Raw genomic sequence first — 72089 nt, forward strand, 5'->3', positions numbered from 1 at the left:
ATGGTTTTCTTCTACAATCGATGCCCTAAAATAAAAACCTACACCCTTCATACCCACAAAAAACCAACAGAATATTGCATGCAGCTACAGGAACTATTTACCTAGGCTACAGTGAAAAGAAAATTTAAAACATGCACAGTCAGAGAACTTACGAAGGTTTTTGCTGTGGGGGAGATGAAGGGGTCGTCTGAGTTGGGGCCTCGCCGGAATGACTGGTTCCACGACCTCAAAGGAGTCCTTGCACCTGATCTTCTAGAGTGCTGGGAACGGTGACCAGGAGAAAAAGAGGGTTTTTTTAGGGTGAGAAGAGAGAAGAAGATGGGAAATTTAGAAAATTTTCAAATAAACGGGTGGCCCATGCGTAAGGTGGCCACCCCTTTTATATACGTGAAAGGCCACATGAGGTGGGCCGTTGGATTGCCCTGATGTGGGATCCGAGGCTCTACACTCAAAAGGTGAAACGACGGCTGAGTATAGGCTAGGCCATTTAATGCGGTTCTCGGAAGACGTACTGTCACCAACCACGATGTTCCACGTATTCAGCGCCTGCGTAAATGTGGAATATGGAGAGTCCATGGAGAAGCCTAAAAGCCCCTACTGTGGCCCTACACGATGTCGTGTACCACGAGCAAGGGCTTGGGGGGCAAATGTACGCCCTGATTTTCCAACGGGCTATTAGCGAGCTGAGATGTGGCCTAATTATATCAGCCACGTGTATACCCCATGACCGGAGCTGCTGTCGTCAGGTCCTACCTCTTTAGCTCGAGGTATCCAAAGGTTCGCCAAGATTACTCAAGGGCCGAGTCAGGACTATGAAGGCCACAGGTCGAGAAGGCATCCAGCTCGAGGTACGAGCTGGAGTTGGAAGCTATGACCTTTTATAAAGTCAGCCACGCAATGTAAACGTGGATATATCAGACATCACGTGTCTGATATATCCCTGAATTCTCAGACACGCAGCATGAACGTGCGTATTCAGGCACCCACGACTGGGTTGGGCCGTGCGGCCCATTATCCCCCTTACCTGTTGATTAGACCACACTTCATTTGTCAGGTTTTAGGAATTAATCATGAATGTCACAGAAGTGACATGATGGGTAAGAAGGTCACGGGATGACCCCCCTTACCAACTCCCAAGTGCCCTCTCCTATAAATATGGAGACCCTGGGAGTTGCAAGGGGTTGGATTCGATTGTGTAACGAAATATCCTGTAAAGAATACCAGAAATATAGCAATAATATTGGCTGGTGGAGTAGAAGGATTTTAACCTTTGAACCACCTAAAAACGTAATTGTGTCATCAGTCCATTTAAAGATCATTCATTTGTTTCGGTTCATTATTAAGCACTAATCTCTTCCTCTTATTTTCTTAATTACCTGTTGGCGAAGAACCGCGTCAACAATGTGTAATTTGAGGTTTAGTGGGAATTGGTGTCGAATGACCAAAACACCCTTGGGGGTTAGCTTTGAGGTTTGACTAAGGCAGGGGAAAAATGGTATTTTGCCATTAATATAGCTAAAGACTTAGTAAAGTCTGAATCTTTCCCTCACTCTTTTGTATACTCGCTCTCTCTCTCTCTCTCATTTTCTCTCTTTGGTATTTTGAGGAACTCTTTCTAGAACACCAAACTTAGAAGTCGTTCAAGTTGGGATTGAAGCTTGTTGTTGGGGATTGAGGCAGCCAATGACCTTATCAAGCTAAAGTATTCGATTTTCCAGAGGAATTTAAGTAATTCTGATTTTGGGAAGTTCTTGGGAAAAAAATGAGATTTTGATGAGTTTTGGGCATGAGACGTGTTTATTGTGGTGTTTGTGGGTTGTACTACTAAACTATTGTAGGGATTAGGCTTGAAACATGTTAGAACCCTATTTTGGGATAATTTGGTTCAATTTGCGATTTCTAAAATCACAATTTCTAGGTTTCTCACTGTGGCACGGTGCTTGGTAAGAGCGTCGCGACCCACTCAAAATGTCTTTGAGGGTGGGTTTCCCTCGGACTGCCATGGCACTGTGGCCTTTAGTAGGGAGTACAGCGGCTCAAAATGGGAAGAAATTTTGGGTCAAACTCTCAGCCAATGGGGATTTGTGGCCCTTACTGGTGGGCGTCGCATCTCAAAATGCTTATGATTTCTTGGAGGCTTCTCGATCTATTGTGGGGTTGTGGCGCTGCTAGGAGGCACTGAGGCGCTAAATGTGATTTTAGAATATCTTGAGTTTGGGTTTCGGGGAACCAAATCAGAGGGCTCGAGAACGATTCTTGTAACACCCTAATTTCTCATAAATTACTGAGAACACAGCGTTGGATCATAATCATAAATATTGTTCTTTTATTGAATAAAAACTTGAAAATAAATACATGGATCCATGGTGTTACAAAAAATAAAATAACTATCTTTATATAAAAATGAGCAACATTAAATAAAAATTTAAAATAAACATTCTTTAATAAAAATAGGCCCGCTTAATCTTCCTCGACTATATGGTCCCCACGAGTACATCACGAAGCTCCTAGGTCCAACTCGGCACCAACCTTTCTATCATCAATTTCCTGAAATAACAACATCATAAGGGGTGAGCTTCTAAGCCCAGTAAGGAAAATACAAACAAAAGTTAGTCATATAATCATATAATCAAACATATCATAAATTTCACAAAAGTCATACCAAAACTTATTAATACTAATCATACAACAATGAACCCTAGGTCATATCATAACCTAATTCATATCATAAATCATAATCTAAGTCATAGCCATAAATCATAAGTCGTAGATCATAAATCATAGGTCATAGGTCATAGGTCATAAATCATAATCATAACTATAGGTCATAATAACAAGTCAAGATATAATAAAAAGATATGTGTCTATACAGGGGTGGCAATTAAGCCCCGGACATAAGTTTGTCATACACCGGACATTAACTTAGGTCCGCATAAAGTTTTGGCAACCGAGCCTACCAGACATAAGTCCGTCATACATCATTGGACACCTTAGGTCCAAACACACCTACCCCTTTATTGTACCTGAAATGTTAGGTCATACAAACATAAACTATATCATAAACTACATAAACTAGGTCATAATACTAAATTACCTAATTTTCCTTACCAAAAACTGGAATATTGGAGACAAGAGCGGGATTGGAAACTCCTAAAACCAAACATAAGAAACCATAAGTCCTCTAGAGAAAAGAAGATGAATAGAAAATCTAAACCATCAAGATAGTAACTTACCGAAGATCTTAAGTTTCAAGAAACTCAAACACCTTAGTATCTTAGAGCTTCGATCTATACCTCAAACATCGAAATCACACAAAATCTTACTTCCCATGTGCTTATAAAAGCTTTAGATTTGAAAGATTTAACCCTAAAACCCTAGTGTTTCTCTCTAAAACAAACTTAGCAGCTTGGAGGCTCTGAACTGTGCTTGAATGGTGAATAAAATGGCTGATAGAAGGATCCTATTTATAGAGTTCAAGGAGTGAAACTAACTCCTTTTAAAATGAATAAATAAATGATTAAAAATTTAATAAATTTGAATTATCTACTCAACAGATGCCCAGAACTCGATCAAAGACATTCAGGAACGAGTCAAAGTTGTTGAGGGTTGTTTCTAGTTCAGAATTCTATGAAAATTCAAAAATGAGCTATGGAGCTGATATATTGCCTAGGGTAGGCAATATATCTCCCCTACCTATGCCCTGATGGTCTGTGGTTTTGTTCGTGCAAAGTCGACATGTTTTCCGTATCAATCATAGGCGACCTATCGGCCCCTATAACTGCGATATATCGACATACGCTGATATTTTAAACACGCTTTTGCACACTCTCAGCACACTTGAATTTGTTTAAACCTTTTTGACTAAGTAAAACGTGATCCTAATAGCTACTGGAAGGTTCTAGACGTTCTAGATCTATCCTTTATTAATTTATTCATCCAAAATGCTTAAATCCTTAATACTCATAAATATGACAAGAGTCACGTTCTTAACTATTCTATCTAAACCTTAGGTTATAATAAATAATATTTCTAGGACCAGCTATATTAATCAAACCATGTGTTAAAATTAATATTTCTAAAGTATAGGCATAACTTATAAAATCCAAAACTATCTCTATGAGTTTCTAACTAAATCGCGGCTTGAACCAATATCCACTAAAACTAAAATTCTACAACTACTACTACTACTACTATCTAGCTAAATAAAATTCTGAGACGCTACAATTCTCCCATACTTAAAAGAATTTTGTCCTCAAAATTTACTTACAAAATATCTCGGGATACCGATCCCTCATATATTCTTCCAATTCCCATGTGGGCTCTCTCTCTGTGTTATTGCTCCACAAGATTTAAACCATAGGGACACTTTTGGACCTTAACTCCTTAGTTCCCCGCTCTAGAACGCGTACTGGCCGTTGTACATAACTGAAATCTTGTTTTAACTCCAGAGCCTTGTAATTGAGCACATGAGATGATCTGATATGTATTTTCTCAACATTTACATGAAAAATGTTATGCATTTCAGCTAATGATGGCGGTGAAGCCAACCGATATGCTACATGCCCTACTTTTTCCAATATCTCAAAAGGACCTATAAACCTCGGGCTTAACTTTCCTTTCATTCCGAAACGCATAATCCCCTTCATCGGAGAAACTTTGCTAAAGACTTAATCGCCTACTGAAAAGTCAACAGTTCGCCTTTTAGCGTCGGCATGGCTCTTCTGACGACTTTGAGTAGCAATCATGTGTTGTCTTATCTTTTCTACTGCCTTAGTTGCTTCTCTTACAGCCCCAGGTCCTAAATATCGTCTTTCACCAATCTCATCCCAATGAAGTGCTGATCAACATTTCCGTCCATATAGCATCTCATAAGGTGCCATGCCTATCGTTGCCTGATAACTGTTGTTGTAAGAGAATTCTATCAATGGAAGATACTTGCTCCATGATCCTGAGAAGTCTAATGCACATGCCCTCATCATATCTTATAATATTTTTATGGTACGTTCTGACTGACCATCGGTTTGAGGGTGAAATGTCGTACTTAGTTTTAACTTAGTGCCCATTGCACGTTGTAGACCTTCCCAGAACTTTGATGTGAAAACCGATCCTCTATCAGAGACTATCGTCTTTGGAACTCCATATAGTCTCACTATCTCCGCCACGTAAAGCTATGCGTACTGCTCAACGTTATAAACTGTTCTTACTAGCAAGAAGTGAGCAGATTTTGTGAGTCTATCTACTATCACCCAAACAGAATTATGCTGCTTGGTGGTCCTTGGTAACCCCATCACGAAGTCCATAGCTATATCTTCCCATTTCCATTTGGGAATCTCCAATGGTTGCAAAGTTCCAGCGGGTGTCTGATGTTCAGCCTGAACTTGTTGACATGTAAGGCATTTTCCTACAAGTTCTGCTATATCTTTTTGTTGGGTTTTATGCCCTTATAAAACCATGTCGGACATGTAGCACAATTTCATATTATCAATAAAAGTAGTAGAAATCATTTAGTTTGACAACCGTGTTGCTTGCTTGTTTTATTACATGATCATTGAAATAATACAAACATTTATAGTGATAATACAAACATTGAAATAATCCCGAACATATGGATAGTTACAATTATAGTGACCAAGTCACAGTGGATTATAGTTGTAATTATATGTTGAAAAGAACGAGTCCTAAGATTAGATCAGTGCATTGGATTTTCACTGATTAGGTAATCTACGATATGATCTACTTACACATTCAGGGTGTGATGTCTTATCCAAGGCATCGACCAAGTAGATAAGATCGAATGTATGTAGTTACATCAGACTAGGACCACTATTGATTATTGATTGATAAATAAGTATCGTTGTTATCAAATCTAATCAATGTCACAACGTTGACCATATGTTAAGTCGATCTTAATTCTGAGTGATAATATTCTGCTAATTATATTATTTAAATCTTTTGACTTGTTCGTTACCAGCTTACCCTACGGTCTAGCCCATACTTACATCTTGGAGATTTAGTAGTGTAATTGAGTGGGAGTATTATTCATAGATATGAAATCTATAACTTCTGTATGAGAAGTGAAAAGATGATTTCCTTAATTGCTTTGTTCAAAAGGTTAAATGATTGAGATCTCATTTTTGTGATTAAGTTCACAGAAATATCATTTATAAGGAACTTAGTGGGAGTTAAGGATAAAATACTGATGAGGGATAAAATGGTAATTTGCACCTATCTCGTTAGTAAGTCATCAGTAGAGGATTGACTGACTGTAATGGTTAAAACAATGGATAACGTATTTATGGTTTTGAAAATACGCTCTATGAATTCAAGAGTTCAATTCCAAGTCTATAGTGAGGTCACGAGGAATTAATATGGTAGTGAAATTACTCGTAAATAAATTCACGGTAACTTGTTGGAGCTTGATTTCATGGATCCATGGTCCCCGCATCACCTTTGCGTAAATCATCTAGAATGTCTCAATTAATTGATTTAATTATCAATTAGGATTTTTAAAGTTGACTAGGTCAATTTTGAAAAATTTACAGAGATATGAGATTTAGAGAATAAAAGAGAATCTTTGGGTAAATTTATTAATATTGATAAATTTGTGTCAATATAAATAAATAATGTTAAATCAAGTTTCAAATTATAATTAGTTAATTTGAATAAGGATTTAATTAATTAAAAAATAAATAAATAAAAGGTTTTGAATTTAGGCCCAAATGGGATTTAAATTCAAAACAAAGAGATTGGGCCCAAGTCCATTTATGGTAGCCCAAGGCTTTTATTTTTGTTTATTATTTTTAATTAATTTAAATTTAAATAAAGCTCATTAAGTTGCCTATATAAGGAATATGATATCTAGGGTTTTCATAAGGAAGTAAGCTTCAGTTGATTGGTAAGTGAAAACCTAGACAGTCTCACATTTCTTGGCCACTCTCTCTCTTCTTCTCTTCAAGATCTCTATCTCATGTGTTGAGAACCAGCCCACTAGTTCTAGGTTGATCAAAGGCTTGGTGAGGAAGACTGTGTTGCTAATCTTATTCAATCTCTTGATAATACTCTGCTACTGAAAGGAATCAAGGGTTAGAGAGATTGAAGGATAGAGTTGTTCCAGTTCTGCTGCGTAATGTAAGTTTTTACTTATGCTTGTAGCACTGTTCTATTTCTCTCAAAGAGATTTCACGATATATTTTCTATTTCTGAAAAGTATCACTCTGAAAAACTGATCTCCTATATTTAAATATCCAATATATATTAAAATAAATAATATTAGTTATTTTAAACAATTTAAAAATAACTAATCAGTTATCAGATTTTTGTTTAAATAATAATATTTTAAGGGTTTATACCTTTTTGGACCCTGTGTTTTTTCTCATTACTTGTTTGGATCCTATGTTTTGACAAATTACTTTTTGGACCCTATGTTTTGTAAAATGGTTAAAATAGAACCCTAAACTCAATTTTGATGAAGAAAAATTGAATATAACAACACAGTTTTTAAGCAGAATGATTTTATTTTTGTTCTGAATTGTTAGTTTGATAAATTATTTGTGATTTTAGTTGAGAAAACATTGACCAAAATCGGGTTTAGGGTTCTATTTTAACCATTTTACAAAACATAGGGTCCAAAAAGTAATTTGTTAAAACACAGGGTCCAAATAGGTAATGAGAAAAAACACAGGGTCCAAAAAGGTATAAACCCATATTTTAATCATATTAAAATATCTCATTATTTATTTAATATTTAAATAACTAAAATTGTTGAACCAAGTTTCTGCTGGAATCTTCTTGTGCGTGTAGCACAGTGTCTGTGCACTATGCTACACGCCCAACCCATGCCAGGGATGGCATATGATTTTCCCAATTTTCATCATTAGTTAAATACCAAAAATCCCAAAAATAAATTAATTTAAAATTAATTATATATTTTTTAAATCAAATAATTAATTAATTACACATAATTATACAATAATTATGTTTAGTGCATAGAAAAATATTTTACTTATCAAATAAGTCATTTTGCCCATTTTTGTATTTATCTTTGTCAGTGTTTATTTCAGCCATTTCGGAGACCATGGACCTATAACATTAAGCTCCAAAAAATTAAAAATAAATAAATAAACTCTTTAATCATAATAGTTAATTTATTAATTCTAATATTTCTCCACTATAAATTCAGAATTTAACTATTTATGTTATAGATATACTTTTACAGAAATCTTATTTTAAGTTGTCCGTTGATATAACTATCTTACAATAGTTCAACCCTCCAATTAATTAGTTCATAAATTAGAATGGAAGAATTACCATTTTACCTTTCTAATTTACTTCTTATTCCTTAAGTACCATTAAGTCACTAGTGAATAATTAATCTATAATCTAATTATAGATTTGAGCTCAAAATCATTCAGTTCTAGAATTAACCCTTAAGGGAACCAATATACGATCTGTTAGGAAAGATTAGATTTCGTATTGTTAATACATGTTCCCAGCCATCCATGATATTAAATCTCCAAAACAAAATTCATTAGCCTCAATCTATGAAGTGACCTTAACGAATGAATCAAAAGATTTAATTACATAAACAGGAGTTCATGAACACTCAGGATTTATGTTAATCTATAAATGATCATCAGTTATGATATGAATTACGAATCTTTATTATTAAATGGTTTTTGGATAAATACTTTTACGCATATCGGTCCTTGTCATATATAATCATATTATATAAAGCACATTTACCAAGATGTCTTACCACATCAATAATCTGAATCTAGATTATTTGTATCAACATGATACTCAGTAAACCATACTTACAACCCTAATTAAAGAATTCCATAACTTCAATTTGTTGTTGACTATTTTTATTCATTCATGTGATCTTAATTCTCTCGTACTAATACAAGATCACATTCTCAATAATGAATATGGAATTTTTCTGATATTTACAAAAAAAAATTATTCAAACAATAATTTAATAATCTAACTATAACAATAATAGACCATCGTATTTATTTATTCATTGAAATAATAAATGTCTTTTACATGCTTTTAGGACATACTCCTAACAAATACCACTCAAGTCTGCCAATGGGACCAGAGGAGACTAGACTAGTGTGTGAGTTTCCGGATGTGTTTCTAAAAGATTTACCAAGGTTGCCACCACACAGAGAGGTTGAATTTGTGATTGAGTTGTCCCCAAGGATGGATCCAGTGTCTAGAGAACCTTACAGAATGGCCCCAGTTGAATTAAAAGAACTGAAGGTACAGCTACAGGCGCTGTTAGACTTAGGTTTTATCAGACCTAGTTTTTCACCGTGGGGTGCACCTGTTATGTTTGTGAAGAAGAAGAAAGATGGTTCTCTGAGGATGTGTATTGATTATAGGGAACTAAATAAGTTAGCAATCAAGAACAAGTATCCTCTACCAAGGATAGATGATTTTTTTGATCAGCTGCAAGGTAAAAGGGTATTCTCTAAGATAGACCTTCGATCTGGTTATCATCAGCTGAGGGTCAAGGAGGGAAATATACCGAAGATTGCCTTTCGCACTAGATATGGGCATTATGAGTTCTTAGTTATGTCCCAACTGTTTTTATGGATTTGATGAACAGAGTGTTCAAGGATTATTTGGACTAGTTTGTGATTGTCTTCATCGATGATATTCTGGTTTATTCTCGGTCAGAGTCAGAACATGAGCAGCATCTGAGGTTGGTTCTACATAGACTAAGGGAACATAGATTGTTTGCAAAATTCAAGAAGTGTGGATTCTTGTTATCTTAGGTAACATTCCTTGGGCACATTGTCAGTAAGGAGGGAATTAAGGTGAACCCAGCCAAGATTAAGGCGGTCAGGGATTGGCTAAGGCCAAAGAATGCTTTAGAAGTTAAAATTTGCCTTGGGTTGGCAGGTTATTACAGGAGTTTCGTGGAAAGATTCTCAAAGATTTTCACTTCATTGACTGAGCTGGCACGCAAGAATCAGAAGTTTGTGTGGTTAGACAAGTGTGAGAATAGCTTCCAGGAATTGAAGCAGAGGTTGATTACAGCTCCAGTTTTGAGTCTCCCAATAGATTAGGAGAAGTTTGTGATATACTGTGATGCCTCACATCAGGTTTGGGTTGTGTTCTTATGCAGTCAAGGAAGGTGATTGCTTATGCCTCACGTCAGTTGAAAGAATATGAACATAGGTACCCTACTCATGATTTAGAGTTGGCAGTAGTGGTCTTTGCGTAGTGGCTGGTCAGTCAAAACTACTATGGGGTGAGCTTGAAAGTAGGGCCGCAATTTTCTTGATGTCAGTATCAAGCAATAAGCCAATTTCTGTAACGACCCAAAATCGCTAATAAGGCTTAAGGGCCTTGATTAGTGTGCCTGGAGGGCATAATGGAATTTATGTGTGATTTTATGAGTTTAATGCATGGTTATGATTTAAAGCATGTTATATAACTAATTGAACATTGAGATGCATGACTACGTGGTTAGTATGCATGTTAGGTGAAATAATTATGCATGTGGACCCCGTTTGCATGATAGGGGTAAATTGGTAATTTTAGCCCGCTGAGGGCATATATGTGATAATTGTAATCCGTGATTTGTACCACGCGAGTGTGGTGTTATTGTTGTGATGCACGTGCCGAGACGGTCCTAGAGAGCAAATTAACTTAAGAGTCACAACGGGATTTCTATACCCGGCTCGGGAGGAGCCTAGGGGTACTTTGGGAATTTTATGGTTAAGATTGAGATTTAGCGGGTATGGTTATTGGTGATTGAGTAACCTGGGTAACCATTAGTTACTGCTGAGAGTAACAAGTTCTAGATAGAAAATGGTAGATATGAAATAGAAATGAAAGGACTTAAGTGCCCTTGAGGTTTAGGTAGGAAAGGTTAGGCAAGGAGGGGCAAAATGGTCATTTGGTTGGGAATTAGATAAATGGCAGCTGGGTTATATGGGGTACACGGTTTGGGGCTTAGTCATTTTGGTCTTGATAGAGTTTGAAGAGAAGAGAAAAGAGAGGTAAAAGCTAGGGCATGAAGAAGAAGAAGATGAGTGGAGGAGCTGAATTGGAGACCTAGGAGATGAAGGAAGCTTAGGGATGGATTCTCCATATGAGGTAAGGAATTTTGTACACATTTAAGGCTTGATTATGTTATGGGTTAAGAAATTTGAGCATGGTTTAAGTTTGAACTTTGAGTTTTTATTTTTCTGAAATTGAAATCAAGGATGTGGATTTTGGGGATTTGATTGTGTGTTTGGATGTCTTTGATGATGTTTATGGGTTGTTAGATGGTCTATTTGATGTTTGAAATTGATTTTGGGGTTTGGGTATTGGTTTGGTATGATTTGGGAAGGTTTTAGCTCGGAGAAAACGCAAGAGAAAACCCAGAATTCTGGGTCTGCGAAGGCGTGCCGCGACACAGGTTTTTCGTGCCGCGACGAGGGAGCCCCTGACTGATGGGTGCCGCGGCACAAGGCCAATTTCAGGTTGACATTTTTGGCAATTTTAGCCTTTGCTCCGGGGGTTCGGGGGATGTCTCCGGGGTGTTGTTTTAAGGTTTTAGAGGTCCCGAGAGTGCGGGATTGGTCCCGGGAAGTGGTTTTGGGTTGATTAGTATTGAGGGATGTTTCTTGTGTGTTGTGACTAGGTTGTTGGTGAGGCTCGTGCTAGAGGACCGTGCTCGCGGCTTTAGTGCATCAGGAGGCTCGGAATACAGGTAAGAAAACTATAACACCCGTAGGATAGGGCGTGGGCCCATAGTGTGATTGTCGGGCATGGCCCTATATTGCATTACATGTTAGGGTGCAGATTTAAATAAATTGGCATTTGTTTGAATGTTGCTTGATTTATGCTATATATGATTATAATGAAATGAACGGCAAGGGCCGAGTGCGGCGTAGGCCGGGTACGGCAGCGGAGCCGGAAGTAACACTAAGCACATGGGATGCTTATGGTCAGGGCAGGGCCCGGGACCCAGAGGATATGTGTGAGATCCTTGCGGTGAGGACCGAGACCCCAGGCTGCGGTAAGGGTTCTGGGGCGGCAGGGCCGTGTTTGCTTAGTCTAATGGTTGACTTGTTTATCTGTGGATTATCTGATATGATTAACTGTATATTTTGCATATGTTATGAAATGCTTGAGTTTTCTTGCTGGGCTTCGGCTCACGGGTGCTCCGTGTTGCAGGTAAGTGCAAAGGCTGAGTCAACCAACCATGAGTACGGAGAGCGTGAAGCGACGCGTACATGTTTGGCCTGCCCGACTGCTTTGGTTGGGGGTTTATTCGAAAATGGCTGTAATAATCTATGATTTTTATGATTAATCAACTGTAAACTTATTTCAATATGTAAATAGTTTTCAAACCTTATTTTGGGATCCCAAGTGTTTAATACTAGAAGCTTTTTAATGAAACGTCGCATTTTCAAATATTACAGCCCTAACTTTTAATTAGTCACACTTTTGTTTCAAAACCTCGGTTAGCGAGTTCATTGCACACTATTTTGTCTTAAAACTCACTTAGTAACGGCTCTAAGGAAGTAGGGCGTTACAATTTCTCTATAGCCGGATAATTTAATTCTGCTCCCACTAGCCTTTTACTTATATAGTACACTGCCTTTTGAATGTTGTCTTCTTTCCTGATCACAACAGCACTAGCAGCATACTCTGTTATTTCTAGGTAGATGTACAAATTTTCTCCTTCTACCGGCTTGGACAGAATGGGCAGTCGCGACATATGGTCCTTGAGTGCCTGAAAAGCTTGTTTGCACTGTTCTGTCCATTCGAACTTTTTGTTTCCTCTGAGTAGATTAAAAAACGAGACGTATTTATTCGTAGATTTAGAAATAAATCTACTCAGAGCCGTGATTATCCCTGTTAGGCTTTGTGTTGGGGTGTTATGCCCTAATTAAAACCTAATTTCTTTGTAATCTCATTTTATCATAAAAAAAAAAAAAAGAAGAGAAATCATTTTTGGCTTGGTCAATCACTTTGCTCACCTGTTTTATTTTCATGATTATTTGTTTAATATAAACTTCTATTAAATCCCACGCATATAGCTAATCCTATTTACAGTGATGTAATCATAGTGGAATATAAATATGATTATATTAAAAAATAAGTTAGTCCTAAGATTAGTCAGTGCACAGGATTTGCACTGACTTTCCAATCTATGATATGATCTACTTACACATTTTAGTGTTATTTTCTTTCCAGAACATTAGCAAAGTAGATAAGATCGAATGTATTTGTTACATCGGACTGGACTGATGTTGACAGTAGATAAGATAAGAAGACATACTGTTATTATCTATTCTAGTCATATCATATAGTTGACCATAGGTTAATTCAATCGCAATTTTGAGTGGTTAATATTCTAATTGATTGTATTATTTGAGTTCTTTAACTTGTTCATTACCATCTTACCCTACCGACTAGCCCATACTTACATCTTGGGAACTCGATAGTATAATTGAGTGGGAGTATTAATCATATATATGAACATCTATAGCTTCTGATGAAGAAGTAAAATGATGGTTTCCTTTTAGTTTGGTTTGAGATGCTAAATGATAGAGATCTCATTTCAGTAATTAATATTAGTTTACTGAAATATCATTTACAAGGAACTAAGTGTTTTAAGGATAAAATACAATGAGGGGTAAAACGATATTTTAGTCCCATCTCATTGTAGACCGTCAATAGAGGATTGAGTGATAATTATGGTTGTAACAATAGATAACTAATAATGTATCTATGTTGCTTATAGAGTGTTCTATGAATTCAAGAGTGCAATTCTGAGTCTTTAGTGGAGTGACGAGGAATTAATAAGTTAGTAAATTTATTTGGTAAATTTATGATAACTTATTGAAGCTTGATTTCATAGGTCCATGGTCCCCACAATACCTTGGATAAAACCATCTAGATAGTCTTAATTAAGTGATTTAATTTTCAATTAGAATTATCAAAGTTGACCAAGTCAATTTAGAGAAGAAAATAGATTTTAGGGCAGATTTATTAATTAATACAAATTAGTGTCTAAATTAATAAATAAGTTTAAATCAAGGTTCAAATTATAAATAATTAATTTGATAAATGATTTAAATAATTATTTAATTAATTAATCAATAGAAAATAATACGGTCCTTGAATTTAAGTCCAACAGACTTATAATTAAATGGGAAATTTTACGTGCCTATAGCCCATGAGAATTTTGACCTAAGGGATGTAATTGCATATTATTTTATTGTTTTTTTTAATTAAATAAGTGACCTAATTGAGGCTTTAAATGGAATGCTAGGTGAGAGTTGAAAACAGATGATCAGAAGATCTAGTTTTGATGCTTTAGGATTTTAGACTCTCTCTACACAAAAAGTCCTTTTCTAAGCCTCTACATTTTCTTCTCTTCTTCTCTCTATATCTATCTAATGTGTTGAGAATTTCTCACTCTTGTCTAGGTGATTCTAAGGATATTGTAGAAGAGTGTGAAGAAATTTGAAGATCGGTTCAGTTTCTTGGTGATACCCTACGATAGAAAGGATACAAGGGTTAGAGAAACTAAAAGAATGACTTATTCATTCTGTTGCATATAATGTAAGTGTTCTTATCATTATCTCTGTTTAAATTCAATTATAGAAACATGTTCTAGGATTTCTTATATTAATTTGTTTAATATATGATTTACATGAAAATAAATAAGATCTTGTATAAGTATTCCAACACTTTGTACATCTTTAATTTTGGTTGGTGACTGCATCTCGATCAACGCTCGAATATTTTTGGGATTGGCCTCAATTCCTTATGAGTTTACAATGAATCCCCAAAAAAATTCTGATCCGACCCCAAAAGAATACTTAAGGGGATTAAGCTTCATCTGATATTTATTCAAGATGTTGAAGCATTCCTGTAAGTCCTTGACGTGCTCACTAGCTTTTTTTCAACTTAACCAACATGTCATCAACGTAAACCTCCATGTTATTGTTGATTTTTTCTTTGAACATGTGGTTTACTAGTCATTTGTAAGTCGCACCAGCATTTTTCAAACCAAAGGGCATGACTTTGTAACAGTAAAACCCTGTATCTGTTCGAAAGCTGGTATGTTCTTCATCAGGTGGATGCACACTAATTTGATTATAGCCGGAGTATGCATCCATGAATGATAAGATTTCATGCCCTGATGTAGCATCGACCATCTGTTCAATCCTTGGAAGTGGGAAACAATCTTTCAGGCAAGCTTTATTAAGGTCTGTGAAATCCACGCAAGTCCTCAATTTACCATTTGGTTTAGGGACTAGAACGGGATTAGAGACCCAAGATGGATAAAATGCTACCTTGATGAATCCATTTTCATCTAGCTTCCTGACTTCTTCTTTTAAGGCTTTAGACCAGTCTTTGTAGAGCAGCCTTATTTTTTGTTGGAGTGGTGGGTGGTTCTTGTCTACGTTCAGGACATCGCTAATAACTGCTGGGTCGATTCCCACCATGTCTTTATGCGACTAGGCAAAGACCTCCTGGTTCATCTTCAAAAACTTCACCAACTTTTCTTTGATTGTTGTCTCTAAGTTTTTACTGACTTTCACAACTCTAGTCGAAACTTTTTCTTCTAGTTGGACCTCCTCGAGGTCCTCCACGAGTCCAATACCTTCCTCAAAATCCCCAAAGAGAGATTCTAAGTCTTTATCCTTACTTTGGGCAGCACCCTATTTGGTCACTTGTTCACCTGATTGGGCATGTGATTCATTTACCACTAGCAACCTTTTTTCTGCTCCGCTCCCCCAATCCGTACTTTTTTTCTTTTGTGATCGAGGAGTTATAACACTTTATGGTTTCTCGTTGGTTTCCCAACATGTACCTAACTCCTACATTTTTTGGAAACTTCATGGCCAGATGTTAGATTGAAGTTACCGCTCGTAACTCTACCGGGATGGGTCTTCCAATCACGGCATTATATGCGGACGGACAATCAACTACTATAAAAGTAGTGAGTAATGTAATGTTTGTAGGTGTTTATCCTGTCGTCACCGAGAGTCTAATCGACTATGTTAGTGCTAATCCCTCACCAGAGAAACCGTAGATGGTTTGGTTTCATGGTTCTAAATCTTGCACTGATAGCTTCATTCTTTCCAGTGAAGATTTATATAAATTGTTCACCGAGCTTCCAATATCTACCAACACTCATTTTACCATTATGTTGGCGATTTGAACATCCATGACCAAGGGATCTGAGTGGGGGAATCAGACATGTTGTGCGTCCAACTCAGAGAAAGTTATACTATCTTCCTCTGTTTGAGCTTTTTTAGGAGTTCGCTCCTCGATGGTTAGAATTTCTATATCCTGCAAATGACGTTGGGTCCAGGCATATCTTTCTCTTGCCTTACCACTGTCACCAGATAAATATGGTCCCCCACAAATAGTTAGCAAAGTACTAGTGACTGGGGTTGGCTACAGCAGAGGGGAGCGTTGGGGTACATGTGCCTGCTCGTTGCCTCCGTTAGCCTCTTGTTGGGGGTTTCCCTCTGTTCGCACATATCTCCCAGGTGTCCCTATCATATAAGGAATTTGATCTCATCTTTTAGTTGGTTACATTCATTTGTATCATGGCCATAGTCGTTGTGGAAACAACAAAACTTGGTCGTGTCCCGCTTGGATATGTCATTTCTGATCGGGGTTGGTTGCCTGAATAAGACTGTGGTGAGAGTGGCCTAATACACTTCTGCTCTGCTATTGACCAGGTCTATGTAGTTAGTGAACCTCGGCTCGTACCTATTCTCCTTAGGGCGCTTGTTATCAGACGTCGTCTGCTCAGCATTTGCCCTTTTTAGTCCATTTTTGTTATTATTTTTTGTCGTTATTGTTGTTGGGTTTGCTAGACCTACTAGCAGCCTTGGTCAACTCTTATTTTGTGCCTTGGTCGGCCTTGGGAGACTTTCCTTCATTGGCGATAGCCTCCTCCAACTTGATGTATTTGTCTGCTCGATCCAAAAAATCCTGAGTACTTTTGACTCCATTTTTCCTTAGGTTGCTCCAAAGGGGAGATTGGTGTTGCACCCCAGCAGTGATGCCCATCATCTTTCCCTCGTCTCCAACCGATTTGGCCCAAGTCGCTGCTCGCATAAACCTCTGAATGTAGTCCTTTAGAGGTTCTCCCTCCTTTTGTCTTATATCAATAAGTTGATTGGCATCTATTGGGTGTATTCGACTAGCATAAAATTGTCCGTAGAACTCCTTTACGAACCTCTCCCATGAAACTATGTTGGCCAGAGGAAATTTAAAGTACCATTCTTGGGCAGCATCAGATAAAGTAGTAGGAAAGATCCTACATTGAGCATCTTCAGACACATTTTGGATGTCCATTTGTATCTCAAACTTATTCGCGTGAGATATTGGGTCTTCTCTTCCGGTGATGTTGGGTAGTACTGCCATTTTGAATTTTCTTGGGATCTCTGCCATAGCAATTCTGTTGATGAACGGGGTGCCATTTCTCCGGTCATAATCAATATGGGAAGTTTTATTCATGACCAGCTGTTGTACAACCTGATTCATGGCATCTATTTGAGCCTGAACAACAACAGGTATAGCAGGTGCAGGAGCGACCGTAGCAGGTGGGACATGCTCATCGTGCCTTTCTCTTCGATCATTGAGTATGTCCATGTTGGAGTTTTATGCCCTAATTAAAACCCAAATTCTTTGTAATCTCATTTATTATCAATAAAATAATAGAAATCATTTTTTGACTTGGTCATTCACTTTCCTCACATGTTTTATTTTCATGATTATTTGTTTAATATAAACTTCTATTAAATCCCGAGCATATAGCTAATCATATTTATAGTGACGTAATAATAGTGGAATATAAATATGATTATATGTTCAAAATAAGTTAGTCCTAAGATTAGTCAGTGCACAGGATTTACACTGACTTGCCAATTTACGATATGATCTACTTACACATTGCAGTGTTATTTTCTTTCCAGAACATTAGCAAAGTAGATAAGATCGAATGTATTTGTTACATCGGACTGGACTGATGTTGACAGTAGATAAGATAAGAAGACATACTGTTATTATCTATTCTAGTCATATCATATAGTTGACCATAGGTTAATTCAATCGCAATTTTGAGTGGTTAATATTCTAATTGATTGTATTATTTGAGTTCTTTAACTTGTTCATTACCAGCTTACCCTACGGACTAGCCCATACTTACATCTTGGGAACTCGGTAGTATAATTGAGTGGGAGTGTTAATCATAGATATGAACATCTATAGCTTCTGATGAAGAAGTGAAATGATGGATTCCTTTTAGTTTGGTTCAAGGTGCTAGATGATAGAGATCTCATTTCAGTAATTAATATTAGTTTACTAAAATATCATTTACAAAGAACTAAGTGTTTTAAGGATAAAATACAATGAGGGACAAAACGATATTTTAGTCCCATCTCATTGTAGACCGTCTATAGAGGATTGAGTGACAATTATGGTTGTAACAATGGATAATTAATAGTGTATCTATATTTGTTATAGAGAGTTCTATGAATTCAAGAGTGCAATTCCAAGCCTTTAGTGGAGTCACGAGGAATTAATAAGTTAGTAAATTTATTTGTTAGATTTATGATAACTTATTGGAGCTTGATTTCATAGGCCCATGGTCCCCACTGTACCTTGGATAAAATCATCTAGATAGTCTCAATTAATTTATTTAATTATCAATTAGAATTATCAAAGTTGACCAGGTCAATTTTGGATAGTTTCACGGAGTTATGTAATTTTGAGAAGAAAAGAGAAATTAGGGCAGATTTATCAATTTAGATAAATTGGTATTTAAATTAATAAATAAGTTTAAATCAAGGTTCAAATAATAAATAATTAATTTGATAAATTATTTAACTAATTAAATCAATAGAAAATAATACAGGCATTGATTTTAAGTCCAATGGGCTTATGATCAAATGGGAAATTTCACGAGCCTAAAGCCCATGATAATTTCGACCTAGGGTTGTTAATTAACTATTATTGTATTGATGTTTTAATTAAATAAATGACCTAATTGATTCTATAAAAGGAATGTTAAGAGATATTTGAAAAAATAAGTCAAGTCACAAGTTGAAACACAAGTTTTTGATAGGTTTTAGATTCTCTCTAAACATAAGTCATTTCTAAGCCTTATTGTTCTTTTCTCTTCTTCTCTCTGTATCTATCTCATGTGTTGAGAATTTCCCACTCTATTCTAGGTGATTCCAAGGATACTTTGGAAGGTTGTGAAGAAAATTGAAGTTCAGTTCAGTTTCTTGGTAATACTCTATGACAAAAAGGATACAAGGGTTAGAGAAACTGAAGGAATGACTCTATTATTCTGCTGGGTATAATGTAAGTATTCTTATCATTATTTCTCTTTGAATTCAATTTTAGAAATATGTTCTAGGTTGTATCATATTAATTTGTTTAATATTAGATCTACATGAAAATAAATAAAGATCATGTATAAGTTTTCCTAATAGTCCCTTAAGTCCTCATCCATCCGTCTTTGCTCGCTTGCACCTAGTCGGTCAAAGACGCTGTATTGTCTGGGCTACCCCCTAGTGTTCTAGCTTGCTGGTTGGTTGTCCATTGGAGGAGGGTTTTGCTGCCCGTACCTTTGATCTTGTTGTTAACCAGCATTTCTTCTATTATAACTGGAGTCCCCTTTCATTGTAATTATGGCCATCTCTGTACTGTGACCTGTGAGTATGCGACTTGTTGTATGCAATGTCCCCCTCTCTTCTCCCTAGGTTGTCTCAGTAAACAGGAGGAGGCCTGCAATGGTCGTTGGGTCCCTGGACATTGCTCTGTCGTGGAGGATCCCGGACTGCAAAACCTAAGTCCGTCTGCCACCTGCTTCCTTAGGGACCCTATCCCTTGCCAGGAAGGTTTTGCTCGTCTGTTACGGGACGTCTAGGGCTACTATGATGTTGTTCGTCCCTATTTTTTCTATGCTATTGTATACTACCTCGACCAGTATACGAGGGTTGACGCTGCTCGTTATCTCTAGCAGGATTCTTAGGCTGTCTTTTCCGTTGGGCAGCTGGATGTTGTTCCAGCTCCTATGGACTTCTCGGGTCGTGCGGGTTTGGAGGACATTGGTGATGCTCTGATCGTGAGTTTTGAGGAGGATGAGGATTTGGCGGTAGGTTTAGCTGGGATTTTTGTGCAGGTAGCAGTCCTCGAGCCAACTAAATGGTTGCCTCTAAAGCCACCGTCGCGTCTCTTTGTCGACGATCCATGTCTTCCTGTCTTTCATTCAATTCTCGATGTTGTCGGTCGAGCTTCCTCAAGGTCGTTCTTAGGATTCCAGCATCCATCTCCTCCTCTTCCAACTCCACTTATGGCTCATCCTCTGTCACGCCAGTGGAGGAGGTGGATTTTGTGGATTTTTTTATGTTTGTCTAGCTTGACCCGTCCTCCTGCTGTTCTTAGCCATCGTATTAGATTCTGGTTTCCTTGAGTTCAACTCTCAACAAAAGCACCAAAATGTTGACCCTGAGTTTGGTCAACAACACGGAGTCACAAAAACAATAGAAATAAGATAATTAAATTCAAGAATGTAAACGACACCAGGATTTTATAGTGATTCGGCCCCAGGGATTGGTAATGACCTACGTCCACTTATTGTTTTTATTAATCTAGAAAAACTCCAAAACCTGCGATCAGTGAACAAGGGTTCACCGAGTTTCGCAAGTCTTGAAGATAGATACAAATACTGTGTATAAAATCACTATTTCTCTCTATATACAAACTATTGCATAAGACATAAATGAATCATATGAGTCCTATTTATAGGCTCATAGATGTACATATGGGCCTATGGGTCGTCTGTATCTTACGTTACAAGCATAATAAAATAATAATATCAATAATATTGATTATATTTGAATTAACAAATATCTCTGAAATACCTAACTTATAACTATTTCTGAGCATTTGTCTCAGTCCCACGAGCAGATATAGTCGCATGATTTTTTCTATCTTTTTTCCTCCTGCTCAGCATATTCCTTGCGTCTATCGAGCAGCTCAATTTCTTCTGATACTTTTACCGTAGGTCGATTAGTCCTTCATCAAAAATCAGTCACGTGTTGTTCACGTGCCTCTTTAACATGCCACATCATCATGCAAATATTTAGGGAAACATGACCCATTTACCAAGACCCTAAAAGCATGTAAAGACATTTTATTGATTTAAATAAAAGTACAATTTTATTATATTTGAATGTTATAATTATTTTTTGAATTGATTATATAATAATATTAAGAAAATTCATTATTCATTTATGAGAATATAATCTTGTATTAGTACGAGAGAATTAAGATCATATATAATGAATAAAATCATCAGTAACATATTAAAGTAAGAAATCTTTAATGAATGGTTACTAGTGCGTTATACTAAGCAGACGAGATGCAAGCAATCTAGATACAGATTACTGATGTGGATACACATCTTAGTAAAAGTGTTGTATATAATTGAGAATTAATTGTCTTTATAAACTCGTCGTTTGACATAAAGATTTAATTATTATCATAATAGATGATCAATCTAAATTTTGAGTATCCGTAACTCCAATTTGTGTTTATTGGATCTTTTGATTCACTCGTTAAGGTTTCTTAGTATAATGAGGCAAATGACTTTTGTTTTGGAGATTCAATATCATGAATGGCTGGGAACATGATTTACAATAATGGAATCCATACTTTCCTAACGGGTCAAATATTGGTTCCCTTAAGGGTTAATTTTGGAACTAAATAGTTTTTGAGCTCAAATCTATAATTTGATTATAGATTAATTATTCGCTAGTGAATTAATGGTACTTAAGGATCAAGAGGTAATTAGAAGGGTAAAACATTTTAATTAATGGTACTTAAGGATCATTAGATGAAAAAGTTTAATTAATAATTTAGTTTATTGGAGCTTCGTATTATAGGTCCATGGTCCCCATACCACATCTAACCTACACTGTCAAGGGTAAGGATGTCAAAAGAAAGATTGGTAGAGAGAATGACTTAATTGCAAATGAATTAATTTTCTAGGGCAAGGAAATTGTTGTGCCCTAAAAATTAGCATGAGTTTAATCACTCAGTTAGGGGAACAGTTGGCAGATGAATATATGGAAAAAGTAGACGAGTAGAATATCTAGCTAATGATGATATGAGCAGCTCGAATTAAGACTTGATAGCATGGCATTCAGGTAATTGGAAAATTGCCTCTCAGGGTGACGATCTAGTTCAAGACATGCAGCAGTCGGACCCCCTTTTGGGTGCTCTGAATATGTTCAGCTCATGGAAACATGATCATGATAAATATTGAAGGTTCCCGAGATAACAAGAGTATATTATGTTAGGCAATCATATCCCTATGTAAATGGGAATTATCTGTATTAAGTGTATACCACATTGATGCACATGGTTACCCAAACCTATCCAGGAAATTCCACTGTAAATATCATGGATAATGGATAGGAAAAGGGACAGCCTTTTTGTATTACTGAAACTCTACAGAAATTGTGAGAGAATAGCAATAATATTGTCTCGTGGACTAGGTGGATTTTAACCACTGAACCACGTAAAATTGTGTGTAAGAAAGGGTTCATATAAGTTCATTACGGTTTGCAAATAAGAACTAATACTCTTATTTCTAAATCTACTGTTGGCGAAAAATCGCGCCAACAGTTTGGTGCTTTCGTTGAGAGAAAATTAGTGCTTGATCATTTTCAAGTTTCATTCAACATTCGTCATGGTGGTTACTCGAACGATGCATGACAACGAAATGGAACATCTTGGTGGGTAAGAGGCACATCATACAGTCGTTCCCACTGAAAAGGGCCCAGATGTTCAACAACATCCTGGGAAGCAACCGGCAGGCCAAGACGACACTAGGAGTTCAGCATCATGCCCACCAAATCCTAATCCAGGATATCTAACAGCCATCGAGATGGATAAAGCCCAATTAAGGAGCCATCTCGCTAGGGAAAATAGACTGATCGAGGAGGTCTTGGCTCGGTTACCCCTCTTGCAATTGATGCTAACATCGGAAAGAGGAAAAATGGGTCCCATAAGTCCCACAGGAATAACCGGTCCAAACCCAGTTGTTCTGTCAGAACCGCCACTCCGAGCTCTGTACCTTCAGAGTGAAATCACCAAAGTCTCAGCCCACTAATCATCACAGGAACCATCATCCGCATGTCAATCGTTCGGTCAGAATTGCGACTCCCAACTCTATGCCTTACGCACAGATTCCTAGGAATGACCATAACAACCCTCTAGGGCGAGCTGGGACAAATTCACGGAGACAAAACACCCCGGTGAATCCTCCTGCGCTGCGATCAGAACCCCAGGCATAGAGAAATCGGGACATCGGGGTAGAACCGAGGTGGGCTAATTTAGTTAGTCCTGATGGAACAAGGATAGCCTCACCTATAAGACATCTGCCATCACCGATTAGACATCCTACACCACCCTCACAAAAAGGCACTCTAGCTCATGGAAATAGTAGGAGAAATCATCCCCCGTTGGTACACTTACGTCCCACAGGGACATGCTGATAATCTAGGTCCTCGATCTCAGTCATGGGCTGTAAGTTTTGCAAATGGAAGTTACTGGACGGGGAGCCAGCATGGAGGCAGGTCTGAGAGCGACTTGAGGAATCATTTTAGTTTAGCACAAAGTCCTTGTTTTGATCCACATCTCGACCTGCGTGATCATCTTAATTCACAAAGGAGGTATCCAGCTCACAATGATGATATGAGTTATACTCGACACGAGGGAGGTCCGTCTATCATACGTGACAATGGGAATGTCCCACCTAACAAAGCTCAAACTTGGAGAGACAACAACCCATCAAATGCGTACAATAGGATGGGAGCTGGTGAACAGCTCCCAGCTAACCTAGAGACCAAAAACCCAACCCTCGAGCGGCTAGCCTTGATGGAGGAGCAGATGAAGAAGCTCTTATCTGGAAAAGGGGTTGATGATTGCAACTCTGATGAGGAGCTCGAACCTTTCACCCCGAACATTACAGCAGTTGCATATCCTATTGGCTTCAGGATGCCAAACATGCCAACATTTGATGGAACACAAATCCATGCGACCACCTCAGGATGTTCAATACATTGATGATGGCCCACAATGTCGAGTTTGACTTAAGGTGTATTTTGTTCCCCATGACTCTGTTCATACTTGCCAAAGAGTGGTTCAAGAAGTACAAAAAACATTCTGTAAGCTCTTGGTAGAAGTTGTCTTCCCAGTTCAAGAAAGCATTCTGAGCTTCAAAGGCAACTCGCATAGAGACCGACTCATTAGCCAACATAAAACAGCAACCTGGTGAGTCCTTGAAACCATATCTGAGCAGATTCTCCAACGTTGCAGCACGAGCTAGATACGCTGATGATAGCTCCAAGCTCATGGCGATGAGAACAAGAATCCTGGTGGGAGGTGATTTATGGCAGAAGCTCCAGCGAAAAAGGGATTAAAAGTGTAGATGAATTCTTGGCCCGAGCTCAAGAGTGGATAAACTTGGAAGAGGCGTGATCTGTTGTCGCAGGAACCAGCCAAGCCTTTATTCAGCTTGTTGAAACGGTGACAGGTGGTGCAGCTATGGCTCAACCTGTTACCAAAAATAACCAAGCGGGAAACAATAAGAGGAAAGGGGATGGTGAGGGCGACTAGAATGGCACAAAGAAGAACAAGTCCGGGGAAAAATTCAAGCTCGTTTATGCCACCTACACTGACCTAACGGATACACGGGAACATATCTTCCTGACAAACTTTAATCGCCTTCCGTGGAAGAAACCAGAGCCATTAAGGAATCAGAGGGCGAAGAGAGATCCCTCAAAGTTTTGCCGATACCACAATGACATCGGTCATAATACTGATGATTTCCAACAATTGAAGGACGAGATTGAAACTCTCATTCGAGTTGGATTGTTAGATCAGTACTCCCGAAATCGAGTTGCTCCCAATCAATCTATCGGGCAAAATTCTTGTCTAGCTCCGGAAACTATGATAGGTCAGCCGAGGACTTAGATGGATTAGATGAATCAGAACCAAGTCAATCCTCCCCCAATAATAGGATGAGATATAACTACTATTCCTAGAAGACCTCATTTGGCGGGCATGACCAATGGAGCCCAAAAGAGGTATATACAGAAGTTGAAAGCTCATAACGGTATGAAATTTATCCTAGAGCAATGGTTATCAAAACAACAGCGGTTGGAAAAACAACCAATCAGTTTCACGGAGGAGGACGCTAGCCACGTTCAATTCCCACATAATGACCCGTGGTGGTAACTGTGTAGCTCACTAATCGAATGGTATGGAGGTTATTGGTTGATAATGGAAATTCAGTAAATATGCTTTTCAAGTCCACCCTAAAAAATATGGGATTATCCGTGACCGATCTAAAGGCCACCTCAATGAAGTTGTATGAATTTTTAGGTGAAGGGACGGCGGCCATAGGGACAATCGAACTAGTGGTTATGCTAGGGAATGATGCACGAACTGTTACTAAAATACTTGAGTACGTTGTAATAGATTGTCCAACTGCGTATAATGTGATTTTGGGATGACCCGCACTGATGGTTTTTGAAGCCATTACCTTGATCTGACACCTGGCAATGAAGTTCCCCTCAGCCTCGGGGATATGCACAGTGCGTAGAGACTAGCTCGCTGCCCGAGAATGCTACATCATAGCCATGAAGGTAAAATCACAACTCGGGCAGTAGGCAATGGTCATTGACGAAGAAGGTGAGGAGTCCCAGGTAATGGAAGTTACCCATGGGACGGAAAAACCTTGAGATGGGGATAACGAGGTCGCCCAACAGGATGACATTGACCCGCGAATAGGCGAAGATAGCTCTGAGCTCAAAGCTGTAGAGGAGCTCGAGGAAGTTAGTATCGACCCAAAAACACCTCCAAAAGTTGTAAAAGTTGGAAAAAATCTTGGAGCCGAAAGGAAGAAGTTGGCCGAATTCTTGAGGAAAAACCTAGATGTCTTCGCATGGTCGCATGAAGATATGGTGGGAATCTGTCCAAGTATAATAATGCATACTTTGAACTTGGACAAGAATGTGCCAGGAAAGTCCCAAAAATGAAGGCTTTTGGGGAAAGTACGGTCATAGGCATTGGAAGAAGAAGTATTTCACCTACTTAAATGCGGATTTATCAAGGAAGCAAAATACCCGATCTGGGTTGCTAACCCCATTATGATCCCGAAGCTAAACGGGAAGTGGAGAACTTGCATTGATTTCTCCAATCTCAACAAGGCCTATCCTAAGGATTATTTCCCATTACCTAGAATTGATCAGTTGGTAGATGTCACCATCGGTCATGAGCTCATGTCTTTCATGGACGCATATTCTAGATATAACTAAATTGCGATGAACCATGTAGACCAAGAGCACACCAACATCATGATTGAGCATAAAGTATATTGCTACAAAGTTATGCCAGTCGGGCTGAAGAATGCCGGTGTTGTTGACCAACGATTAGTCAACAAAATGTTCGCTAACCAGATAAGGAGAAACATGGAGGTGTATGTCGATGATATGCTCATTAAATCAAAGACTTCCAATAACCATGTATCCGACCTGGAAGAATATTTTGGCGTGCTAAGGAGATATGACATGAAGTTAAATCCCCAGAAGTGCACTTTCGGAGTTTCATCGGGAAAGTTTCTAAGGTTTATAGTCAACACAAAGGGGATAGAGGCAAATCCAAAGAAAATCAGATTGTTGTTGGATATGCCTTTCCCTAGGTCGCGCAAGGAAGTAAAAAGTTTATCCGAAAAAGTGGCGGCCCTAAACCACTTCGTTTCGAAATCCACTAATAAGTGTCACCCATTTTAGAACTTGCTCAGAGGAAACAAGAAATTTGAGTGGATCGAAGAATGCAAACATGCATTTTACAATCTGAAAGCTCACCTGTCTGAACCCCCCGTACTATAAAAACCGACGTTTGGGGAATGTTTGTTTCTATATCTGGCCATGACAAAAAATACAGTCAGTGTTGTGTTAGTATGAGAGGAAAATCAGGCTCATAAACCAATGTATTATGTGAGTAAAAGACTCCTCATAGCTGAGTCTCTGTATCCATTAATAGAAAAGCTCGCATTCTGTCTTATTTTTGCGTCAAGGAAGCTCAAACCATATTTTCAGTCCCACACTGTCAACGTCTTAACCGACCAACCTTTAAGGTAGGTTTAGAAAAAACCTGAAATGTCGGGATTTTACTAAAATGGGCCATCGAACTTAGTCAATTCGAAATATTGTATACGCCACGCACAAAAATCAAGAATCAAGCCCTCGCTGAATTTGTGGCCGAGTGCACAAGTTTTCAGGATGAGCCGATAAGAAAACCAGTGCATGAATTGTGGAAAATCTTCATTGATGGATCCTCTAATGAAAATAGATCAGGAGCTGGGATAATTTTAATCTCACCTGAAGGGCATCGATTCCATACAGCTCTCAGGTTTGGATTCAAAGCATCCAACAATAAAGCCAAATATGAGGCCTTATTGGCAGGGCTAAGGGATGTGAAAGAGCTAAAAGCAAAGGCGATCCAAACTCGTAGTGATTCCCAGCTCGTAGTCAATCAGATATTGGGAGAATACCAAGCTCACGGTATCAAGATGGCAGCCTACTTAGCCAAGGTTAAAGGCGAATTGTCTGAATTCGAGTTTAGCTTTATTAAACAAGTACCCTGGGAGCAGAATTCCAATGTTGATGTTTTGGCTCGACTATCTACCACCAAAGAAGAGGATACACTAAATGTAGTTCTGGTGGAGTTCTTGGAAAGCCCGAGCATAATAGAAGAAATGGTTGAGGTCGAAATGACTGACATAAAACCAACATGGATGACCCTCATAGTGGAGTATCTCACATCCGAAAAGTTACCTGACGATCGAAAGGATGCAAGAAAGTTGTTATATCGAGCTCCTCTCCTACAGTGTGCTCTGTCCAAGGAAGCGCAGACTATCTTGCAACAAATACACGATGACTTTTGTGGAGACCAAGTTGGGGGGCAAAACCTGGCTCTAAAGGTACTGAGACAAGGCTATTTTTGGCCCACGCTGATAAAGGACTAAATCTTTTATGTGCAAAAATGTGACAAATGCCAATGCTTCGCCATAGTTGCCTGAGCAGCTCCCATCGAGCTAACCATGATCTCATCCCCTTGGCCATTTTCAGTATGGGGAATTAACTTGATTGGTTCTTTGCCAATAGGAAAATGAGGAGTTCGTTGTGTTATTGTCGCCATCGATTACTTCACATAGTGAGAGGAGGTCGAACCTCTGGCAACCATCACCTCAAAGAGAGTCCTAGATTTGGTCATAAAGAATATCATATGTTGATTTAGGCTCCTAAAAAAGATCGTGCCTGACAATGGAACTCAATTCGATAGTGATCTCTTCACGAACTTTTGTGAAAAATATGGCATTACCAAGAGTTTTTTTGTCAGTAGCATACTTGCAGGCTAATGGGCAGGTCGAGGCCGTGAACAAGAGCCTAAAGGTGAGCTTAAAGAAGCGATTAGATGAGGCCAAAGGACTATGGCTCGAGCAGCTCCTGCAAGTACTATGGGCCTATAGAACCTTACATCAAACCTTCATGGGCCATACCCCTTCTTCTTTGACCTTTGGAAGCGAAGCTATGCTCCCGATTGAGGCACTGGTGATGACCCACAGATAGAAGACCTTCGATCAAGATCAGTACCACAAGCTACTTAGTGCATCCCTTGATCTAATCAAGGAAAAACAAGAAGCGTCATAATTGCACTTCGCCCATTACTAGCAAAAAATCACTCATTACTTCCACTCGAAGGTAAAAGGACGCAGAGTCGGACTGGGTGATTTGGTTCTTCAGAGGGTATTCTTGGCAAGTAGAGATCTCAAGGATGGTATGTTAGGGCTAAATTGGGAAGTATCATATTGGATTGTGGAGATCCTGTGCGAAGGGACTTTCAAGCTAGCCCGGTTAAGTGGGGAAATAGTTCCACAGACCTGGAATGCCCTACACCTCAAAAAGTACTATCAATAACTTGGTTGTCTTTAATGTTTTTGGAATTATTTTTTATGTAAGGCTTATCTATAAAAGTAATTTCATTTTAATAACAATTGGATTATTATGTACCCAATTTTATCATTTTATTATCGCAGGCTCACTTTGTAAAAGCAACCTAGAACATTTATGAGTTCTGGTTGTTTGGGGGGCACATAACCGAAGAGAGCTTTTAAAAGAGTTCCATGTATTTGAATGAAATCTGAGCACCTGAGCATAGGTAGAGACTTCATGCACTGGGGCAATTCTAATGCCCTGAGCTATTCCAGGATTCAACCCCTGGATAAATCTTTCCTTCCGAGCCACATCCGTGGGTACCATGTCTAAAGCAAACTTGGCCAACTCATCAAATTCAGTAACATACTCGGTCACTGATGTATTGCCCTGAACAAGATTCAGAAACTCATTCATCTTGGCAGTCTTAGCTGCGTCACAATAATACTTCTCATTAAACAGCTGTCTAAATTCTTTCCAGTCCATCACAGCTGTGTCTCGTGTCTGGGATACTACCTCCCACCATGTCCGGGCATCACCCCGCAATACACATGTAGCACAGATCACTCTATCGTGACCCACCAGTCCCATATTATCCAGAATGGAGCTGATCATACCCATCCATTGCTCAGCTCTGAATGGATCTAGGCCTCCCTCAAAGATTGGAGGATAAAACCTCAGGAATCTTCCACAGAGAAATTCCCATATGTTCTCAACCTTAGGCTGAGCTGAAACTGATGCCACCCCTGGCATAGCAAAGAAAGAGGTACTCCCCAACAGACTTTGTTGTTGCTTCAAGTACCTGTTCTCTTCCTCCTGCCTCTGCAATCTTAATTGCAAGTCTGTAAGCATCTGCTGAACATTCAAAGATGTAGACGAAGAACTGATACCCTGGCTGTAACTCCCAGCCCCTGTATAACTATCACCAGGCCTCATAATCTTCCTTGAATATAAACCTGCTGATTGAATCTGCAGTCAATAACTTGACCCATTAGTCACAATAACCATATCAAGGGCTTTTCCCACGGGATAAATCTTACCACACCACAATCATAAATCACTTGCAGTGCTACAAACATGCCCATGGCATTCATACATACTCATAATCCCTGCTCTTCCAATACTCAAACCATGCTTCTAATCCCAGCATGCAATAACACAAGTATATATATTCATGGAGCAGGCAATCATATGATCACAATCATACATATATATTCACGGAGCATATAATCATATAGTCAAGAGCCAGGCTCTATCAGAATCTCATGCTCCCTAATACAATGTACAGGTAAAGCATTCACATTTTACTTAAACAGCTATGCACATAGCTACAGAAATATTTACCGTTCCTTGAGTGAAGCTATCTTCAGTGATGAGTGTACATGCCCAGCTTGTCTTCAGGAACCATAAACCTTGGCTCGCTCTGATACCAAGTTGTAACACCCCAACTCCTGGGACCGCTACGGTGTGCCTTGTAAACAGTGCTAAACTCGCTAATCGAGTCGTTTGGCCAAAATCGTGAACTAAGTATGATTAGCGGTTTAGGGATTAAACATTTTGGTTAAGATGTAACGTTTCACTAGAACGTTTAATATATACATTGGGATCCCGAAAATATAATTTCAGAGTTTATTACAGAAAATATTTACAACAGGCCATTCTAAGCGGCAAAACAGGGTTCAACCCTAGTTCCACTTTAAACCTCGACCATGGCGGACAAGCAGCTGCATATGTACACATCATCACCTAAGCTCTTCAACTCAAGGATGGTCCAGCTTCCTCTTGCCTTTACCTGCACCACGTAGCACCCGTGAGCCAAAGCCCAACAAGAAAACACAATAAAGCATGATATAATATCAACAACAATCATAATAACCATTCGGGACTATCAGTCCAAGCAAATAGGTGACAATAGCCAAAAGTCACAATAATGAGCATCGCTCCCTCTAGCCATGTGACGATAGGGTCACCAGGGCTTAACTGACAAGTGATTCTTTCTTAAGTTTGGTTAGGACAGGTGCAAGGTGATTAGTCACCAACATAACCTTCCTCACGACTCTAGAGTCGAAACTATGGACAACGTCCCTTAGCCATGTGACAAACGGTCACCAGGGTCATATACCTTGGCTATAAACATCTGGTCATAGACCAGGCAAGCGCTTATAGTTCTCATTGACCTTCCGGTCGGTCCAGCATTAATACCCCATATGAGTCATTCAATGCCGACCTCGATTGGATCCAATCTTTATTTGGCCCGACGTTCACAACACACTGCCACTTCTGACCCTTGGGTCGGTAAAACACGACCAGTGCTCAGCCCGTGGTGAACTTAACTAATAAGTCATAGCTTCACAGACGGATCTGACACCATTGTCGATTCTGACTAATAAGTCAGCGCCATACACATGTAAGCCATGCCACCAAACATATATCACATGTCCAATATCCATAAACAAGGTATTTAGCATGCTTACTAAACAGATACCAGTACAATTAGGACCATGTACAACCACAGAGGCTCAAGCTCTGAATAATATCATACCCAGTATACAAAGCATGTCCTAATCACACGTTTCTCATGCATCATATGCAATATATCCAGCAATCCAACATGCACCAATAACAGCCATGCATGTCACGTTTAATAGTCAACCAACATGCATCAAGAATAGCCATGCATGTCATACATAATAATCAACCGACATGCATCAATAATAACCACGCATGTCATACTCAATAATCAACCAACATGCATCATAATAGCCATGCATGTCATATATACACAGGGTGCAGTTTTCTTACCTCAAAGTCGAGCTAGAATGATTTAAAGAACGATCCTTGAGAACAATCAACTTTTAGTCCTTTAGCGGTCACCTAGTCATAACCAAATATAAGGTATCATCAATAAAAATGATCAACATAAGTTCCCAAATCAACATCTAGCCTCCGGGACATCAATCCCCACTTAACCGGGTACTAGGATCAACCCCGAGGCCTTAAGCTAGCATCCCTAGGCCAAAAACCCATTTTTAGCCAAATCTGCCTTGATGGGCCGCGGCTCACCACAGCCATGCCGCGACTCATCCCCCTGACAAAGGCATAATTTCCTCATAAGCCACCTTAGGCCGCGGCACACAGAAGCCAGGCCGTGGCTCATTACCCAGATCAGCCAAAAATCAGCAACGCACCAGCTCGACCTCCCCTGCATATTCCCCTAGAACCAAGCCTTCAAACTAGTTCCAAACCTTCTCCAAACACTCAATTCAACCTCTAAACAACATCTATATCAAACCCTCATCAAAACCCAAATCAAACATCAACCTAACTCCCATTAATTCCAATTAATCACCAAGAATGCACAAGCTGAAATCTTAAACTAAAACAGAGCATAAACCAGGAACTAATGGTTGAAACTTACCTTAAATCCGAGTTTGAACCTCCTTCAATGGCTGAACCAAAATCCTAAGCTTCCACCTTTAATTTCCTAGCTTAACTCCTCAATTGGGCTCTCAAAAATCCAAAGGAAAGAGTGAAGGAAACCTTGTACGGGAGAGAAAGGTAGATATGAGGATAGGCTCTGTTTTATTATATTTCCACAGTCTTCTAAAACTTCCAAGGCTGATATAAATCCTTAAGGTCAAAAGACCATAATGCCCTTAAGCCAAATAAATCCCTTTAAAGGCTTCCAAGGGTAAAATCGTCCTTTCCCGCCTATCTCGTTAATTATAATTAACACTCTCAAATTCCCGCTATTCTCAATATTCCCAAATACCAATAAATCATATCACATTACCCTTTAATTCCCGGTAATGCTCTAATCATTAAATTCACCCCGAGACTCACCCCGAGCCCTGAACTTAAACCCGTTATGACTAGACCGAACACTTACATCTCATGATCGTCTCATGTCAAATAGCTCGAACCAATCCACCTTATAATGTGGGTATATTAATTAATCTCAATCACGCACCCAAAATATACAATTACGCCCACAGTGGCCAAATTACCAAATTACCCTCATAATTAACATATGAACCCATATGCATGCATTCACCATCATATAATAATATAATTCACGTAAACATGCATATAACCATTAAATACTATAATAAACCAATTATGGCCCTCCCGGCCTCCTAATCAAGGTCCTAAACCTTATTAGGAAATTTGGGGCATTACACCTTTGTCTTTGAATGGAGACTCGATGGAAGTTCCAGTCTTGGAGGCGTGTTTCTTTGGAAATCTAGGCCTCTTCACCATGGGCCCAACTCCGGCTTTGCCAGCCTTAAAGGAACCCCTTAGACCCGAGGCGTCTAGCAAGTCCATCTCTTCACCTGAAAAGGAACGAGCAGGAGATTCAGATACAAGGGATAGTTAGTCAAAGTAATGCAAAGACAAGAACAAGAGGAAGAACCCTACCCTCTGAGCTAGGGGAGGAATCTACTACGATTGGCTCGGGGTTATGGGCTGGAGTAGGTATAACCTCTTACTCCTAGATTACTGGAGTTGGGGGAGAGTCTAGAATTATCACATCCTAGGTCCTAAGGGGTTCAGGCTCTTCTAGAATTATTACATCACTGGTCCTTAGGGGTTCAGGCTCTTCTTCGAAGCTAGACTCATCTACATACTACCTAAAACCAGAGGAGAATACACCCTAGCGTAAGGAAGTCCATGTCCTACCTTTTGTCCCATATTCTTCAAAAATGGAGGCCCTAAAGTGGAGAGTGTTGTCAACCACAATTGTGCATCTGGGGTAGCTATGATCATAGCGTATCCCCAAATGATCCACACATTGAAGGAGTGTTGTGTTTAGGTCCGGGTCAATATGATGGCGACTAACGAGCTGAAGGGGGTTGAAGCGAATTAGCCTAAAACTGGCAGCAACACGGTCTAGTTCTCTATATGGGCTACCTTGGTCAGAGGTGTCGGCTATTTCCCTAGACACATCTCACTCTTGATCAGAACCCTGATTATTTCAGTCAAGGCAGCACCAGCGGTGCCACGTCTTCTTCCTCTTCAATGCCTTCAATGGTGGGCAAGACTTCTTGAGGAGAGGGGAGCTGGGGAAGAACATGAGGTGGACCTCGGGTCTTGATAGCCAGTGTCTGGCTTTTGCTGATCAGGTTGCAGGCCACCATGGTAGCATCATTCACAACCTGGCAGAAGTACTTCTCCTTCGAAGGAAGACGAGGCAGTGTCTCGTATTTGACCCCCAAGGGTGTCAAACCGCTATATCCTCTTTAATATAACTGCACAAGAAATGAACTCAATTAAAAGGATTATACAAAAAAAAAATGAAAATGATAAGAGAGATTGCATATATAATTCATAAAGTTAAGATACTTACGAGGGCAGTTGAAGTATCGGTGATCACAGTTCTTGATCATTTGACATAAAGAACTGGTTTTTATAGTCATTTGGGTGTCTCGGGAGGTCCATAATGGAGGCTGAGTTGGGGAGGCGAGTGAGGTAGTAAAAGCCAACACCTCGTCCCTTCTGATCAGGACTGGCCTTGAGGCAGAAGAAGTACGTAGTATATGTCGAGGTGGGGACCTCCCACTCATGCCTCAGAAACAGATATTTCAAACCCGCCAAAAGTCGATACGAGTTTGGGGGAGTTGGAACGGAGCCAGTTCAACATAGTTCAGAAAATCTACGAAGTACTTATCTAATGGGAGGAAAGCGTCTGCTTTCAGGTGCTCATCACTCTAAGCCCCAAAGTCATCTTGCAAAGGGGCACAACTCCGCTCTCCTTCCAACAGAGGTCAGTCGAGGAGGCCATCAATTCCTATCTTGATCCCATGGCTCAACAGTATTTTGTTCACTTTTCTCTACGACGTTATTTGGGACACGATGTGCTCGGCCTTGAAAAAAGCATTGGGGTCGACAACAAATTCCCTCTCCACCACTGGGCTGAAGCGAGGAATTGGAGATTCAGACGCGATCTCTTTGCCTTTATTCTTGTTCTGAGTGGAGGAGCTCGCGACATTTTTCTTTGGTGGGGCCATGATTTAGCTCGCCTAACTACAAAGCGACCTATAGTGGCGACCTAAGACAATTACTAGCTACGTTGAAAAAGGTACAGTGACCTGAGGGTTTGAGCGGTTTACTTTTGATGAATCAAAAAATTACACGAGCTAAAATATGTCCTAGCATCAACGCGTGGCTCCACGCATAGTCCTAGGCCACACGCTATGAATTCGAGAAATTCCTTGATACTTCGGGATTCGTGTGTCAGACTCGTCAGACCCACTACTTTTCTTCTGAAAAGCAGTTTAATGCAAAACCACATAAGGAATCATGACCCTTAAGCTACCCAGGCCAAACCTAAAAACCTTTCAACTTCTATATCCAAACAGGTATCCTAATCTATTCATCAATGACATTTTTCTTGCAAAACCCATAAAATTTGCCTAGTTTTGAATACCTTATTTCTAAACAAGTCTAGTATCATTATTTTAGCCTAAACCAAACCCTATTTAAACTCAGACATGGCCATAACACAAAATGTTACTGAACAAAAAATGTTTTTCAAAGCAAAAGATTCAATGGAAAATAAAGAAGTGAAAGATTCAAAGCCAGATGAGGAAATACTTACAGTTTATACAATGGTTCGATGAGAATGTTGATACGTCCACATGCAGGAGTTTGAGAGCTTCTGAGAAACTGAAGGGCGATGAAGGGTTATGGAAAAGGTTTGAGAGAAAAATGGGATTTTTGTTTCTGAAAGGAAAATTTTTGAATGCAAAGGTTGTAAGGTTCAGGCTTGATCTCCCTATTTATACGTAAACTTTGGGAATTAATTTGGACCATCTGATTGGGTTAGGTCGATATCCAAAGGCAAAGATTAAATGACCCGTGCGGTGGCAAAAATTTGGCAGGACAGTTGTCAAAGTCCTCAAAACCCGAACAGAAGCTAATTACAGACGGCCACGTGTTCAACACTCGAGTGGTAAGTAGGCACGATTTTACATGACAGAAGCCTAAAAGCTCCTACTATGCGTGTTAGAAAGCGATGACGTCGAGCACGAGCATGAGCTTGGGGGGAAAATGTTGTGCCCTAAAAATTAGCATGAGTTTAATCACTCAGCTAGGGGTATAGTTGGCATATGAAAATATGGAAAAACCAGACGAGTAGAATATATAACTAATAATGATATGAGCAGCTCGAGTTAAGACTTGATAGCACAAAATTCAGGTAATTGGCAGGTCGCCTCTCAGGGTGACAATCCAGTTTGAGACATGTAGTGGTCAGAACCCCTTTAGAGCGCTCTGAATATGTTCAGCTCGTGGAAACCTGGTCACGATGCATACTGAAGGATCCCGAGAGAGTCGAAGGCACTCTATACTCTCATTAATGCTCAAGTTGTATTGCACATTTATTATTTATTGTCTGAGATAACAGGAGTATATTCTGTTAGGCAATCATATCCCTATGTAAATGTAAATTATCTATATTAAATGTATACCATATTTATGCACACGGTTACCCAAACCTGTCTAGGAAATTCCACTATAAATATCATGGATAATGGACGGGAAAAGGGACGACCTTTTTGTATTACTGAAACTCTACATAAATTGTGAGAGAAGAGCAATAATATTGTCTCGTGGACTAGGTAGATTTTAACAACTGAACCACTTAAAATTATGTGTGTAAGAAAGGTTTCATATAAGTTCATTACGGTTTGCAAATAAGCATTAATACTCTTATTTCTAAATCTACTGTTGAGGAAAAATCGCGTCAACAGAAATAATTATGAACAATTGATCAATTATGAATTAATTAATTATTTAACTATATAGTTTTTATTTTGAAAAACTATAGGTTAAAATAAATATTAATCATGTATGGATTAATATAAAGAGAGATTAATAATTATCTTATTTAGAATAAGATATTTATTTATTTAAAAGTGATATTTTTAGATAAGAGTAATGATATGTGTACCCAAAATATACACTCAAACATTACACATAGTGATGTGGTAGTTTGGCCTAGCCAATCACATTTATTAAAACTGAGACCCACTGTTTTAAAAAGCAGTGACACGTCACTGTGTGTAATGTTTGGGTGTATATTTTGAGTGCACATATCATTACTCTTTAGATAAAGTTAACTTTGAATTAAGTGATATTTATTTTGGGATAAATATATTGTCTTAAATATTAAATAAATAAAAAAAAATGAGAAAATTAGGGATAACCCTAATGTGGCTCACGCCACTCACTGTATTGCACAGTGAGTGGCGCCACACAAGGATATTTCCTATCCTTGGGATTTGAATTTTGAATTTCAAATAATTTGTTTATTTAATTATTCTTTTTAAATATGATTTAAATTAAATCATTAAATAAGGTTATAACTAATCAGTTTTATTTTAATAAAATAAAGATTAATTAAATTAGTTAATTATCTTTATAAACCTTAAAAGAATGTGATACTTTTCAAGAAGTGGTTTTCATAGACTGTCAGACTCTCTCTTTGAAAATAAAGCGATAGTTTTCACAAACCTGAAAAAGTATTCAATACATTTTCTCTCAATCAAACATCTCTAGATCTCATGTGTTGATTACATCTATAGAGTCCTAATTCAACCTTTTGAATCCTACTTGCCCACACACATCCTTGTGCGTTTGCGGATTTTTCTGGTAGATCAAGTCTTGAGCTTTCAGAATCTGGATTGGAAGATCGTTGATTTATACAAAAAGATTCGTGGATACTTGATAGGCTTCAAGAGGTAATCTCTAATCTATTTGTATGTGATTCAATATATTTATATATGTATGATTCTGGCTGGTATTCATAAATAAATAAATAAAAACCTAATCTCCACTGCGTAACTCTGATTTACACTTTTAATACCAACATTATGACCATTCGATTTAAAGCCTTTTAAATCGAACGATTCCCCTTTATCCATAAATCTCCCTTATAAATAACCCTATTATTTCATTTCCACTTTTCACTTTCGCCATTTTTATAGAGCTTCTAAAGAACTTTGAGAACCAGGGCTATCCTTCTTAATATTTCGAACCATAAAGGCCACACTTTCAACATGATTACCATTCGAGGCTTCACTAGCGAAGGCAGGATACAATTAACAATAGATTTCTGGGCAAGACACTTCACCATCAAATTTTCAGCATTTTTTGTTTTATGGGTTATCTTTTGTTTTATTATTAACTTTGGTATATGAATAAGATTATAGTGGGAATCATGGTGTAGTTTATGGGATTAAAACTATTATACTCATTTTTGGCACAATGACTTGGCAAGTGACAAAAGTACAAAGTAGGCCCACCTCGCCAATATGTACATCTCACCAACCGGCTAGACGAGGCCACATCGCCTAACCACACCCACGTTGCCAACTATTAAATGAAAAATGCCCTCCTCATTTATGAAGAACCCCCACTGGGTAGACAAATTCGACACCCTTGCCTAATTTACCTCGTCGAACTATCACCCCGACGAAGACACCTTAACTCAGCAAGTCCCCACGCCTCAGTAAGGAGCCTCGCCCAACTTCGAATCAGCGAGCAGCCTTGCCAATTTTAGCTCAGCAAGGCACCTTGCCCCAACGAGGAGCCTCGCCCATTTCAAGCCAGCAAGGCAGCATCCACTAATCTCAGCGAGGCACCTTACCCAGCAAGGAGCCTTGCCCAACCGCAACCTCAATGAGGCTCTTTGCCTTGGCCAAGTACCCCACCCATGTTGGGTCTACAAGGTACCTTGACTGCTCAACCTCAGCAAAAATTCTCACCTTAGCAAGGTACCTCACCCGTGTTGGGTCAGCAAGGTACCTTAGCCACTCTCCACCTAAGTGAGGTACCTCACCCACAATGGGTCAGGGAGGCACCTTGTCCTCTTAGCTTCAGCGAGGCACCTCCATTTAATGAGGTAGTTCGCCTGCTTCAAGTCAACAAGGCACCTCACCTATGACAACAAAAATGGTTTCGCTCCATGGCAATCGTTGCCCATGAAGATCTCGCAAAACTTGTAAGATGAGGGTCATGAGCACCTTGAGGTCTCAAGAGTGTCGCAACTTCTAGCACACTTAGCCAAAAATTGAGTGCAAACGACTTATTGAAGCAACCATCTAGATTACCATCTTTGAAGGAACACTTTGGTCTGAAATAACCTATATCTCATGGGAATTAGCTTTATCAGGAAATGGTTATATATATTTTTAAATTATATCCTGTTGAGTCATACAAGGTTATAAATCTACATTGTTGTAATAACTACTATATAGATATAATGCTCGACCCATCACTCATAGTGCATGTGGGGGCTCATGGGGTTATGGCTTTATGCCAAGAGGTCTTGGGTTCAATTTTTCGCTTAGGGAATTTGACCCTTTATGTGTGTATACATATATATACATATGTATATTGTGTCCCCTGCATGTTGGTAGTTCTTGTCGCCCTTGGCGATGTTCTTCTTCCTCACAAATGGATGGTAGTGCAAGTAGTTGGTGGTCTAGAAGTGAAGTAAAACAAGTTGTAACAATTAGTACTTTAAATTGTATATTATTTGAAGATTAAGGATTTGTTTGATTTTGCAGTCTCATTTGTAATTGTAATATACTATGTGTACAACTTTTTAAAAAAAAAATGTAATGCTAGTGTTGTTCCTTTAAGTTTGACCCATTTTGACACCTCCACACCATACCTAGATCATTGGCGGACCCCTTGTCTGCCTAGGAGACCCCTTTGAATATATATCTCTTCTATATATAAAGTGTGTAGATAACAAAAATGATTGGTTTTAACAATTTATTTTGTTAACTTTAACGAAATATTCTAAATATTTAACGGAATATACCTCTAAAACTAATTAAATATAGATATTTATTAATTATATTAATATAAATTTAAATATTACAAAATATCATTATTATAATAATATTTAATATAAGACTACATATATAATAACTATATTAATATAAATTCAAATTCAAATTCAAATGTTATAAATTATCATTATTATAATGTATAATACAAGACTAGATATTTAATAATTATATTAATATAAATTTAAATAATATAAAATACTCTTATGATAATAATATATAATCCTATTTTTTTTACTAATTATATTAATATGAATTCAAATATTATAAAATATTATTATTATAATAATATTTAATACAAGACTAGGTATTTAATACTTATATTAATATAAATTTGAATATTATAAAATATCATTACAATAATAATATATAATACATAATTTTAATTTTTATTAAAAAAATTATCATTTATGTTTAAAAAGGTTATCATATTATATATGAGAATATATATATTTTAAAAAAATCATAAACAATGTTTTAGTTTATTTTTTCTTCTAATATGTTTATGTTATTCTTTTATATACAATATTTTTTATTTATTTAAAATTTATATGAGAATGATATAGATTTAATAAAACTAATTAATAAATTCTATATATAAAACTAAACAAATGTGCATTGCATGTTGCTTGAATCTAGTATATATATACTAAGTAAAAATAACGTGCAATGCACATTTGCTTAGTTTCAAAGTTATAAACATTTTTATTCAAACATGTATTTATTTTTATTATTTTTAATTATCATATAAATTTTAAATAAATAAACAATATCATAAAAATAAATAAAATATGTTTTAACATAATGTATGACATAAATGTATTAAAAAATTAGGGAAAAATACTGCATATAATTTTTGTTACACCCAGATTTTGAGACAAGAAATTATGACCTCGAAGGCTGGACTCGTCGAGTGTGAGCTCGAGATATATAAAAACGCGTGTTCATGGTACACCTGTAAAACCCTCGAAGCAAGATGTCAACCTCGAAGACATGTAGCCTCGGGATTCTTTCTGAGCTCAAAAGAGCATAATATCGGGATACATTCGTTATCGAGTGTCTTCGGATCAAGTGGCCCGAGCTTAAAGAGTGCAAGCTCGAAATATGACAGGCTCGACGGTATTTATCTGCCCCGAGCAGGTCTTAGAGTAAGACGGTTAGTTCATAACCTGTTTGTAAACCTTGACTGATGCGATGCTGATTGCTGATCTCGGAGATTCGATGAATCATCTGATGTAACACGTTTTGTACATTTAAAGATATTTATTGTTGTAACGTCCCGACATTAAAGGGATATTAACAAGTCTGTTACCCATTTTCCTGGTCTTCAGGGGACGTTTCCTTGTATATAGGAGTTACATCATTTAATATCATTATTTCTATTAATATGCAGGAGTATCTTCCTGAAATATGTGGGAATGAACTCTGAAAACTCTCTATAAATAGAGAGGTCATGAACACTTAAAAAGGGACGGATCTTTTGCTATCTAGAGAGAAAACTCCAAGTTCTAATAAAATAGACTCGTGGACTAGGCAGATTTAACTGCTGAACCACGTAAAACCCTTATTGTTCCACCATACTATTCATTTGCACCATAGTTCTTATTGTTTAATTACTCAACATTTTAAGTTGACGAGAAACGACGTCAACAGTTTGGTGCTTTCATTGAGAGCATTAAGCAGTACGATTCTGAGTCTAGTCATTCAAAAAAGCCTCCCTGATTAGCTATGGCTACAAATGATCCAAATATTCCTGAAGAAGAAGTCAACTATTCGCGGTGCCCCGGGAAACAGCCAATGACGAATCCAGAACCAGAGGAGAGAAGTGAGTCCTCAGACTCTCGAGGACCTCCAGCACCATCGACCCCCAGGGACGACGAGGACATGTACTATAATCCTGAGTGATATGTTCCCACTGTGGAACTCGAAAATCGTCAGTTAAGAAAACAGTTGGCTGAGGCCAAGAAGCGTAATGAAGAATTAGCTAGATTGGCTGCGGAGGCATAGGCGGCTCAGCCTCAACCTCCGTTTGAGGCCCAGGTCCCTCCTCCACGGGACGTTCATGTTCTTCCCCGTAGACCTCGTGGGCGACCTCGCAAAAATTCCGCCACAAGAAGAACGAAGCAACCTCTGCCACTGGCAGAACAACCTGCCCCTTCGAGGCCCCAAAGAAACACCCAGGCTAGAGCTACTGTTAACTCAGCTGCTGAGTTACCAGCAGAAACTGGGAATAACCGAGCCCCTGCAGCGGCTCGGACTCAGAATGCTAGTAACGCGTAGAATGTTCCCGAGTCAGCACAGGCGAACTCGGGACCATCCAGACCCCGAAATGGGTGGCAGCCACCGTCACCCATACAGCACCATCAGTCGCCAATTAGGTATCCCTCATCATCTCAGAGAAACACACAACCAACTCAGGATGATAGGGAAAGGCGGGCTAGACGGAAGCAGGGGAATGGAGGAACTGCTAGAGAATGGAGAGGCGCCCAGCCTACGAGAATCCAAATGTCTCGGTCTCACACTATAGAGGTGAGGCAACCTGAAAGGAATCCATCTCGAAACAATCATGCAATGAGCTTTGCCAGCGAAGACTCAGAGGACACCTGATCAGTCAGTATGTATGATCAAGGACGCAGAAATACTGGGAACCAAAGGAACCACCCTGACTTGCGAGAACACCTGAATCAAAATCGGGGTAATGGTAACCCCTCGAACCCAGACCTGAGGGATCATCTAAATGGGCGCAAGGATCCCATGCGAAGGCGTGAGCCTGGAATTGTGATCGAAGATAGCCAATTTCAGGCGAGATCCCCTGTGGATCCGGTTCAGGAGAGAATTGATCAACTGGAAAGAGCATTTAGGCTCTTACAGAATGAGCGAGGCCGGAATCGGGACGAAGATTCTGATGAGGAGCCCGAACCATTCGCTCCCCACATTTCCAACACTTAGTTTCCTCAGGGGTTTCGGATTCCTCATGTCCCACCTTTTGAAGGGAAATCTGACCCGTACAGTTACTTAAGTGCATTCAACACTATTATGAGGGCAAGTAATGTGGGTTACGATCTCAAATGCATGTTGTTTCCAGCATCGCTTACAAGACCAGCAAAAAGCTGGTTCGAAAAATATAAGAGGCAGTCAATCACTTCTTGGGATCAGCTGTCAAGGGATTTCAAGAAGCAATTTAGAGCCATGATCGGGATAAGGCCCGAGGCATCGACCCTGACCAACGTCTAGCAACAACCAAATGAAACGCTAAAAAGCTATCTTAAAAGATTTAATCTGGAAGTCGCCTAAGCTCGTGATGTAGACAACAACAGTCATTTAATGACCGTCCAAGCTGGGGTAATGCCGGGAAGTCCCCTCTGGGAAGATATACAGAGGAAGCCTGTGAGGTCCATAACTGAGTTTAATAGACGAGCTCAGAGGTTTGTCAATGTAGAAGAGGTGAGGTCAACACTGAATATGACCTCTCAGCCCATAACTACAACGATAACGTAAACTCTGCCTCAACCTCGACGGACCCATCAGCCTCGAAACCCCCTGCAGAAAACCCCTCCAAAAGAAAGAAGAATGAGGGAAGTAACCCCGAGGCAGAAGGGGGAAAAAAGAAGAAAGGGGAAAGGTATATCTCTGTGTACAAGGTGTACACCGAGCTCAACGAGTCTCGGAAGAATATTTACCTGGCTAATGAAAACCAGGTCCCTTTCAGACGTCCAGACCCCTTTAGAAACCAAAAATCCAAGAGAGACTCCAGTAAATACTGTCTTTTTCACAGAGATACTGGACACACTACCGATGAGTGCATGCAACTGAAGGACGAGATCGAAGGCTTGATCTCGAGAGGATACTTCAGGCAGTATGTCAGAAACCAGAACAATAATCAGGCTTCTACCAGCTAGAGGACAGCTGCACTGTCACCTGCCTAAACACAGGAACTCCTGAGCTAGGGAAGACGAGAGACCCCCTCTGATTGATGGAGAAGATGTTGTAACCATCTCGGGCGGGCCTCATCTCACGGGATCGGGCAAGAATGCCCAAAAGCGATACGTGAATGAGCTAAAAACTGGCGACGGGTCCCCTTATGAACCCGAACCCAGAGCTCTGAAGTACCAAAGGGTTGAATCTCAACCTATAACCATTACTGAGGATGATGCGTCCCATGTTCAATTTCCTCACAACGACCCACTAGTCGTCACTCTTCAACTCGCGAACAAGAGGGTTCACCGAGTTCTTATTGATAATGGGAGCTCAGTGAACATTCTCTATAAGGCCACCTTAGAAAAGATGGGACTCGCGCTTCGTGACCTAAAGGCCTGTGCAACAACGTTGTACGATTTTTCAGGAGAAGGGATTTCCTGTATAGGGTCCATCGAACTCCCTGTGACCTTGGGAGACTTCCCAGTCTCAACAACCAAGATGATGGAATTCGTAGTAGTGGACCTGCCATCGGCCTACAACGTGTTGCTCGGTAGACCCACCCTAGTAGGGCTGGGGGCAGTTTCGTCTGTAAGGCATTTGGCCATCAAGTTCCCGACTTCTAGTGGCATCGGGATGCTGAAGGGAGATCAGCTAGCCGGAAGGGAATGCTATAGCATCTCCATTAGAGGAAAGAAGCAGACGAGCGCACAAACATTTGTCATTATTCAAAATAAGGACGGGACAGTCTTAGAAATAGATGAAGAAATTGATCCAAGAATAGAGGAAAGAACTGATCTCGAACCATTGGAAGAGCTCGAAGAAGCAGACCCCCCGAAAACAGTAAAGGTAGGGAAAAACCTTCCCGAAGAAACGAAATAGCAATTAATTTGCTTCTTAAAAAAGAACCAGGATGTCTTCGCATGGTCCCATTCGAACATGATAGGGATAAGTCCGAATGTGGTGAGCCACACATTGAATATCGACAAAAGCTTCCCTCCAAAGCAGCAAAAGCGAAGACTATTGAATGACGACAGGAAAAAGGCCCTTAAAGAGGAAGTCAACAGGTTGAAGGCAAACCGATTCATTAGGGACGCTTTCTACCCCGATTGGGTGGCCAACCCGGTGCTAGTCCCGAAGCCCAACAGGACATGGCGAACCTGTATTGATTACTCGGACCTAAATAAGGCATGTCCTAAGGACCGCTTCCCTTTACCTCGGATCGATCAGCTAGTGGATGTTAGGAAAAATAATATTGCCTCAATGGAATTGGTAAGACACTATTACAACTCTAGACAATATATTACAAATAAATATTGATTGATTAAAAAGTGTTACAACTCTATGACAAAAGATACATGTAAATATAAAGAAAGAGGTAGAAGGTGATAGAAATAGAAAATACAACTCTAAGACAAAATATACAAATAAACTAAAAGTAGTATAATGAAAAGATATAGATGAGATTACAACTCTAAAACAAAAGATACATGTAAAAGAGAGAATAATAGAAGAAAAGAAAAGCAATAGAATAAAAGAACAAGAATAAGAACAATGAACAAAGAACTCTCACTCACACAACCAAAGTGGAGAGTATTGGGGATCACCAACTTGAACAAGGTTTGAAACCTTTGTCCAAAAGCTTATTTCCCCCTAACTCAAGCACTAAAGGATCTCTCACAGATTTTGGAAATGCTTTCTGGAATAATCAAGCCTCAAGGTGTTTCTAGCCAAGTGCTCTAGTGGATAGAAATGGTGTGTCATACAAGTGAGCATTAGGCCCCTATTTATAGAGTTTAGAGACACCCTTTGAATTTCAAATTCCACCAACCCCCATGGCTGTTACCAATGATTAATTGGGTATTTTATGGAATTAAAATAGAGATTTGGGAGTTACTTGGCTGTTGGAATCGTTCAAAGTTGGATAAAAAACCGAAATTATATGAAGCTGTCAGCCATTAGGGTCGCAGCGCTTGTTCCAGGCGCCGCGGCCCTCAGTCAATTTCAGCAACACATTTTTTTCAGTTTTTTCCAAAGCGTTCCAATTTATTCCCACTTGATTTTGTAACTTCCATACACAATATGGGAGTTAAAATCACATCTCTATCAGCCATTTCTCATATGGCTTTAAGAAATTCATCTCAATATTGTGTTACAACAAATCTACACAATAATGGGTGATATTTTAGGAGTTACAAATTTGTGATGAATTTGTAACACCAAATATGTTACATGTTTGGATATTTCACATATATCCAAATAATGTAACTCTCTATTATATGTTACAATATGTGACACTCTATGTCACATTTATTTAATCTAAAACATTATATTATAAAATAATATAATATAATATTACATTATATTATAAAATAATATAACAGTGGATGCCACGGCAGGGCATGGACTCATGTCGTTCATGGATGCCTATTATGGATATAACCAGATTGCCATGCATGCCCCTGACCAAGAGCATACGAGTTTTGTGACAGACAACGGGCTGTATTGCTATAACGTCATGCCATTCGGGCTGAAGAACGCTGGAGCCACTTACCAGCGACTCGTAAACATGATGTTCTCCGAACAAATAGGTAACAACATGGAAGTTTATATTGACGATATGTTAGTTAAATCTCAACATAACAATAACCATGTTGATGACCTCGAAGAATGTTTCGCCGTATTACGGAGATATAACATGAAGCTCAACCCTCATAAGTGCTCTTTCGGAGTATCTTCGGGGAAATTCCTGGGCTACATTGTAAACGCCTGAGGAATAGAAGCAAATCCAGAAAAAATCCAGGCTCTGATTGATATGCCCTCACCTCAAAAGCATAAGGATGTCCACAGTCTGATTGGCAGGATGGCGGCACTAAGTAGATTTATCTCGAAATCTACAGACCGTTGTCTTCCATTTTTCAATCTTTGGAGGGGAGGCAAGAAATTTGAATGGATGGAGGAATGCGAGTTAGATTTTCAAGAGCTCAAGAAACACCTCGCAGAACCTCCCATCTTGTCAAAACCCATCACGGGAGAAGTTCTATACCTATACCTTGCTACAACCGAGCACGCCATAAGCGCGGTACTCGTGCGAGAAGAACAAAAAGTGCAAAGGCCTGTGTATTATCTCAGTAAAAGGTTACTGGGGGCAGAATCGAGATACCCCTTGATGGAGAAGTTAGCTCTCAGCCTAATCCACTCATCTCGAAAGCTCCGACCCTATTTTCAGGCGCACCCCATCCATGTACTGACCGATCAACCACTAAGACAAGTCTTGTCCAAGCCAGAAGCCTCAGGTCGACTACTCAAATGGTCAGTTGAACTCGGACAATTCGAGATCACTTATCATCCTAGGACGACCATAAGAGGACTAGCCTTGGCAGACTTCATAGTGGAATGCACTGGTGTGACCAACGATGAAGTTATAGCCCTAGCCTGCGAGCTGTGGAAACTTTATGTTGACGGATCTTCCAATGAGAATGGATCGGGGGCAGGTATAATATTGATCACCCCAGTGGGAACTCAATTTCACTCTGCCCTAAGATTTGACTTTAACGCATCAAATAATGAAGGTGAATATGAGGCCCTACTGGCAGGACTCCGTATAGCCAAGGAACTTAAAGCCAAAGCGATACATTGCTACAGTGACTCCCAGTTGGTGGTTAATCAAATTTTAGGAGAATACCAAGCTCGTGGTACGAGAATGGCGGCATATTTAGAAAAGGCAAAATCAGCACAGGGGCATTTCGAGTTCTATGCGATAAAACAGGTCCCCCGAGAGCAGAACTCGAATGTGAACGCCTTAGCCAGGCTTGCGACCTCTACCGAGACTGACGAGCTGAATGTCGTGCCAATCGAACATCTTGCGACGCCCAGTATTCACGAGCCTGAGCAGAAGGATGTTTGCATGATCAACTCTGAGCCAACCTGGATGACTCCGATAGTTGAATACCTTGAGACCAGCATTCTCCCAGAAGAACGGACCAAGGCCCAAAAACTAATGTATCAGATTCCCAGGTATACCATTATTGATGGAAAGTTGTATAGAAGAGGATATTCCATGTCGTTACTCTGATGTGTGTCCCCACCCGAAGCTAAGAAAATCTTAGAGGAAATTCACGAAGGGTTCTGTGGAGACCATACTGGGGGGGCATAGCCTATCCAAGAAGATCATACGACAGGGGTACTTCTGGCCTACCATCAAAGCAGATTCGTTCGACTACGTCAAAAGGTGTGATAAGTGCTAACGGTTTTCCATAATTCCTCGAGCTCCACCCTCCGAGATAACTATGATGACCTCCCCCTGGCCATTTGCGGTATGGGGAATCGGCCTCATAGGCTCATTGTCGACTGGCAAAGGCGGAGTGAAATACGCAATAGTCACTGTAGATTACTTCACAAAGTGGACCGAAGCCGAGCCTTTGGCGATGATAACCTCAAAGAAAGTCCTTGACTTCATAGTAAAGAAAATCATATGTCGATATGGGATGCCAAGGAAGATTGTATCTGATAATGGTACTCAATTTGACAGCGATCTATTTACCAACTCTTGCGGAAAAAATGGGATAATAAAGAGCTTCTCAGTGGTAGCCCATCCCCAGGCGAATGGCCAGGTCAAAGTTGTAAACAAGTCCCTAATGAGTTCGCTAAAGAAAAAGTTGAAAGAAGCTAAAGGAAGATGGCCCAAAGAATTGCCCCAAGTTCTATGGGCATATAGGACCACGACCCGTACATCAACATGACATACCCCATTTTCTTTGGCGTATGGTTGCGAGGCTATGTTACCAATCGAGGTTGAAATTCCCACAATTCGAGCCCTCGCTTACGACCAAACCTCGAACCAATCCCAGCTCGAAGAAACTCTGGACCTAATCGAAGAAAGAAGAAACGAAGCTCAGCTAAAAAATGTTGCATACCAACAGCGAGCTACCCGGTACTTCAACAAAAGAGTTCGAGATAGAAAATTCGGCGTAGGAGATTTGGTGCTGAGGCGTGTATTCTTAGCAACACGGGATCCAACAACTGGCGTGCTTGGGCCAAATTGGGAAGGACCTTATCAGATAGAATCAGTCATCCGACCCGGCATATATAAGTTGGCAAGATTGAATGGAATTTTGGTCCCACGAGCATGGAATGACGAACACCTACGACCTTACTATCAATAGTATAGGAAGGATGTCGCTTATAACCATGCTTGTTTGTCTGCACTATTTTTCTATTTTTGGATTATTCGAATAAAGTTTGATTTCGTTTTAATATGCTGTATTTTTTGCAATCTCTCTTATTTGAATAACCTATGATCACAATCATAGGCTATTAAGGGGGCATTAGTGGTACATATACCATCGGCTTGAAAAAATAAAATAGCATATACGAAAAATATACAAGTGTTTGGATATAACCAAATGCGCAAGCTAAGATAGTTTGGATATAACAAAACTATCAAAAACATACAAGTGTTTGGATATAACCAAATGCGCGAGCTAAGATAGTTTGGATATAACCAAACTATCAAAAACATACAAGTGTTTGGACGTAACCAAATTATCAAGAGTTAAAAATGTTTGGATATAACCAAATATGCAAACCAGATGAATAATATAAGTGTATGGATTACAAACCAAGCACGACCTTAATAGGTTTGGAACAAACCAGCTAAAACTAATCGACGATAAGTTGGAGCATAAACCCACTTCGCATTAAGTCGAGATCAAGGCTGGAGTATCTTGCAAAACGATAGTTTCGATCTCATAACCTCGGGGAGCTACCCGAGGACGAGAAAAAGTAACTAAAAAAGTAAGATAACTAAACCATTTGCATTACACACCATATAAGTACTTTCGGGTGCATGGTAAAAGTAATCGCCGACCTTGATAAAATAACGAGATTAGAAACAGATATTTCGAGCAAACTGTGCATGAATGCATTGAACCTCGAGCTTAAATCCAAACTATGTTTGTATGAATAAACAGGCATATATGACACTTTAATATAAAATGCGCAAAATATTTCAACCCAAGAAATGTAAAGCAAATATATTAAAATAAAGTCAAAAAATGATATCTCAAAAGGTAGCTCTTTCACTAGCTGTAAAATTGTCTTGGCCTCAGGGGCATAAAAAACAAAAATCAATCATAAAAAACTGTTACAAGAAATTCAGAGGGACGCAGCCCCGAGGCAAGATTTAAGAAGAAGGAGCGTTCTCCTTGGCCTTCTCAGCATCTTCCTTGGCCTTCTCAGCATCGGCATCACCCCTAGCTCCCTCTGCCTCATCCCGAGCAGTCTCCTCCTCATCAAGCCGAGCTTGCCATTTAGCCACGAACTTTGCTTCAAGAGGGCCTAAGAAGCTGGTGTCGAGGTCGACATTGTTGGCCCAGATTTTGTACATGGCCATGTCGACTGCCCGGTCCTTCCTCTCCTTAAACTCTTTAAGAAGACGAGTCTTTTCACCCTCCATGATCTCGAAAGGTAATAGAAGCCGTCCCCTCCCCGAGCTCGGGAGGGATTGCTTTTCAAGCAAAAGAGATACAAAATCTCTTCTGGTGAAGGTCCTGCCCACTTTAGCTCGTGGTATGAGTTGGTGTTGAGTTGGAAGGGAGGGGAGCGAGCCCAACGAAGTCAGTGAAGTCCTTGAAAAAGGATTTCAAGGGCAGCACTGCCCTTGCTTTCATGTGTTCCTGGCACCAAGCCACATATCTCAGCTTGCTGTCAGGATTTCCATCTCCTGGAGCGCGACAACTTCGCTCGTGGGAGGTCGGAGCTCGACACCTCAGCGAGCTCGACAATTCGATGTCGTGAAAGGCCAGGATGTCAGTTATCTGACCAAGCGACGTGACCGAGGTCCAGTAGTGCTCGACCTCGAAGAATTCTCTCCTCGGCTGCGAGGTGGAAGGTTCCCCCATTAGTGAAAATTGAAGATCTCCCGGCTTGAAGGCGATGGTCACTTTGAGCGTAGGGTCGAGAGGAATCGGCCTAGGCTCGGTGTCTGAATCGGGATAAAGGGCAACCCTTAGTTTTCTCCTTTTCCCTTCTTCGACCTCGTCTATCTGACGTCGGAAGTGGTCTCGAATGTCCTCTTACTCACGCCTCAGTTCGTGCTCCTGAATCAGGTGCTGGTTCCGAGTAAAAGGAGACTCCGGGCTCGGAACTACGGGTGAATAAGGAATCGCGAGCTTTGACCCCCACCACTTACCTGATTTCTGCGGCATCTAACAAGAAAGCAAAAGGGTGAGGGCCAAGCAAGTAGGAAATAATGAGATAAGTAGAATTCCTAAGCTCGAATGATCGAGGCTACGAGGCAAGCTCGATCCAAAGGATGAGGCCAATCTCAGAGCGTGTAGTCCACCGAAAGAAAAGAAGGTGGACATATTATTAGAAATCCCGATATATCAAGGAAAAAAGGTGGCGGTTATTCAAAAAGTGATATTTTTGGGAATCGTGCATTCTTTAACAAAAAAAAACCCTGATTTTGTACCCAATATCTTGGTGTGCAAGATATGTCCTCAGAAATTTGAAAACTAAGAAAAAGAGCCATATCTGGGTCTCTTTGTGCATGAACTGGGTTTGGAGTCAATAATGTCAGAACCTAAACCTAATATTTAACAGCCAAAACGTTCTAGTGCATTAAACTAATGGACCAACAAAATCCTAGTGCCCAAGGTGCAACAGAAACATAAACACACATAAAAAATATATATATATATAATGCAAAGAAGCCATGAACAGAGAGCTTACACAATGCGATTGGCGAAAGCAGAGAAATGGACGATTGTAGAAGCGGCTGGAAGTACGATCTCACAGAATCAAAGAGTCCAATGTTACTTTGTCTACTCGGCTTGGAGAACATGCAAGAAATGGGCAAGGAGGTTTCTGGTTTTTCTTTCTTCCTTTTTTCTCTCTGAAATGAACGTGAGAGTAAAAGAAGAAGACGACTGGAATCCAATTTATAAACCCGTGGGAATGCAAAAGGCTGGATTAATCTCGGCCATTGGCCATATTTTGTATCAGATCCGACGGCCAGGGACAAATGATTCGATGGGACCATAAAGGATGGCAGGTGGATAGACGTGGGCAGGTTTCTAAGGTACTCAAGTACTTTGAGTGGTTAATACCCAGCTGACGCGTGACCACACTCGAGTATGTTTGATGGTACGGTTCCCAATGGAAGTAGTTCAAAAGTTTCCTTCTCATAGGATTCGAACTAATACTTTTGAGGGGGCAAACTGTTACACCTAGATTTCGAGACAAGAAATTATGACCTCGAAGGCTGGACTCGTCGAGTGTGAGCTCGAGATATATAAAAACGTGTATTCATGGTACACCTGTAAAACCCTCGAAGCAAGACGACAACCTCGAAGACAAGTAGCCTTGGGATTCTTTCTGAGCTCGAAATAGCATAGTATCGGGATACATCCGTTATCGAGTGTCTTCGGATCGAGTAGCCCAAGCTTAAAGAGTGCAAGCTCGAAATATGACAGCCTCGACGGTATTTATCTGTCCGAGCAGGTCTTGGAGTAAGACGGTCAGTTCGTAACCTGTCTGTAAACCTTGACTGATGCGATGCTGATTGCTGATCTTGGAGATTTGATGAATCATCTGATGTAACACGTTTTGTACATTTAAAGATATTTATTATTGTAACATCCCGACATTAAAGGGATATTAACAAGTCTTCTACCCATTTTCTTGGTCTTCAGGGGACGTTTCCTTGTATATAGGAGTTACAACATTTAATATCATTATTTCTATTAATAAGCAGGAGTATCTTCCCGAAATATTTGGGAATGAACTCTGAAAACTCTCTATAAATAGAGAAGTCATGAACACTTAAAAAGGGACGGATCTTTTGCTATCTAGAGAGAAAACTCCAAGTTCTAATAAAATAGACTCGTGGACTAGGCAGATTTAACTGCTGAACCACGTAAAACCCTTATTGTTCCACCATACTATTCATTTGCACCATAGTTCTTATTGTTTAATTGCTCGACATTTTAAGTTGACGAGAAATGGCGTCAACAATTTTAATAAAAACTGGTTCACTTTTTTCTTCTTCAATATATAATAGAATGAATTACAATTCTATTGTATATAGAAATATTTATATCAATAATCTCTGCATATATGACATATAAACACAACATTGACATAGATATATATTTACATGGCTACATGATATATATATAAATTACAATAATATTTAAAAAGAAATTAATACTAGAATAAAATAAGAATAGAAAAAGTCATAGTGTAGAGTAGTATACATGTATAAACTATTTTTAGTTTCTAATGTATCTCGCAGTATCCTTTGATGCATTTGATGAAGAAAAATAGCTTCATTCACTTGATAAAAAATAAACTATCACACAAATTTATAAGAAAAAAATGATATGTATGACTTTATTATTTTTAAATAAATATGGTTTAATTATTTAAATTATCATAAAATATATTAAAAATATCATATTTTAATAAATTAATTAATTAATTTTTGGTTAAGTTTATATTTGTTCTAATTTTTTAATTTGACATTGACAACAAAAGATTATATATTGTATGTTTAATATAATATTAATATTATATATAGATTTTAAATTTAAGTATGTTGCTAATTTTTTTTAAAAGAAACTTGTTTCTAGTTGATAGTAAATTATATTATGTTATATGTTTAATATGATATTATTATAATAAGTGAAGTTTAAGTTTAATTAAATTTTATTTAAGTTATAAAACGTATGATTTTATTATTTGTAAATAATTGTCATTGTAAAATATTTCAAAAATATCATATTTCAATTTATTTAATTTGATTTAAGTTTAAATCATGTTTATAATTTACCATTAAATATAAAAATGTTCTGTTATATATAAGAATATCCCGTTAAAGTTAAAAAAAAAACGGTTAAAACTAAAAAATTTCGTTATCTACACATTTATTATATAGAAGAGATATATATTTTAATTTTTAATGTAATTTTTTTTTTTATATTTTAGTCCGTTTAGTATAAACTTTTCTTATAATGCTCGTATTAATTTTTACATGTAATATTATATTTTATTTTTTATTTATGTATTTATAATATTATGTACTTAATATTTTTTTATTAATGTGTATAAATATTGTGAATTTGATATAACTGTGGTCACTCTTAATGAAAAAATCTCTTGATCCACCATTGACTTAGAATCTTTTATTTTTTTTTACACAAAATATAAGAGAAAGCCATTAATAGTTTTTTTTATCATTTAAAAAGTTCATCTAAATTATAATATTCAAATAGTAACCTTTTTTATTGGTCTAAAAATAAAAGTAAAAGTTATAATAAATGAGATAATTATATTTTTTAAAAAATCACTCGTATACTTTGGAACGTGATTTTTGACTCTAAAAAGTTACATGAAACATTTAAAAAAAAAGTCAAAATTCATGAGGAAACCCAATATGTTGAAACATGATATGATATCTCACTCACCTTTATACACACGCACATAGTCCTATTCCTATACTTGAAAAATCAAAAGGAAAAAACAAACAAGGAAACGCATCAACTTTGAACACATAAAATTTGTAGCGTTAATTGCGGTCTCGTGAGTAATTGAAGAAAAAAAGTTACAATGATTGAACTTTTTTGTTTTGTTTGTGTTATCTATGACTTTCTTTCCAAAAACCCAAAGTTATCAACTTTATGAGTGGGCTGACGTGATTATTACATATCAATACCACTTTTAGTGGTTACACCCTTTTCACTAACAAGTTCTTCCAATATCTTTGAGTTGTCAAACTTGGACCAAACCCTTTGACCTCTTCAATCTTCTGGGACCCACTCCACTCTACTCTTGTTTTCTCATTTGGTAAGATAACAAACTTTTTTTTTTTTATCATTTTATAAAAATAACATGTAAAGGATGGGCACTATTGATAGTATAATTTGTTATATATTTTTTCTGATGGAATTTCAATAAAATGAAAAAACCATGACAATTAATTCAAGGAATAATGAAGGAAAAAATATTAAATATTTTTAAATACTTTTATTTATATACCAATTATTTTTTTGAAGGGCAAAAATAATAAAATTTTGTTAATAGTTTCACTTAAATACTAATTTTTTTTATTTTGGCAGAAATAATATCAAATTTTTATTAATAATTGCACTTAAGTACCAATTTTTTTGTCACGACAATAATACTAAATATTTGTTAATTTTAAAATATAATTATTCAAATATTCCTTGAATAATTTTTAAAATCTACAAAATCAATTTTAAATTATTAAAATCTAAAAAAATAAATGGAGAAAATAAAGAGAATAATTTTTTTGAATAAGGGTAAATATTAGTAAAGATTTAGTATTATTGCTCTAAATATTTTTTAAATTATTTTGAAAAATATATAAAATTAATTTTAATTTATAAAAGCATATAAAAAAACTAATAAAAATTTAGAATTTTTTTTTATATTTAAGTGCCACTATTAGTAGAGATTTAGTATTATTACCACATATATTTTTTAAATATATTTTTTATAAAATATATAAAATCAAATGTATTTATAATAAATATTATTTAAAAAGATTTGGTACATAAATACAACTATTAATAAAGTTTTGGTATTAATATTGTTAAAATAAATAAATTGGTACTTAAGTGAAACTATTAACAAATATTTTGTATTTTCGCAAAAAAAAAAAAAAGATTTATATATAAGTGAAAATATTTAGTATTTTTTCTACCATTATCCCTTAATTTAATATATAGGCATATGATTTTTTTTATTTATGTAATTTTTCTCTATTTTCTTATATAAAATTAGTTAAAATGAAACAAAAAATATGAGTTAAAATATTGGATCAAGTAATATGAGTTCATATTTGTTTTGGAGAAAATGATAATGAATTTTCAAGGTACTTTGAACTTAAAAACAAATTTTGTGAAAGGAGTAAGGAGTACGAAAAGACCAAAAAGTCAAAGAAAAAGGAAAAGATGAATATCTCTTTATTTGGCACTTGTTTGGTTAGTGGAAAGAAGGTGTGTTCCTCCCCACCCACTAAAAAACAAACCCATTAATTTTTTAAAATGAAAACAAAAACATTCAACACCACCATCAAGTAGTAACAAAGTAACTTAAATTAAAACAATAAATGGAAAGAAAAAAGAAGAAGAAATAGATGGCTTAATTAACTAAAATAAATTACAATTGCTAAAATTACAATGTCCAAAATTCATTGATTTTTTTTAATAGATATCATTAATTATAATGAATAAAAACAACTTAAAATAAACGCAAATGAAATAAAATAAAAAGAACAGTGAAGAATCAAAAACTTATAAAGAGAAATTGAGTTTAAAAAGCCATGTTTTACTCTTCTGATATTCCCAAAGCCGATTCTTCGCTTTTTTTCCACAAACACTCTCTCTCATCTTGACCCTTTGACTCTTTCTTATTATTTCATTCGTTTTCTTCCTCGCTTACCAAATTCTCATTTCCTCTTCACCAAATTTCCTCTCCACCAAATTTCCTCTCTTTTTCTCGCTAGACAAACAAGGTTAAACAATCGTAGCCCAAGCTATCAGAACAGCTAACCCTAAATCTCTCTGGTGTTTGGGGAAGGATTCGTCGGTGGTCAACAATGGCGACGGCGGCTCCTAGGATTACCTCCTGGGTGTTTACGCTCTGTGTTTCTCTAACCCTAGCTCCATTCGTTAGTGGAAACTCCGAAGGAGACGCGCTTTACACACTGCGGAAAAGCCTCTCCGATCCAGATAACGTCCTTCAGAGCTGGGATCCGACTCTCGTCAACCCTTGCACTTGGTTTCACATCACTTGCAACCAGGATAATCGCGTTACTCGAGTGTATTTCTCCTCTCTCTCTCTCTCTATATATATATTTATGTATATTTATATATTTGTGGTCTTTGAGCTTGATTTGTGTTTTTTTTAGTTAATAGTAGTAATAATTTTTTTTTAAAATGATATTGTTTAGAATATGAACATCCTTCACTTTGAGAGTTTGGTTGATCCAACTGAATCCTATTTGAGCTTTTGTCATTAGTTCAGAAAATGAATGTGGAAATTCGTGGACCGTAGCACTGTGGGATTTTATTTGTGATTTCACTGTTTTGGACTATTGGAATTTAATCTTTAAGTGAACATCAATTTTCAGATTAATGAATCTTTGACTGCAAGAATCACGTTTAGTGCTACAGAGATATGAGTGTCATAATGGAACTGTGTATGGTTTGGTCCAGCCAGAAAATTGCTGAACAGTATGCGAGTGTCATTTTGTTATGTGTATTTTATTTCAGCTCTGGACAGTTTTTTTCTTGTCTTAACACAAAAATACTGGGGATTTTGTTTTTGTTAGAACTGTAGCTTTGTTGGCTCAGTCATCAATGTGGTGGGACTGTCGTGGTACTTTTGAATTCGAGGGTTCTAAATTATTTTTCTCTGAAAAGGTTTGACAATTAGATCGATATATCACCATGGTTTGAATTAATATCATTATTACCATTAGTATAATCTTTTTCATGTTTCTAGTCTCGTTTGAATTTTGTATTGTTGCACAGTGTACCTTTCTATTTAATCAAGTTCAATGTACTATTGAAGAAAATGTTTTCCGCATCCTACAGTATTTTCTGTGTGCAGCACTTCTTGATCACCAGGCTATTGTAAAAGTAGGTCACATCTTATCTCTTTAATAATGTGTGTGTGTGTATATATATATATATCTTCTTTTTTTTCATTTCTCATTGTTGTGTTAATCAGTTGGCTGTATAACCCGTAAATAACATACACTTATATTGGTGTCTTTGTAGTATTTGGTGTTCACTGTATAGTTTGTGGGCAATTCAAATTTGCTAATTTAATGATAATTAATTGGATGATAAACGATCTCCTAACTATTGATGTCATGAGATGGAAGTACCACCTATTTATCTACCCTCTTTCTGTTTTTTATTTTGACGTTTCGTTTTATCATTTCATTCTGCTTTAGCCGTACAATGGGCTTCTCTGTATATTTTTTTTCTTCTGGTAAGCATCAGTATATTATATTTCTCTTCATTCCTAATAATTTTGAACCTTAATTCATTTATAATTTTTTAATAGTAGTTTTGTAACACACACACACATATTTATATTTTAATTCAAATTAGTAAAAATGAATCTCAAGATTTTTCTGCTTATTTGGTGAGCAATTGTCTTTCCCAACCATCTATTAATTCAATCCGGATTAAAGTTGTTGTTTTTATTTGTTGATTATAATGCTTTCAAATCATTGCTGTCTATGGCCTTGAAATAGAAGTATTTATTTCATTGGTTGTGGTTTCTGAATATTGTTTTGTAATTTATGTTGTTCATATAGTAACTTCTTTCCTGTGTATTAATCCAATCTAGAGCTAGTTTATTTTAATCTTGTAACCATATTGAGCTCCTGAAATCTTGATGTATGTGGTCTTTGATTAATAAATAAGTATTATTGTGATATCTGAATATTGTGGTTCCTGTATATTGTATGTTTTGGAGAGAGGGAAAAATGAAAACGGATGGTGTAGATCTGGAATATAGTAGCTCCTCTTAGTTTCACATTTTGTTTGCGCATTCATAATTCGTTGCTGACATTGTTCAGTTTATTTTATTATATTTTGCAGGGATTTAGGAAATTCAAATTTGTCGGGGCATTTGGTTCCTGAACTTGGGAAGCTTGAGCATCTGCAGTATCTGTATGTTCTTATTCTCTTTTTTTCTTAATTAAGCAGTGGAATTCGTGATGCTTTCTAATATTCCTTGTGTGTGTTTTGCCCTCTAAGCATGGCTTTGTTTGTACATGGCAATATATACTGATTTCATTTGGTATGTGTTTGTCTCTTCCATGTAGGGAACTCTACAAAAACAACATTCAAGGTACCATTCCGTCTGAGCTTGGTAACCTAAAGAGCCTCATTAGCCTGGACTTGTACAACAACAACATCTCTGGGACCATTCCATCCTCAATGGGAAAATTGAAATCACTTGTGTTTTTGTGAGTTTAGTTAAATGTAGCATTGTTTTCCATCAGATACAGATAGTAGGATTGCCAAGTTGCTCTTGCCTAAAATTTATCTTTTGTATGAAATTGATATTATGCTTATTTTTTTTATATTATCTGGGAAGTGGGTCTTGCTTGATCTAGCTGGGAGTATAATTCAAATTTCTGAGGATAATGTTTCGTTTTTTCTGAGTTTCACTTTGCAAATCTTATGACGGTTGCTTCTGTTTCCGCAACAATATAACTGGCATGGCAATATTATATGTGATACTTGTGCTAGTGGATTCTGGTTATAGTTGGTCCTGAAAGTGTTATATGTTGAAATGCTTATCTTTCTTCTATTTTAGGCTGTATAGCATTGCACTGCTTGCTTTTATCTTATTTTCATTTTTGTTTAACATGTAGACGTCTCAATGACAACCGTTTAACTGGACCAGTTCCCAGAGATCTCATTGGCATTTCAAGCCTCAAAGTTGTGTAAGTGATGTTATCAATTTTCCTTGTATCTCCCTAGTTATTAGTATATTGCTTTTAGCATCAATTCATGTTGTTCAATATGTCTTGTTTTCAGGGATGTCTCAAACAATGATTTGTGTGGAACAATTCCTACCAGTGGACCATTTGAGCACATTCCTTTAAACAAGTATGTTATTTATCTCATTTTCCTGTGTTCTCTGTTTTTTTGTTTTTTTTTTTCATTCTTTTTATGGTATCATAATCAGGAAGCAATGACAGTGGGTATAAACAAATTCCTCTTCTTGCAATAGTTTGTTTCAATTGAAGCCAGCTTTGGTATAACTTGCTTGTGTTTGTCTACTCCCGTTTTTTTTCTTTTTGTAGTCGTCTTAGTCATTCAGTTATATGCCTATACACCCTATCATTTCAATAGGCAACTGTCACATGTTCTGTTTCCTCTACTTGTAAGGAAAAAGTATACATGCGCGCACACACACATTTATACAATATTAATTTTTGTATCTTTTTTCACTAGGCCTTGTAAGACCAATTGTAGTAGTAGCTAACATGCTGTTATTACTAAACTCATCAAGTATGTATATCTTAGGGGCAACTTCATTCACCTTCATCTTATGTGGTTAAATGGCCTTTTTACTTTGTTGTTTAAATTTTTTAGAGCAACAACCAATTTTTTGTCTTCTTTTTAAAATGATAACGGAATCCTGAAATATGTCACCCATCTTTGGTTTGCGTGGCTAAGTACACTACCGAGTGAGTGTTTGGTTGACAAGTTAGTAACATAAATACTGATTTTAAAGCAGACACATGCACAGTGGCATGAATAATACTTTTAAAAGTGTCGTTTCTTTAAGGGCATCCGATAAAATAATTTGTCAAGTGGGCCTGTGTAATAGAGAATTTGTGGCTAAGCGTGCTCAAATATTTATTTTCTTTATTTTTTATGTGATAACATGTGATGCAAACAGAAGTGCGTCTTGTTTACCTAATCTTGTAAATCGCATGTGTCAAAATAATGTTTCACTGTGCTTTCTTTTCTTATTTTTCTCTTCAATAAAAATAGAATCCAGATTTTGTAATGATACATTTAAGAGTGTTACATTTGGATTGATTAAGAAATAGTTAAAGTGATTGAAAAGTTTTGGCACTACATTGCTTTTCACTGTTGAGAAAAAAGAACAATTTTATCTTAATTTAGAGCTGTGTAATTGTTTCCCATGTGGCCTTTAAAACTCTTACTGTAACTGTTTTGGTCTGTTGGTGTGTGTATGTAGCTTTGAGAACAACCCTCGACTCGAAGGTCCAGAGTTATTGGGGCTCGCCACTTATGACACAAACTGTTCATGAAGAAGGATTCATTAAGCTGACTCTGGTATGGATTTAGGTGTTTTACTCTTCAAAGCTGAAAATGTTTTTTTTTTACTTCACAATGTAATGGGATAGGATATAAATTTCATTCCCTCAATATAAGAATATGTAAATTTAAATCTGATGATACTACTACAATGCCAATGTATTTGTAACTGTTCTATTGTCTTCCTAAGCTAAGACATCGAATTTGTACTTTGCAATATTAGTGAAAAGTATTTGTCATGCATTTCTCTCTCATTTAATATTTATTTATATATTTGTAAGTCTACTGATGTGAAACTGGAACAATCAATTTTGTAAGAAATCAACATTTTATAACTGAAACTAGGGGTCCGAATTTATTGGTAATGTATCTTAAGTTCCAAATGATTTTTTGTAGCTTTTAGATCTCTAAAAATTTGTACTTTTGTCACAAGTTAGTCTACAAAATTCTATTTCTGTTGGATGGTTGTTAATATACACACGAATAACCATTGGATCTAAGGTGATGTTTGGTTGGGATAATGAAATGAAATCAATTTTTATTTAATTATGGGTTTATATTTTTTTGGACCCTGTATTTTTTCCCATTACTTGTTTGGACCCTGTGTTTTGATAAATTACTTTTTGGATTCTGTGTTTTCTAAAATGGTTAAAATAGAACTCTAAATTTAATTTTGATGAAGAAAAAATTGAATATAACAACCATAATGATTTTATTTTTGTTTTGAATTGTTAGTTTGATAAATTATTTGTGATTTTAGTTGCGAAAACATTAACCAAAATCAAATTTAGGGTTCTATTTCAACTATTTTACAAAACATAGGGTCCAAAAGTAATTTATCAAAATACAGAGTCCAAACAGGTAATGGGAAAAAACATAAGGTCTAAAAATGTATAAACCATTTAATTATTTTATTTGGTTGTATTTTAAAGTATTTGAATAATATTTTAATAGAATGGGTTTTCTACTATTTTAGTGGAATAACTATTTTATTTGAAAATTTGAGGAAATATCATTCTAATGTAATATTATTTTTTATTTTTTTCCATTCTTATTCTTTTATTTTTATTCACTCCAATCAAATATGTCACCCAAATGATTCGTTTGGAATTCGGGACCTTAGATGTTATTTACATACAAAAAAGAGACTATTTTCAATTAGGTATACTTTTATTTGTTTCCAAACTAGACTAAAAAATTAATTTAACAAGTTTTGTTCAAAGTTTATTTAAAATTGATTGAAATTTTATTGTATTAATTTTTTTTTAAAATGAATTAAATATTGGAATTATACTAATTTAGTACCTTATTGTTTGTCTTGGAACTTAGTATTGTTGTTTAATTATATCATTTTAATACCTTATATATTGTAAATCAATTCAAATTTTTATATTCTCACTAATTTTTGTAAATATTTTTATTGATAAAAATCAATAAATATTCATTTAAAATTGTTGAATAGTTTTTTTGTCAACTTACGCAGAATAATAAATGATAAGTTGTTTTGTGTGTAAAATCCCAAATGAAATTTTTGTTGTGAATAATGAACCAAAGATAAAGAAATAAATGTGGTAATAAATTAAAGAAACACATGTGTTATAGTAGTTTGGACCCAAAAAAGATAACTTATGTCCACTTTAGTCAGTTGTATTTATGATGATCTTTGAACCAACAAGAACAATTACACTGAGTTTTGATTAGGGGTGAACATTTGACCTGAAAAACCCGCAACCCGAAAACCCAATTTTTTGTAAAACCCGTCGAATTCAGGTGTAATCTGGTCCGAACCTGACATGGTTCGGGTCGGGTTCGAGTTTTGAAATTAAGGACACAAGAGTTCGAGTTACACCCGAACTCGAACATAATTAAAAAAAAATTACTAAGGCCCAATTTATAAAAAATCAACATTATCAAACTAATAACAAAGTTTGAAAAAAACATGTGAAAAGTAAAAAAAATTAAAAAAGTGTCAAAAAATGGTATTTTTGAATTTTTTTTACCAAAGCCTATTTTCGACCCAAAGCCCATTTTTGGACCAATCCCACCCGAAACCCGACCAGATCAAACCCGAAACCCGAAATCACCCTAAAACACGAAAATTTCGGACCGGTTTCAGTACCACTTTCCTCCACCCGAAACCCGCAAAACTCAAACCCAATGCACCAAAAACCCAAAAAACCCGACTCTAGTGCACCCCTAGTTTTGATTATGTTCTTGAGGTAGTTACAACAATGGAGAGAGAGTGCTCACTTGAAGATGAAAAGCTATTGACTTATTGACCAACCCTTTTTACATTTTGATTTGTAGTATTTATAGCCATGGGGTGGGAAGAGCTGCCACTGGCAAGTCGTTTCCCAATCCGGCTAATTTCTGAGACACTCAGATGAACACCAGGTTTCCAAACCTTCAAATATGGCAATCCAACGTGTCCTATGCGTGAGGAGGTTGGTTGCACTTTTTGGTGCTAAGGAAGGCTCAGGTGGCGAGGGCCATTGACGATGGGGAACTGGGGAGGGGTCCCTCTTCCTTGAGTTCGACGACGACCTAGCATGAATGGTGACAGGGTCCCAATGGTTGAGGACCGATTGTCTCATGCAATTAGAGAAGTAGACTCTTGTTGATGAAGTCCATTTTTATCTAAGTGTTGGGGATTGATGAGGGTCACTCCCTTGGCGAGTGACGGTGATTGAGATGTCTTACCACCTTATCACTTGCTTTGACATGTCATCAAATGTGCGGTTCGCCATGTGGCAATACCAAAATTGGGTATAATAAAAACATATTTATTTAAAAAAAAAAAATTACCAAAATTAGTGGAAAGGTATGATTTTGAACTTATTTGCAATATATAAGATATTAAAAATGGCATTAAGTAAACAAAATGGTATTAATTTTTAAAAATAAATTAAAAAATGGGAATACTATTTTAGTACCTTATTGTTTGTGTTATACCCAAATTTTGGCATTGCCATGTGGCGGCCCGCGAAGTTGATGACGTGTCAAATCAAGTGGTGAAGTGGCAAGACACCTCAGTCACCGTCAATCACCAAGGAGAGTGACCCTTGTCATTCCCTTGACAATTAGGAAAAAATAGACTTCATCAACAAAAGTCTACTTCTCTCATTGCGCGAAGTCAAGAGGCCTTTAGTTGTCCGGGCCGTCACCAATCACAAGGGCGAGGGGCTCCTCACCAATCCTCGTCGCCAGCAGCCCCAGCCAGTCGCTAGTGGCCCTCACTACTCACTGATGGCCCTCGCCACCCGAGCTTTCTTTAGCACCAGGATCTGCCCTCATCCTCTTCATGAATAGGACACGTCGGGTTACTATTTTTGGAGAGACAGAAACCTGCCTCCATCCTACTGTCTCTGTACTGTAATTATCCTGATCGGGAAACAATTTGTCATTGTCTGGTCTTCCCATCTTCGCAGCTATAAATACTGCAAATGAAAATGCAAAAACATACGAGAAAAAAGTCAGTAACTATTCATGTTCGAGAGAGCTTCTACCCTCCATTGTTGTAACTGCCTCAAGAACAGAATCAAATTCAGTGTAATTGTTCTTGAAGGTTCAAAGTTCATCATAAATATTACTGACTAAAGTAGACGTAGGTCATCTTTTTGGGCTGAACCACTATAAACTTGTGTCCATTTAATTTATTACTTAATTTGTTTCTCTTTTTTTGGTTCACTATTCACAGTAGAGATTCCACTTTGGATTTTACACACAAAATAATTATTCATTTATTACCCCGTGTAAGTTGACGAAAAAGTCAGTCAATAGTTTGTCTAGGAACTAACTTAGCACCAATCGACTGATTAATATCATTTTAATGCCTTGTATATTGTATTTCAGTTCAAACTTTTACATTTTCACTCATTTTTGTAAATATTTTTTAGTGATAAAAAATTATAAATAAAAATAATAATAATTACCAAAATTAGTGAATATGTACCATTTTAAACTTATTTGCAATATATAAGATATTAAAAATGGTATTAAATAAAAAAAAATGGTACCAAGTGTTTCAAGACAAGCAATAGGGTTAAAAAAAGTATAATCCCTTAAAAATATACGAAATAAGAGGAACTAGTGACCATACTTATTCTTTAGATTTTCAATCATTTTTTATTTTAATGTCATTATAGTTTAGGAATGAAGTTTATAGGTAATTAAGATAATTACTTTTGTTTTGGTTAATTAATTGTTTTCGTTAATGATTTCATTTTTATTTTTTTAAATTTGAAAATATTAATTTTAATTTATTTTGTATGATTTCTTTTAAAAATAACTTCTAAGCTCCCCAACTTCTTTCATATGTGTTGTTTAGGTCCCTAGATTTCTCCAAATGTATCACTTATGTCCCTATTCATATGTACAAATTTGGGGATGTATTGGGGACTAACTTGTTACAAAAGTACAAATTTGAGGATCTAAATAGTACAAAAAATAATTTAGAGACCTAAATGATGCATTACGAACAAATTGGGAACTCCAGGAACTATTTATCCAACTATTATACATTTCTTATTTGTCCTAAAAGTCATATTAGGGCCTATCAAGAGTTTGGTTCAATCATTAAAGCTTTTTCATCGTAATTAAAGATAGTCCATTGTAAAATATTGGTCAATGAGTTAGTACTTAATGGTTCCATCAATTTATACCCATTGAGTGATTACATTTTTTTTTTCATTCGTTGGATCCTTGATTGTGATTAACTAGAAAATTAATAGTATTTATTCAAAATATATTATTTCCTTACAAAAATATTAATTAAATTTTTTCTTATATAAAAAATAAATTTTATTATAATCATTAAATTATTTCTAAAAAATAAATGTTTCTAACTCAAGTATCAATTATTTGTTTTTAAATTAAAAAAGAATATTAATTAATTTTTTTCATATAAAAAATAAAATTTTATTATAATCATTAAATTCTTTCTAAAAAATAAATGTTTCTAACTCAAGTATCAATTAGTTTTTTTTTTCAATTACCATTCATATATTTATTTTTTTTATACTTGAGTTTTTTAACATAACAATTTTAAAATATAAATCCTTAACAAATTATTTACATGTTATTATTTATTTAAATTTTAACATTAGAAATACAATAATTAATAATCTATGCACAACTAATTTTTTTTTTAGGTAAAATAATATCTTTGTATATAGATTTCATAGTTGGTGATGGTATTGCAAGTTATTATATAAAAATTGATCAAATAGATTAAATTGTTAGACAATAATTGAATATAGCACCTTTAACGATTAATAGAGACTAATGTGTTTGTTTAGTTAAATAATATTTCCAAAAATTGCTACAAACGATAAGAGATTTTTTAATTCTTAATAAAAAGAAAATTATAGAGCATATAAATGAACATTGTTACACCTAGATTTCGAGACCAGAGGTTATGACCTCGAAAATTGGACTCGTCAAGTGTGAACTCGAAATAAATGACATACATTATATGGTCCAGTTGTAAGATCCCCGAAGTAAAATGACGATCTCGAAGATGTGTAAGCTCGGGATTCTTTCTGAGCTCGAAATGACATGACATTGGGATACATCCGTTATCAAGTGCCTTCGGATTGAGCAGCCCGAGCTTGGGAAGTGCAGGCTTGAGTGTGATAGCCTCGATAGTATTTATCTACTCCGAGCATGTCTTGGAGTAAGGTGGCAAGTTCGTAGCGAGTCCATAAGTCTTGACAGTCATGATGCCGATTGCTGACCTCGAAGATCCGATGAGTCACTTGGGATAACTCGTTGTGTGCATACATATTTATTGTTGTAAAATCCCAATATTTAAGGGATATCATTTAGTTTGTTATTTATTCCCGGGTCTTCAAGGGACGTTTCCTTGTATATAGAAGATATATCATTTAATGTTATTATTTGAATTGATATACAAAATATCTTATGGAAATATGTGGAAACGAACTCTGTAACCTTCCTTATAAATAGAGAAGGAATGACCATTTGTAAAATGACCGATTATCTGATATCTGGAGAGAAAACTCTGGGTAATTCATATTTGAAGAATTTCCAAAAAACTCCAAGTCTTAATAACACAGACTCGTGGACTAGGCAGAGTTAACTGCTGAACCACGTAAAAATCCCCTTGTCTTTTTTCATTATTCATTCGCTTCATACTATATGTTGTTTAATTTCTCTACGATTTAAGTTGGCAAAAAATGGCGTCAATAGTTTGGTGCTTTCATTGAGAGCATTAAGCAATACGTACGTGAGTCAATTCAGTCGAAGAAGCCTCCCTGAATCAACTATGGCTGCGAATGATCCCAATATTCCTGAGGAGGAAATCCTAGAGGAAGTTGACTATCCCCGGCGCCCTGGAAAGCAGCCGATGATGAATTCGGACCCAGATGAGAGGAGTGGATCTTCTGAATCTCGAGGACCACTTGCACCATCGGCCCCCAGGGACGACGAGGACATGTACTACAACCCTGGCGATATGTCCCTATTGCAGAGCTTGAAAATCGTCAACTGCGAAAGCAATTGGCGAAGGCCAAGAAACGTAACGAGGAGCTGGCCAGATTGGCTGTTGAGGTGCGAGCGACTCAGCCCCCGCCTCCACCTGAGGCCCAAGCTCCACCTCCGCGAGATGTTCATGTTCCACCCTACAGGCCTCATGGGCGTCCTCACAAAAATGCTGCCACACGAAGGACGGAGTAACCTCCGCCACCGGTAGAACAGCCTGCTCCCTTAAGGACCTGGAGAAATACCCAGGCTGGAGCTCCTGTCAACTCAACTGCTGAGGTACTAGCTGAAACTGGGAATAACCGAACCCTCGCGGTGGCTTGGACCCAAAATCCTGGTAACATGCAGAACGATCTTGAACCGGCACAGGAAAGCTCAGGACCTTCTAGGCCCCGTGATGGATGGCAGCCACCATCACCCATAAGGCACCCCCTATCGCCGATAAGATATCCCTCACCGCCTCAGAGAAACACGCAACCGAATCAGGGTGATAGGAAAGGCGAGCTGGGCGGAAACCTAGGAATGGGGAGACTGCTGGAGAACGTAGAGGCACCTAGCCTATGAGAAGCCAAATGTCTCGGTCTCACACTATTGAGACGAGACAACCTAAAAGGAACCCATCTCAAAACAACCGTGCAATGAGCCGTACTAGCGAAGGCTTAGGAGACACCAGATCGGTCAGTATGTATGACCAGGGACGCAGAAATACTGGGAATTGAAGGGACCACCCAGACTTACAGGAAAACCTGAACCAGAATCGGGGTAATAATAACCCCTCGAACCCAGACCTGAGGGATCACCTAAATGGATGCAAGGACCCCATGCGAAGGTGCGAAGATGGAATTGTGATCAATGATAACCACTTTCAGGTCAGACCCCCCGTGGACCCAGTCCAAGAAAGGATTGATCAACTAGAAAGAGCGTTCAGGCTCTTACGAAATGAACGAGGTCGGGATCGGAACGAAGAGTTTGACGAGGAACTCGAACCCTTCGCCCCCCATATTTCCAGCACCCCATTTCCTCAAGGATTTCGGATCTCTCATGTCCCACCGTTTGATGGGAATTCTGATCCATACATTCACTTAAGTACGTTTAATACCATTATGAGAGCAAGTAATGTGGGCTACGAGCTCAGATGCATGCTGTTTCCAGCTTCGCTCACAGGGCCAGCAAAAAACTGGTTCAAAAAATATAAGAGGCATTCAATTTCTTCTTGGGATCAATTATCTAAAGATTTCAAGAAGCAATTCAGAGCCATGATTGGAATAAGGCCCGAGGCGTCTGCCTTGGCCAATGTTCAACAACAGCTGAATGAAACGTTGAAAAGTTACCTTACAAGGTTCAATTTGGAAGTTGCCTGAGCTTGTGACGTAGACGACAATGACCATTTAATGGCTATTCGAGCTGGGGTGATGCCTGGAAGTCCCATCTGGGAAGATATGCAGAGGAAACCTGTGAGATCCTTAACCGAGTTCAATCAACGAGCTCAGAGATTCGTCAATGTAGAGGAGGCAAGGTCAGCGTTGAATATGGCCTCTCAGCCCGTAACTACAACGAAAAACATAAACTCTGCCTCGACCTCGGCGGACCCATCAGCCTTGAAGCCCTCTGCCGAAAACCCTTCTAAAAGAAAGAAGAATGAAGGGAGTAACCCCGAGGCGGAAGGGGGAAAGAAGAAAAAAGGGGACAGGTATTTCTCTGTGTACAAGGTCTACACTGAGCTCAATGAGTCTCGGGAGAATATCTACTTGGATAATGAAAACCAGGTCCCTTTTAGGCGTCCGGACCCCATGAGAAACCAGAAATCAAAGAGAGACTCCAGTAAATACTACAGATTTCACAGAGATACCGGACACACAACCGATGAATGTTGGCAACTGAAGGACGAGATCGAAGGTCTGATCTCGAGAGGGTACTTCGGGCAGTATGTAAGGAACCAGAACCATAATCAGGCTTCTACCAGCCAAAGGGCAGCTGCACCACTGCCTGCCCAAAACAATAACTCCCGAGCAAGGGAAGACGAGAGACCCCCTTCGATTGATGGAGAAGATGTTGTAACCATCTCGGGGGGACCTCATCTCGCAGGATCGGGCAGGAATGCTCAAAAAAGATACGTGAATGAGTTGAAAACTGTTGACGGGTCCCCTTACAAACCCGAACCCATGGCTCTGAAACACCAGAGGGTTGAATCTCAACCTATAAATTTGACTGAAGATGACGCATCTCATGTGCAGTTTCCTCATAATGACCCGCTGGTCATCACCCTGTAGCTCGCGAATAAGAGGGTTCACCGAGTCCTGGTTGATAACGGGAGCTCAGTGAATATCCTCTATAATGCCACCTTAGAAAATATGGGACTCGCGCTTTGTGACCTAAAGGCCTGTGCAACGACATTGTACGATTTTTCAGGAGAAGGGATTGCCTGTATGGGATCCATTGAACTCCCTGTGACCTTGGGAGACTTCCCTGTCTCAACAACCAAGATGATGGAATTCGTAGTAGTGGATCTTCCATCGGCCTACAACGTGCTGCTCGGGAGACCCGCCCTAGTAGGGCTGGGGGCAGTTTCGTCTGTGAGGCACATGGCCATCAAGTTCCCGACTTCTAGTGGCATTGGGACACTGAAGGGAGACCAGCTAGCAGGGAGGGAATGTTATAGCATTTCCATTAGAGGAAAGAAACAGAAAAGCGCAGAAACACTTGTCATAATTCAGAATAAGTACGGAACAGTCTTCAAAATAGACGAAGAAATCGATCCAAGAATAGAGGAAAGAGCTGACCTCAAACCATTGGAAGAGCTTGAAGAGGTCAGGCTCGAGGAAGCAGACCCCCCGAAGACAGTAAAGGTAGGGAAAAACCTTCCCGAAGAAACGAAATAGCAATTAATTTGCTTTTTGAAAAAGAACCAGGATGTTTTCGCATGGTCGCATTCAGACATGGTAGGGATAAATCCGAATGTAGTAAGCCATGCTTTGAATATTGACAAATCTTCCCCCCGAAGCAACAAAAGCGAAGACTCCTGGATGACGACAGGAAGAAGGCCCTAAAAGAGGAAGTCGACAGGTTGAAAGCAAACCAATTCATACGGGATGCCTTCTACCCCGATTGGGTAGCCAACCCAGTGCTAGTTCTGAAACCTAACAGGACATGGTGGACCTGTATTGATTACTCAGACCTCAATAAGGCCTATCCTAAGGACTGCTTTCCCCTACCTCAGATCGACCAGCTCATAGATGCCACAACTGGGCATGGACTTATGTCATTCATGGATGCCTATTGTGGATATAACCAGTTTTCCATGCATGCCCCTGACTAAGAGCATACGAGTTTTGTGACGGACAAAGGACTATATTGCTACAATGTCATGTCGTTCGGACTCAAGAATGCTGGAGCCACTTATCAGCAGCTCGTAAACATGATGTTCTCCGAAAAGATAGGTAACAACATGGAAGTTTATGTTGACGATATGTTAGTTAAATCTCAACATAACAACAACCATGTAGACAACCTCGAAGAATGCTTTGTCGTGTTACGGAGGTATGACATGAAGCTCAACCCCCAGAAGTGCTCTTTCGGAGTATCCTCGGGAAAGTTCCTAGGCTTCATTGTAAACACCCGGGGAATAGAAGAAAATCCAGACAAGATCCAGGCTTTGATTGATATGCCCTCACCTCGAATGCATAAGGATGTCCAAAGTTTGATTGGGCGGATGGCAGAACTAAGTAGGTTTATCTCGAAATCTACAGACCGTTGTCTTCCATTTTTCAACCTTTTGAGGGGAGGCAAAAAATTCGAGTGGACAGAAGAACGCGAGTTAGCTTTTCAGGAGCTTAAGAAGCACCTCACGGAACCCCCCATCTTGTCGAAACCCATCACAGGGGAAGTTCTGTACCTATATCTTGCTACGACCGAGCAAGCCATTAGTGTCGTACTCGTCTGAGAAGAACAGAAAGTGCAAAGGCCTGTGTACTATGTCAGCAAAAGATTGCTAGGGGCATAATTGAGATACCCCTTGATGGAGAAGTTGGCTCCTAGCCTAATCCACTCATCTTGAAAGCTCCGACCTTACTTCCAGGTGCACCCCATCCATGTACTGACCGATCAACCACTAAGACAAGTCTTGTCTAAGCTAGAAGCCTCGGGCCAGCTACTAAAATGGGACAATTCGAGATCACCTACCATCCGAGGACAACCATAAGAGGACAGGCCCTGGCAGACTTCATAGTGGAATGCACTGGAGTGACTAACGATGAAGTTATAACCTCAGCCCGCGAGTTGTGGAAGCTTTATGTTGATGGGTCTTCCAATGAAAATGGGTCGAGGGCAGGAGTAATTCTTATCACCCCAGCAGGAAGTCGATTTAACTCTGCTTTGAGATTTGACTTTGAAGCGTCAAATAATGAAGCTGAATACGAAGATCTACTGGCAGGACTTCAGATAGCCAAGGAACTCAAGGCTAAAGCGATACATTGCTACAGTGACTCCCAGTTGGTGGTTAATCAAATTTTAGGGGAGTACCAGGCTCGTGGGACGAGAATGGCTGCATATTTAGAAAAGGCAAAAGCAGCACTCGAGCATTTCGAGTTCTACGCGATAGAACAGGTCCCCCGAGAGCAAAAATCGAACGCAAATGCCTTAGCCAGGCTCGCTACATCCATCGAGTTCGACGAGTTGAATGTTGTACCAATCGAACATCTAACGACACCCAGTATAACCGAGCCTGAACAGGAAGATGTTTGTATGATAAATTCTAAGCCAACCTGGATCACCCCGATAGTTGAATACCTTGAAGCCGACATTCTCCCAGAAGAACGGACCAAGGCTCGAAAACTGATGTATCAGATCCCCAGGTACACCATTATAGATGGAAGGATATATAGAAGAGGATAGTCCATGCTGTT

At 38.1% G+C, this 72089-nt stretch overlaps 2 protein-coding genes across 2 annotated transcripts; one reads left to right on the forward strand and one right to left on the reverse strand.

Moving 5' to 3' along the window:
- Nucleotides 1-16881: 16881 nt before the first annotated feature.
- Nucleotides 16882-17529, reverse strand: LOC133792352 (uncharacterized). Its single transcript, XM_062230253.1, has one exon. It carries the CDS (start codon nt 17527-17529, stop codon nt 16882-16884), a length of 648 nt encoding a protein of 215 aa, XP_062086237.1.
- A 38687-nt stretch (nt 17530-56216) lies between these two features.
- Nucleotides 56217-60930, forward strand: LOC133788795 (leucine-rich repeat protein 1-like). Its single transcript, XM_062226398.1, has 6 exons — nt 56217-56686; nt 58483-58554; nt 58710-58853; nt 59265-59336; nt 59431-59502; nt 60608-60930. Exons 1-6 carry the CDS (start codon nt 56463-56465, stop codon nt 60678-60680), a joined length of 657 nt encoding a protein of 218 aa, XP_062082382.1. The 5' UTR covers nt 56217-56462; the 3' UTR covers nt 60681-60930.
- Nucleotides 60931-72089: the final 11159 nt, after the last annotated feature.

The sequence above is a fragment of the Humulus lupulus genome, chromosome 7, assembly GCF_963169125.1.
Source record: "Humulus lupulus chromosome 7, drHumLupu1.1, whole genome shotgun sequence".
NCBI lineage: Eukaryota > Viridiplantae > Streptophyta > Magnoliopsida > Rosales > Cannabaceae > Humulus > Humulus lupulus.

What these genes read in the sequence shown, in the direction of transcription:
- LOC133788795 (XM_062226398.1), top strand. Translation starts at nt 56,463, where the DNA reads ATGGCGACGGCGGCTCCTAGGATTACCTCCTGGGTGTTTACGCTCTGT. An exon ending in CTTGAGCATCTGCAGTATCT is followed by an intron (nt 58,555 to 58,709) that starts GTATGTTCTTAT and finishes TCTTCCATGTAG; the next exon opens with GGAACTCTACAAAAACAACA. An exon ending in TTGAAATCACTTGTGTTTTT is followed by an intron (nt 58,854 to 59,264) that starts GTGAGTTTAGTT and finishes TTTAACATGTAG; the next exon opens with ACGTCTCAATGACAACCGTT.
- LOC133792352 (XM_062230253.1), bottom strand. Translation starts at nt 17,529, where the DNA reads ATGAATCAGGTTGTACAACAGCTGGTCATGAATAAAACTTCCCATATT.